The 72089-nt window shown below is 40.8% G+C and overlaps 1 protein-coding gene across 1 annotated transcript; it reads right to left on the bottom strand.

The window, feature by feature from the left end:
* Window positions 1-31657: 31657 nt before the first annotated feature.
* On the bottom strand, window positions 31658-56770 carry HAS2 (hyaluronan synthase 2). Its single transcript, XM_090282740.1, has 4 exons — window positions 56236-56770; window positions 44802-45428; window positions 34230-34331; window positions 31658-32966 (listed from the first exon to the last, which is right to left on the bottom strand). Exons 2-4 carry the CDS (start codon window positions 45426-45428, stop codon window positions 32037-32039), a joined length of 1659 nt encoding a protein of 552 aa, XP_090138866.1. The 5' UTR covers window positions 56236-56770; the 3' UTR covers window positions 31658-32036.
* Window positions 56771-72089: the final 15319 nt, after the last annotated feature.

The raw sequence follows: 72089 nt of genomic DNA, 5'->3' as shown, positions 1-72089 counted from the left end.
GGGTCTTTTGTGTAGGGATGTGTTAGCCACACCAGATAAAGAAAGGAAGTGACAGGAAACCAGAGAGTTTATTTTAATGATCCTATCCTGTCTTCCATCATAATGTAAACAACCATCCCGTTTTCTAGCCAGACGGCAGGGTTTTCCATCGCCTCATGCGACCACAAATGTGAGCCACACTAAACAGCCCTTGCTGGCAGAAGATAAGGAGGAAAGAAAGTGCCCGTGTGAGGTTTATTTATTTTATCAGAGGCTGCAACTGTCAAGGGAGACTGTAAATGCCATCCACCCTATTCTGGACAGGCTGTCAGCATCAAAGCGGTAGCCTGTGGAGAAGAGTCTGGAGTCTTCTCATCACCCTGAAGCAAAGCCCCTCCAAGTTAAGCTGACCTTGCCCAGTGCCTGTGAGATGAAACACAGACCCTATAGCTCACGGGTTTGCTGGCAGGCAGGTGTTGTTTGGGCCAGTGCTTTGGGAAGGGGGTTAAGAACCGCCAAGGAAGAAAACTGAGGGCACAGTGGACGAAAGCCGGGGTTTGCGTTAACCCTTAGCCCATGGTGTTCCTGGCCTTTCTGCACTCCTCACTTCAGGATATTTTAAGAAAGAGGACTGTGTTTTCAGACTGTAAATACGAGTGCGGCAGGTTGAACCAGGATACACCAAATATTTTTCTCACTGAAGGAGACCAGTGTAGAATCTGGATGCCAACAAGATGACCGCAGAGCCAGCCGTGTGTCTTGTATTTACTCACTTAGAGCTGATGGGAGTGGAAAGAAACAGCTGGCATGCGCTATTGCCATTGGGAAGCAGCAAGATGCAGCATGCCATAGGAGATTATTTTAAACCCGAGGAATCCTACTGCCTCGCGTCTTGGAGAGAGCCCTCTGACTCTGCGAGCTTCTTTGTTAACGTACATTCACATACACAGAGGTGTTTTAACTGGATCCCACTGGTGAGATTTTTGATTTTGTGGTCAGCACACTTTATCTTTCCGCCTTAAGGTATGCTTGTGTGATTAGACAGAAGATTGAATTCAAAATTAGAAGTTGAGTTGCTTCAGAAGGAACAATGAAAAAGGAAAACGAAAAAGTCATCCTCTGCCATATCGGCTTTGAATGGTGATGAGAACTCATCCTGCTAATTAATTATAAAGCCATGTCTTTATTTTTTCATGTGTGATGCAGAACTTAGAAGAGGCCTTAATTTTCTTTCCACAAGCAGTTGGTAACGACCTCACAAAAGCCTCCCACAGCCTGAATTCTTGAGTACATTTACTGTTCCATGACTAACACTTCTAATACACCCTCCAAAGCCAAATTTGTCCTCTCCCTTCCTCCACCAGGGAAATAATCCAACTGAGATTTGCCAGAGGAGGCCTTCAGATTGTGGCCTATTTGTATTTTATTCCACATCTGAGAAAAGCCCATCTATAAGTACAATTTTAAGGAGAGGTCTTTGTTTTCATAGAATTTTAGAGCCAAAAGCAAATTTTAGAGAGCCTCAAGATCAGTTTCCTCTTCCAGAGATGTATCCTCAACACCTAGCAAATTGCCTGACATATAAGTGCTGAATTAAAGTTAATTGATCGATTCTGATGGCTTTTCTTCAGACACTCACACTCTTTGTTTCCAATATTCATTCTCATCCTTCAAGATTCTTGCTATAGATGTGGGAGAGTATTGTGTGGGTACCAAATTGAAGAGGAATGTCTTCCTTTTTTGTTTTGTTTCTTGCTAAATCCTACTAGTTGTCTTTTGTTTTAGTTATTATGGTGGTTGTTCTGTTTTTTTTCTTTTTTGTTTTGTTTCATGTTATCTGTTTCTTTCTCTAAAAGACTGGCATGGAAAAGAATACTAGATGTATTTTCTTATCTGTTACATTCTGGCACACGTATACACACACACACACACACACACACACACAGATTTGAGACTCCTACAAGGGGATTTTCTCATGGCCTCAATCATCTTTATAAATTTAATCATCTACTTTTTATCATCTACCATATTCCCCAATAAGGAAAATTCATTCACTTCTTAAGGCACGTATTAAAAGCTGAAAAAGTTTCTAGTCCTCCCATCCTTACTCCCAACATATCTTCAATGATGACTTTTCAGTCTGGTGCTTGAAGCTATTTTATAGAAAGCTCTTTATGATCACTTTTATGTTACAATCTCAGAGAAGATTTAAGTGATTTGACCAAGACCTCATGTAAATTAATTGCAGAAATAAGATGAGAATACAGGTTTTCTGATTCCAGTTCAGTACACGAGGCCTGTCTGGGAAAATTCCAATCATTGTTAACATAATGAGAACCGTTTGCATGACATTGATGTAACCTGGCAGTCAAGGTTAGTGGACTGGAATGCGCATGCGTGGACAATGGCAACTTCACTGTACTAGTCAGCGGGGGCAGTAGACACCCACTGAGTGAGCATGTGTTCTGTGTGGTCATCACATTCAGAATGACTGAGCAAGGAGAGCAACGAATCTGCATCAAATTTTGCATTAAGTTTGAACATGCCTCTGCAGAAACTATTTGGATGACTCAGAAGGCCACAGCTATGGGCAACTCGTGATTGGCAACTTGATCACGACAATGTGCCCACTCATGCATCATGTCTCGTGCAGAGTTTTTTGCATCAAATCACCCAGGTGACTCAGCCCCCCTACAGTATATACTTGTTGCCCTGCAACTTCTGGCTTTTCCCAAAACTAAAATCACCTTTGAAAGGTTAGAGAGTTCAAAAATATTACAGGGTAACTGATGGTGATTGGGAGAACTGTGTGAGGTCCCAAGGTGCCTACTTTGAAGGGGACTGAGGTGTTATTGTCCTATGTACACTGTTTCTTACATCTTGTATCTTCCTCAAAAATTGTCTATTTTTCATATTATATGGCTCGATAACTTCTGGACAGACCTGCTACTTTTTACTACACCCAGGAGTAGTAACATGTTCATAGGAAAGAAGAACATGGGAATGTGAACAAAATAATCATATTGTGCGATGGTTTCTCTAGTGTTATGAATGTCCACCATGTCGCTCAATGAAATAAAACGGCGCCAACTGAGAAAGCATAAGCTGTGCCCAGAGGTGATTACAAGGTAATGGTACAAATGATAGAACTGCAGGTAAATGGGAAAACAGCATGAGATTGATCAGGGGGCCAAGAAAATATCAGAATGAAAATGACCTGAGAATTTCTTGTGGAAAAGAGCTTAAAAAGAACTCTACTCCAGCCACAAAGTGCACCTGCTTCCCCCCAAATAGCATCACTGCTTGCATTGTGGCTGCTGTCAAAAATGTCCTTCCCTTTCCTCCTTTCTATGTCTGAGTCCTGCCTTCACTTACAGACGCCCCATGACACTTTCTCTGAGTATCCTGGCCCATAGTTTTTTCTTCTTGCTCTCAACCTTAGCCAGCTATTTGACTGCTAAAATTTTTTTTAAATTTTTTACTTATTCCCCCAGTAGACTGAAAACCCCTGTGCTTTCCACTTTTTTTTTTTCAAGTGATTTAATACCACTCAATACCTTTCTGGTAACACACTGACTCCAGAGTGAGGGAGGAAAGGCACACGGGAGTTACAGTAAAAGGTGCAGGACATTCTGGGTGTGTCTCAGACTTGCGACACCTGCGCTGATAGCTTGGTTTCCCCTTGTATCCTTCACCCCTCCATGCAGAAGGTCATCCATGACCAGGAGTGCACTGTCAGGAATTCTGGAATAATTCAGGAATTTCTCTTACCACATGTGCAAAGAGTTGTTATTCGGGTATATAAATGTCAATTAAAGTTAGGAAGCAAAAAATTGAATAACCAAAAAATAAAATAAAAAACAAAAAAAATAAATAAATAAATAAAAGTTAGGAAGCAAAAAATTATTTCAAATTATACTCTTTAATGAGTCTAAAATTAGAACACACAGTCAGGAAATGGATCTTGTCCTCTCATTATTACTTTTGTTATTTTAGAGAAAGAATGCATTTGAAAGAAAAGTTTCTCCTATTAGAATGAACAAAATCTGGAGCACTGACAACACCAAATGTTGGCGAGGAGATGGAGCAATGGGAACCCATTCATTGTTAGTAAAAAGGCAAAATGGTATAGCCACTTTGAAAGACAGTTGGCGGATATTTTTAAAATCTCAAAATATTCTGAGCATGTGATCCAGAGGCAACTTCTTAGTATTCACCCAAGGAAGTGAAAAACATGTCTACACAAAAAGCTGCACCTGGATATTTATGGCAGCTTTATTCAAAATTGCCAAAAACTTGGAATGAACCAAGATATCCTTCAGTAGGTGAATAAATAAACTGTGATACAGCCACACAATGGAATATTGTTCATGACTATCAAGCCACAAAAAAAAAAAAAAAAACTCAGAGAGACCTTAAACAGATACTACTAAGTGAAAGAAGCCATCTGACAAGGCTACATACTACATAGTGTGATTCCAACCATATGACATTCCGGAAAAAGCAAATCTATGGAGACAGTAAAAAGATTAGTGGTTTCCAGGGGTTGAGGAGGGGAGGGACAAACAGGCAGAGCACAGAGGATTCTAGGGCAGTCAAAATACTCTGTATGATACTATCATGATGGATATATGGACTCAGACATTCCTCCAAACCCATAAAATGTACAGCAGTGAGAGTGAACTGTAATGTAATCTAAAGACTTCGGGTGAACAATGATGTGTCAACGTATGCTCATCAACTGTAACAAATGTACCGCTCCCGTGGGGGTTGTTGATAATGGGGAGGCTGTGCATGTGTGCGGGGCAGGAAATATATGGAAAAACTCTACCATTTCTTCAGACTGGGGACATCTGTAATAGCGTTAACAATAAAAATTTAAAAACACTAAAAAAAGACTCAATTTAAAAAGAAAGACACAAACACCTAAAAACTAGTTACATTGATATATCTGCTGAAGTATATTTAGGGGAACTGTACTGAAGTCTGCAACTAAGTTTGAAATGCATCAGTTATGATGGACTGTTGGATGGAGAGATGGGTAGATATTTGATGTAGAAGAAATAACACAAATGCTAATTAATTTTTTAACGATTTTATTTATTTATCTTTAGAGAGAGGGGAAGGGAGAAAGAAAGAGAGGGAAAGAAACATCAGTGTGTAAGAGAAACATCGATCAGTCGCCTCTCACATGCCCCAGCCGGGGACCAGGCCCACAACCCAGGCATGTGCCCTGACTGGGAATCAAACTGATGACCTTTTGGTTCACAGACCAGCACTCAGTCCACTGAGCCACAGCAGTCAGGGCACACAAACTAATTATTGATACTAAGATGCAGTTTTATGGATGTTCACTGTAAAAATCTCTTAACTTTCTAGTATGTTTAAAAATATTTAAATTCATTGTTGAGAAAAAAATCTAATTATGATGTAAAAAAGTAATAAAAGAGTTACCTAATTTTTTAATCCACTGATCAATCTATAAGCAGACTGTGATCAATAAAGTCCATCATGCATGTGTGTGTGTGTGTGTGTGTGTGTGTGTGCTGTGAATATGAAAAAACTAAGGTCCACTGATTAATAAAATCCACTGATTGACTAGGTTCAAAGGTCATATTGACATAGATGAAAAGACATTCATCTCACTTATAGGCTACGTATCTACGCGTAGTTCAGGAACTTCTTGTCTAAATGGGAGTGGTGCGTTTTGGGAGTAGTGATTTAGCTAAAGCTTAAATAAAATAGTTGATGTAAAAAAGTCTACTTTTTGCTATTATAAGTGTAATATATACTATTTATAAAAACTAGATTATTATAAAAACGAGAAAGAAGTTTTTAAAGTGCCTATGTTTCTGTTCATTCTATGTATACATTTTTTGTTTTCTTATTGCTTCCCATCATTAAATGTGATTACTTTTTTAAATATGTATTTCTTTCTCATCACAAAAGCAATACATTGTCACTGTGGTATTTAAGAGAATACAAAAACACACCAAGGACAAGTAAGAGTCAACTATGCCTCCATGACTCACGTGCAACTGCTTACAAAATTATTTTTCTAGAAAACCAGACAAAGCTATAAAAATTATAGAACGCTAATCAGACTCAATGAAAAATAATTGAGAGAAACTTTCTTGATTTCAGGTTTCTTTGAACCTGGCCAGTCTGGACGCCTCCCTGAGAAACACGAGACCCCTCGCTGCTCTGTCCAAGGCTGTGCGTAAGCTTCCTCTGGCTTCTCCCAGCCCTGGAGGAGGGTCCGTTTCCCACCTGTTGCCTGGAGCAATCTCCCTTTCAGACTGGGAACATTGTTTTTCTTTAAAATAGTAGCCTCCTTTAACCTGATTGGAGGCTCTTAGCGAACAATTTCAAGGGCTCAATGGTTTTTCTACTCTTCCCTGAGTGGAGTGCCTCTGTTCCAGGGTACAACCTCCTGCCTGATATGTAAAAGCTGTCAAATCTGGGCAAGTCCCTTACTTCAACTTTAATTGGAGTAGGAACACCAATAGTGTGCACATAAAATTGTTGAGAAAGTGAAATCAGGCATTACACACAATGTTCTCAGAACAGCATTTGGCATACTGCACACCTTGCATAAACATTAGCTGTTGTATTGGGTTCTCCTTGACCTTCCAAGTGGATGTCTTCTTTTAACCAATATATCAGTATGTCCTCATTAACTTTTAATTGTTCACATTCATAAAATAAAATCATATTTTGAAAAAAAAAAATTGTGACCTGTAGGGCTCAGTCTTAACATTTATCTCCAGACTTTTCCTAGAAAGAGAAAGAAGCATCCTGTCCAGGGACCAGCGGGAACCACACAGACCTCACCCCGCTTTATCTCACTTACCTTATCTCTCAGTGTTGGCAGGCCTTCCCCACCTGACCCTGATCCAGAAACCAAACCCTGCTCAAATCTCAAAGCTTCTTCTAACCCTCTCCTTCCGGATCTCTTAAAGCCCTTTCTGGCTGCATCACTGCATTTTGGATGTTGCTTTCTTTTTTCAGAGTGGCAAAATTTTAGAGCAAATATTTTATTTAATGATGATGCATTAGAAGCATGCTATCCCTTTTAATTTAGTATCCTACTTCAAGCTCTACCCATTTCATGTAAGAAGAAAAATAAATCAAATTATAAGGATTGGGAAGATACAACATTGCCCTTATCAATGTAGAAAACACAAAGTAATCTACAAAATGTAACTCTTGAGAGATTAGAGACATTGCTGGCTATGAGATCAATTAGACTTATATAACAGCAAAAAGCTTGGAGAAATTTAAAAAATGAATAAACAGAGTAGTATTTGTGCAACGATTGGAAGACCTAAGAAACAACAGAAGAGCCCAGAATCAGAGTGCCACACATACATTCCTTCATACAGTTGTTTTCTCCTTTTGCCTATGCCTCTACCTTTTTACCTCAGGTGGACAGTCATCACTAGGATTTTGCTCATTTCTTCCAAAGCACCTAACACAGAAAGACTGATTTTTGTATACTTCGTTTTTGTTGGTAGTTTTTAGTGCCAACGTTATCTTTGGCAGAATATATGAGAATGTAATAAGGTTGGGGAATTATTGAGGGGAGATTTTCTGAAAAAAATTATAGTAAAGAGTAAAGTATAAAAATGGAGATAAACACAGATAATTTAAATATCATAAACCATCTAACCTACAAAGTCAAGCTACCACAGCTTTTTTGTTCCAAGTTCATGTGCTGCTGCAATACCTCTCCACCCCAAGGAAATGGATACATCTAATTTTTTGTTCACCTAACGTAGGCTTATGGAGACATTTTGGAAAAATACAAAATTATATAATGAAAAAAGTAGACTTCCAATAATGCTGTTTTTATTTTGCTTTGAATACATATTATAATGTGAATATTTCTAATGTAATTATAGGTTATATCATGTTACATAGGTTATACTCACATGAACTATCATACATTGACTATTTCCTTGTTGTTGGATACTTGGGCTATTTCTGTCATTCCTATTATGAAGAAAACTGTGAACTGTAAGACTTTGCACATGCGTGTTTATCAAAATCTCGACATTTCTCACAATACGCACTCCAAGGGAACGTGATTATTGGGATCAAGATATAAGTAGATGTGTAGTCAGGCAGTGATGAATGTTGCTTTTCCCAGGTTGCCTTCAGAGAAGGCTGCAGACACTTGGCCACAACAACATGCCTGTCCCATTTGCAGATCATCAAGTATATTTTTTCAGTCTTTTTCAAAATTGATATTTTTTCAAATGTTGTTTTTATTTGCCTTGTCTAATAACAATGGTGAATATTTCCAAAGTGTGTTAACCAGATGTAACTATGTGAATTATTTCTTCCAGTATTTAGCACATCTTCTATAATAATGTAAGTATTTTTTTCCAATATAGCAAAGATATTTTAAAATATTTTTAGAAGATATGTATACTATGGAACCTATAATAAGAGTATTTGACTGACTTAGGGTGCTCAGAAAGGTTTAAGTACGCCTTTCATGTATTTCTAAATAGGCCTTTCTCTCATACCTCACAGTAGCTCTTTCCATTTTTTCAATACTTTCCTCAGGTATCCTATTTTATTTATCCTTGAAACATAAAATTTTGTTCAGGGTGTACATACATGAGAATGTTTTAATACTTAGTTTGTCTTGGGATGTGGAGATCACTTTCAAACTGCTCATTCAGGTCCTAATCAGTGAAGTAAATTTTTCCTTTGATTGTATCATTAATATTTCAACTCATCTAAGAGCATTCTGTTACCTTCTGTGTTAATACCTATAATTCTTAGCCTGGGTCTGTGATCTTTGTCCTCCATGGCCATCATTTTCACTATTATCATTTTCTTTTTTTTTTTAATCATTTTTCTTTTTTCTGTGAGATTTTCTCACACTTGTCTTCCTCATCACTGATTAATCCTGGTTGGAACCTCTCTGAGCAAACAAAATTCTCAAATATTTATTTTATCTTCTACTGTTGTTTATAATGTGTTTTAACATAACTGTCCTTATTTTCTTTGCATATTTCACTTTTTTCATTTATTATCTAAGTGCGGGGCCTTTTTTCTTATTCATTTCCTTCTCTCAGTCGTTATTGCCCTAGAATTTTTTATCCAATTCCCTTAAAGAATTTGTCACATACTATTTTCAGGTTCTATTTTAAAATTTCCTTTGCTTCCTATATAAAATACATCTTAGAAGTAGGTCTTTCTTCTGAGTCTTTAGAAAAACGTAATCTTTTCTTTTCTATATTTATTGGTCCCATGGTTTCTGATGTTGAGACTAGTTTTTTGTTTTTTATTAATTTTGAGAGAAGGAAAGATCTATCCAGACATGGTATTGGCCAACAGATCTTTGTGGGAACTGCCCTTGGCTTCTCTCTCTGAGCATCTGGCTGTGAGTTCAATCTTATGTTCATATTTACAGCGGGTGAGAAAGGGAGGGGACAGGGGATGGTTTTATAGTTTTTAAAATTTATCTGCTCTAACTCAGCAGACTTGAGAAGAGATTTTCTCTAATCTCTAGTACCTGATTATCAGTCTGCCTAAAATCTTCAGTATGGTATCTTACCTGAGATAGGAATCTTCCCATCTCCGCATTGCCCATCCCTTTCCTAGCTAATTTCCAAAGCCCCTTTATTATGCAGACATAACTCCCAGGATTCCATGCTTACTCCTTTGTATGAAAGGAATGCTGGAATGGCATATATCTATGGGTTTGTGTCTGGTAACTTGGGGATACAAAGAACTATGAAGAAAAACACTCACCTCAAAATACAAAATGGCATTACAGGAGCAACTGCCTAATTTTTTTTATTCTTATAGTTTAAACGGAATTTGAATTTAGGTCCATTTGACTACAATGTTCAAGCTCAATACAGAAGACACTGCTTCTAGAACCTGATCTATTTCTTGAAAAGGTAGAACCCGACACAAAATAGAAAGACATTTCTAGTCCTCAAAGATACAGATATCACCTATGAAATAACAGGTGACTCGTGATTAATTCTAGAATAAAGATAAGGTAAAGCATTAATATTTTTAATACAAGCATTAGACAATCCATTTCTGTAATACGTCAAACTCCTCTTTGTATTCCATAAAGCCTTGGGGTGTTTGGGGTAAACAAGAGTTGCAGTACATTAAAAGTGTGGTCTGATTCATGTCGAGACAGCAGGAGGATCACTCCCTTTGGTCTGGACACTACAGTTCTCTTAATTCAGCCCCGGATCCAATTATCCTCTTGGCAGCCTCGATGCGCTGGTGACTCATGTTGGGCTGGCAGTCAGCTGAAGCCGCTACTCTCTCTCACACGTGCAGCTGTCTGGTTACATCTCCCCCATCCTGGCCTGGGGCAGGGCTTCCCAGCGCCTGAACGCTGTTTTCACGTTCCCTGAAGTTGTCTCATTTACAAGTATAAATATCTCACGCACTGCCTAATCATTATGACAGAGGGGTGAAACAAGCTTGAACTGTTATTAATTTGCCCTGTAAGGCTAGGAGACTAAGTCAATTAGAAAGCGATTTAAGCAGTTAGAAATAATATCAATTTCTCCCTTCTCACATCTAATAATTTGCCCTGGCTGGTTTAGCTCAGTGGATTGAGCGTCGGCCTGCGAGCTAAGTGTCGCTGGTTCGATCTTCCAGTCAGGGTACATCAGAGAAGGAAAACTCTGACTCCAAAAAACCTCCGCTGCCTTGCGGCATACCTCTTCAGGGGAAAGGCTAAGGGAGTAAACCCCGACAGAAAATCCGGAGCCGGAGTCCCTAAGGCGGTTTGACGTTGTAGTCAACACCGGCAACTCCTGCGGCGCACCTGAACCCAAGCTGTATCGACTCCGTCTTTCCCTTGGACCCTTCAGCTGCGAAGAGAGGGGGGGTCTGCTGCATGGGCAACAGCAGACCCTCCATATTACCCTGCCCAGGCTCTGTAGCTTCAGCGTCATCGCAAGATGTCGATTCAACACGGGAGGAGACAGATACCATGTCACTCCCGAGTCGGACTGCACAGCCATTCTTGGCGGTGCAGATAGACTCTGAAGAAGCTACACCATCGTCTCTCGAGACGGACGGCTGCCGACGACGACATCTAATAATTCAACAATTTTCTCTGTTCTCCTCCTGAATAAAATTATCACACAAATTCTGTGCATCCACATTTTCTCTGTAAAGGTTCCAGCTGAGGAACTGTGGGGGAATTCTTAAACATAGGGCAGACATGTACCTTTGGCCCTCAAGGCTTGTCCCCTACTCCACCTCAAATGTAATTCCAAATGTCTGTATGCCCCCCTGGGAAAGATGCCCATTTCTCCCCAAATGCCTGGGTCCCAGTAAAGGGCACTAACGTTTTCTGAGCATCTGTCATATTTAGTTAGAGTTAGACACTGTATTTCATATGCTAGTTATTTCACTGTCATGCCAACTTTGTGAGTTATACGTGACTCTCTCTGTTTTATAGTGGCAAAACGAAGGGGTACAGGAAGTTGTCCATTATTTTTAAAGTATATTTTATTGATTATGTTGGTACAGTTGTCCCAATCTTCTTCCCCTTTTCTCCCCTCTGCCCAGCACACGCCCTCCCTCAAGCAATCTCATCCTCCTTAGTTCATGTCCATGGGTCATGCATATAAGTTCTTTGACTTCACCCTTTCCTATATTATTCTTAATTTTCCCCTGTCCATTCTGTACCCACCAACCATGCTTCTTAATCCCTGCACCATTTCCCCATTTCTCCCCCTCCCCCCTCCCAGCTGATAACCCTCCAAATGATCCTCACACCTATGATTCGGTTCCTATTCTGGTTTGCTTTGTTGAATTTTGTTCCTATTTTTTAGATTCAGTTGTTGATAGTTGTGCGTTTATTGTCATTTTAATGTTCATAATTTTGATCTTCTTTTTCTTAAGTAAGTCCCTTTGACATTTATATAATAATAGCTTGGTAATAATGAACTCCTTTAGCTTTACCTTGTCTGGGAAGCACTTCATCTGCCCTCCCATTCTAAATGATAGCTTTGCTGGATAGAGTAATCTTAGTTATAAGTCCTTGCTTTTATCACATTGAACACTTCTTGCCAGTCTCTTCCTGCCTGCAAAGTTTCTTTTGAGAAATCAGCTCATAGTCTTATAGTCACCCCTTTGTAAGTAACTCTCTGCTTTTCTCTTGCTGCTTTAAAGATTCTCTCTTTATCTTTCACCTTTGGCATTTTAATTATGATGTGTCTTGGTGTGATCCTTCTTGGATCCAGCTTGTTTGGGACTCTGTGTGCTTAATGGACTTGTATGTCTATTTCCTTCACCAAATTTGGGAAGTTTTCCTTCATTGTTTTTTCACATAAGCTTTTTATTTCTTGCTCTTCCTCTTCTCCTTTGGCACCCCTATGATTCGAATGTTGGCACATTAAAGCTGTCCCAGAGGTTCCTAAGCCTCTCCTCATTTTTTTCAATTCTTGTTTTCTCATTCTGTACTTGTTGACTGTTTTTTCTTCCTTCTATTCCAAATCATTGATTTGAAGCCCAGTTTCCTTCCCTTCAGCATTGGTTTTGTGTGGATTTTGTTTGTTTGTTTGTTTCATTTAGCATAGCCTTCACTTCTTCCCTTATGCCTTTGCCATACTTAAGTATATCTGTCAAGCCTGTGAGCATCTTTATCACCAATGTTTTGAACTCTACATCTGTTAGGTTGGTAATCTCCTCATCTGTTAGGTTGACTATCTCCTCGTCGCTCAGTTCTCCCACTGGAAACTTAATCCAATCCCTCTTTTGGGCCATACTTCTGTCTTCTCATCTTGACAGATTCCTGTGCTTGTTTGCCTCTGTGTCTTAGGTAGAGCTGTTGCACCTGTTACATTGTAAGGGGCGGAGCCTTAGGTATTCATCAGTACCAGCTACCCGTTTCACCACATTGTGGCGCTGTATGTGGGGGAGGGATCTGAGAGGGAACAATGCCTCTTGCTCAGCACTTGCCCTTTTCCAGGCACTTCTCCCACTTTCGTATGGGACTGGCGCCTCTCTAGCTGTTGCCCTAGATGTCATTCCCAGAGTGGGTGGATCTGCAGACATTCTAAGACTGTGGGGGCCCCTTAAACAAGTGGACTCTCCTGAGAGACCGGCAGTTACTTCCTCTGCCCCAACCCCCACTGGTTTGCACAGTCAGAAACAATGAGGCTTTATTTTCCATGGTGCTGAGACCGTGAGCTGTGTGGTCTGGTCTGGTGCTGGGAGTGCTCCCCAGCTGTCCCAACTTTTTAAAATGTGTGACTGTGCTTTCCACCAGGCTGCCACTGCTGCCGCCACCACACCACACCTCGTCCTCTCCACCCCAGCTCAGCCCCTCCTACCTGTCTGGATAAGTATTTCTACTTTATATCTTCATTTGTTGGATTTCTATGCAGCTCTATTTTCTGGAACTTCTGGTTGTCTCTAGTTTTGAGGTAGTTGTATTCTTTCTTAGTTGTGGAGGGAGACGCAGCATGTCTGTCTAGGCCTCCATCTTGACTGGATGTCCGTTATTTTTTAATTAATTTTAGCTTTTTATTTTGAAGTAAGTATAGATTTACAGGACATTGGGAAAATAGTACAGTTAAGTCCCTTCACCCAATTTTCCCAGTAGTTGTATTATACATAACTATAGAGGAACATGAAAACTAGGAAATGACATTGGTAGATGTATGCACAATTCTATGCCATATTTATCATGTGTAGGTACATGCAACCATCACTGCAGTTAAGATACTGAACTAGTCCATCAGCACAAAGATCTCTTTATAATCACACCCACTCCTCCTGCTACCATCCCAGGCCCCTGGCAACCACTACATTGGTCTCCATCTCTATAATTTTGTCATTTAGACCATGTTATATAAATGGAATAATATGGGGTTTGATTTTTTGAGAATTCTTTTTTTCATGCAGCATAAATCACTTGAGATCCATCCAAGTTGTTGTGTATCTCAATAGTTCTTTTTTCAATATTCACAGTTTGTTTAATTTTTCACCCAGTTGGGTTATTTCTAATTTGTGGCTACTTTGGATAAAGCTGATATGAACAATCATGTATTGGTTTTTCTGTGGGTATAATTTTTTTCTTTCCCTGGGATAAATGCCCAGAAGTACATTGCTGGGTTGTATGGTAAGTGTATGTTTAGTCTTTATTTTTCTGATTTAGAAAACTGCCCAAAAGTTTTCCAAAGTGACTGCACAGTTGTATATTACCACCAACTATGCATGAGATATCCGGTTTCCTCTGCATCAGCACCAGCTTTGGGTATTATCGCTGTTTTATTTTAGTTCTTCCTAAAAGTGTGTAGGCTCTCTCATTGTGGTCTTAATTTGCATTTTCTTAATGACAAGTGATAATTTCTTTAATGTCAATTGACAGTGAAATCTTCATGTGCTTTTTTGTCATCTGAATGTCCTTTCTGGTGTCCTCTTCTATTCATATCTTCTGCCCACTTTCCAGTTGGGTGTTTTTCTTACTGTTGAGTATTGTGTGTTTTTTATTTATTTTAAATACGAATCCTTTGTCAGATATGAGGTTTGCTGATATTTTCTGGCAGTCTGCAAGTTGTCTTTTCATTTTCTTAATCAGGTCTTTCTAAGAGAAAAAGTGTTGTTTTTTTTTTTTTTTTTTACTTTTGTTGAAATCCAATGTACTGATTTTTCTTTTTAAAGTTGATGATTTTGGTATCATATCTAGGAACTCTTCACCAAGCTCTAGGTCCTGAAGATTCTTTTAGTGTAATTTTCTAAAGTTGTAAAAACTTCTGTTTTACATTTAAGTCTATGATTCAGCACTGGCTGGTGTGGCTTAGTGGATTGAGTGCTGGCCTGCGAACCAAAGGCTCTCTGGTTTGATTCCCAGTCAGGGCACATGCCTGGGTAGTGGGCCAGGTCCCCGGGTTGGGGCATGTGAGAGGCAACCACACATTGATGCTTCTCTCCCTCTATTTCTCGCTCCCTTCCCTTCTCTCTAAAAATAAATAAATAAAATCTTTTTAAAATCTGTGATTCATTTGACATTGATTATTTTTTAAAACTTCTTAGTATGAACAGACTTTGAATATGTAGGTGAATATGAAAATATTTATAATGACTCTCCAAACCCATTATCTAAATTTAACACCGTGTTATGAAAAAGAGAGGTGGGACAAGCCTGGAAAATAAAATGCAATAATTGGAACCCAATTGGATCGTAGTTTGAATAGAATGATGGTGCAACACATTCTGAGACCACCAGGGAAAGCTGGATACAAGCGAGGAGAGTGCTTGTGATAGTAATAAAACAGAAGGTTTTATTGAGTGTGATAATAATCTTATCATCAGGAAGAAAATGTCCTTACTTTTTAGAAATACATACTAAAGCATTTAATGGTAAAATGTCATGATTTCTGATATTTGTTTTTCAAAATTCAGCAAAAAAAAAAGAAAAAGATAAAGTAAATATAGCAAAATGTTACCAATTGTTCACTGGCCTTCTGATGGCACTGGGGCAGTAGCCTGAACATGTTGGTCTTCAGTGTGTGAGATAAAGGGTCAGTAACCAGGGAAGTATTGAAGCAGAAGTTGGGGCAGACATTCCTGAGAAAACGAAAATGAAGGTAGCAGTGAAATTCTGACTAGTTCCATTCATCTTATGGATATTTACTGAACAACTGAGCAATTATTTCATACAAAATATTGTTAATTGTTTTGGAGAATTCAAAAGTTTGTAAAGCATTTCCTCCTTTCAAGGAGACAGAATGATGTCCTAAAGAAGTTACAATGTGATCAGGAAAGGTCTTTTGAGGTAAGAAGCTGGGGAGAGTGAAAGGGCATCCAGATGGAAACATCATCTTGAAAAACTGCGTTCATTCATTGACTGGATACTTTTTAAGCATGGAAATGCAAGGTGAATTAATAAGACCAATTAATAAGATGAATAAGGTACTGTATCATCTCAAATTTAAGGCAGATTTTTCTTCTATCTTAAATCGAGTCAGGCTTTATTTGCAAAATGACCTATGTATTCATTTTCCTAGGGCTCCTGTATGTAACAAGATAACAAAAACTAAGGGGCTTAAAACAACAGAAATTAATTTCCTGCCAATTATAGAGGCTAGAAGTCTGAAATCAAGGTGTTGGCAGGACCAGGCTCTGTCTAACAGCTCTGAGGCAGGTGGCCCCATGCCTTTTTCAAGCTTCTCATGGTTGCCGGCATTTCTTGGCTCTCGGGCTCATAGACTCCAACCTCTGCCTCTGTGGTCACATAGCCATCATCTCCATATCCCTCTCTTCTTCTTATAAGGATACCAGTTATATTGAATCAAAGGCCCACTCTACTCCAGAATGACCTCATCTTAACTTAATTACGTCCTGACTGACTTGATTTCCAAATAAGGTCTCATCCCGAGGTTAACGTATTGGGGGGGGGGGTACCCAATTCAACCTATCAAAATCTCAGGTCCTAAAATCAATTTCTTCTATAAACTGTGTGCCTGAGGCTTAGCTCACTTACAAATATAACAGCTTTGCCTCAGAAGCAAAGTTCTTGACCTAGGATGAACTGCACTGTGTCTGGGGTGACATGAGAGACAATGGCTCGGAGATGAGAATGAAGGGGACAATCTTTAGTCCCTGCATTTTTGTGTGCTCTTCTCTTAATTTATATTCTTTAAACACGAAAACATTTTTAGGATATTTTGATGGACCCATCTTATATTGTGCAAACATAAGTTGAAGTTTTAAGGAACGACCTTTTTGGGTTTCATTTCACAACCAATTTGTGCATCTGAGCCCTGGCTGCTGTGGCTCAGTGGATTGAGCATTGGCCTGTGAGCCAAGTGTCACTGGTTCGATTCCCAGTCAGGGCACATGACTAGGTTGCACGTCAGGTCCCCAGTTGGGGGCACAAGTGAGAGGCAACCACACAGTGATGTTTCTCTCTCTCTCTTTCTCCTTCCCTCTCTCCCAAAAAATAAAAATAAATAAACAAACAAATAAATACTTTTTTAAAGAAAAAGAAAAAAAATGTACATTGTGTATTTAAAAAAAAAAAAAATGTGTGCATCTGTTGAGTAAAGAACTTATCACCCCTCACAGGTTTCTTGGCAACTGAGCTATTTTTACCTACAGAGAACTAAAAAGGAACTGAAGGGTATTTAAAACCACAGTTCCAACTGTTTGGAATTATGAATCTGGGTCCTGGTTTAATATCTTCTTGAACAGCTGTCTCCTGCTATCACAGCTCAGGAGCCCTACTTTTAACTAGCCAGACACTTTCTGAGCGCCAGCGGCACAGGGCTGCGGGACGCTCTTGGGCAGCCCCGGCCTCATATCTAGCAGAGGCTCAATAAACTTTGGTCAGATGAGAGAACGCTGTGAAGAAGCAGGGATGGTTCTCACCTAGGACAGTATGCAGTTTATTTCAATACTTTTCGACAACTAACTATTGGTTGCCATCAGAGTAGCATGGCGCCGTGGGACTGTATTAAACCCTGGGTCAGAGGTTTCTGCTTGTGGTAGCTCAGCAGGTTTCTCAGCCTCTTTAATGCTCAAATTTCGTAATTATTAAATTGTAAAGCAAGACCCATCTGGCAAATTTGTTGTGGGAATCACATAGTCCAGGACCTGGAATATAAATCATATTAGGAGAACAATGAGAGAGAAATTCATGCTTTGACTCTTCCTTTGTTTTCCTGCCCTTCCCTTTTACAGTAACCCAGCAATAGTGGGACCCTTAAGTAGAGTCTAATGTTAAAGAGGTGGAAGCTTCATTCCATTTCCAACAGCTCAAGGTGAAAAAAACAACCTTCACTGTTCTGGGTTCCAACCCCTAAAAGGTGACATATGCTTAAGAAGAATGGTTGTATATTCTCTCCAGTTTTATCATTATCACCATCATCCCATTCTCCTGTCATATCTCACCACCTTCGTTACTAATAATCACAGCCAGTGCTTATTAAGTGTTTGCTCTAGTCCAGGCATTGGCTTTGCACCAAAACCTGCTTATGTAGAACTAATTTTGGCATCACCTTTGAGTGGGGTACTATTCTTTCCCTGCAAAGGTGGAGAAGCATGTAGCATAGTCAACAGGCCCTTCCTCGCTGGAGCTGACCTTGGCAGATATAAGTCCTGTCCACTGGGGCATGTTACTCGATCACTCTGTGCTCTAGTCTCAATAAAGTCGAGGTGAGGATTATGATAAGAATACCTGCTTCATAGAATAAAAATATTTGCATATAGTGCTTTCATATTTTATTGAGTAAGGATTCCACAAAAGTTTGCTATTTTTTTTCTTCTTTTCTTTTTTTAATTGTTGACACTATTTCAGATGGCCCCATTTTCTTCCCCCTTTGCCTCCCTCCTCCCAGACCCCACCACCCCTCCCCTCTGGCCATCGCCACACTGTTGTCTGTGGCCATGGGTTACACACAGATCCCTTCCCCTTCTTTTGTCCCGTCTCCCCTGTTCTTATCTTTCATATGGAGAGAGAGACTTGGGCTAGACTGAGCTTGGGTAATTTTTAACAGTAGCACTGACATTGGCCGTAGGCAATCCAATTCAAAACCTCCATACCCACATCTAAACAGAGGTTAATCACTAAACCTGTCAACCATCGAAAAGCTGGCACAGTGCCATCTAAAGAAGGGCGGGGGCCAGGCACAGATGACAGGGGCTCACCCCGCATCCCCACAGCCTGCAAAGTAAAACACGGCTTTGTTTGCAGATTTCCATGACACTCTCCAAACAGGGTGGAGGCACTCTGATTGGAAACCCTTTAAGTCCTGGAGCTTGAATTGCAGAAGAGGTCAAGAACAAGGACCTGGGAATCCCTCCTTTGCCTTTTGAGGCCTGAGCTCAGCTGTGCTTTGAAAGGGCAAACAAAACTTTCTCTTCACCTTCCCTTTCTTCTTGAGTTCCACAGCCTAAGCCTGAGGACAGCCTGTTCTGAGTGCGGGTTGTCAGCAGAGGCCGGACACCCAGGGTGGCTTAAATTACTAAACCGAATGGGCAGTCCAGTCTTTCTCTTGAAGATAGCCAATGGTCAGGCAGCCCTGCCTGGGTAATTAGCCTGGGTTTTGAAATCCACCGCTTTGTCCAGCAACAATATGATTCACATAATCCCAACGTTAGCTCTTACCTCCCAGCTCTTTCTCAGGGTGCATTTAGCAGCAGCTGTGACTGAGGTTTGACACTGACATTTAATAATAAATTAAAGCACCAGCTCCATATTTTATAAGAACACACACACTTTTTTCTTCTTTGTTATTTTTTTATGTGCACAGGCTGAGCCAAGCTCTTCTGGACTTCAAGAGTGTTTCTTGTTTTTTGGGATTTTTTATTTTTTTCTCTCCAATCTGGCACCCCGAGTATTGCATGACAGAGTTGATTCAGAAGCAATCTCCAAGCTTTCAACTTGGGGGGCCCATCTAGGACTAAATGAAAACCATCCTGGCCAACCCTGGGGAAACCTAAAGTTTGAGTACAAGCTTTGGAAAGGGGGCAGGTTGCCAGGGACCTCCCTCTGTGCTGTAAGGAGCCCAGGGCACTCAATTAGGTGTTCCAGAATGCCACGTTCTCTGCGGAGCTTCCAGAGAGCTGGGTACATGGCATATGGCTCCTTGAATTTTTTTTAGAATTTGAGACTTTCTTCGTTTGTTTTTCAAAAATGAAAACAGAGGGTTAGGTATCTTTAAGAAACCCATTTGCCTAAGTAGTGAGCTCGGAACAACTAAAACTCTTGTCCGTCCCTCAGACTACATCTCCATTGCTTTCGCTGGCTCTTCTTCCACAACTCATAGACCAAACCTTCTGCCTTTTTTGTTCAAAGAGCTGGCTTAATGTTGTTTTTGTACCCTAATTTTAGAGTTCTGACCACTGACACCCAAGCCACGAGTCAGCCTCACAAAAGAGTACAGCCCACATTGACCTGAAGCGTCTCAGGTGTGACAGGATTTTTATACATGACTTCGTTTTTTTAGCCTCCCAATTCTCCATGGAAGTGAGCGAGTCCTATGATTTACAGACTACCCTTCGCAAGCCCCTTTTCTTGTCTGCGCTTCAGCTTTTTATTTTATTTTTGTCTCAAATGTAGGTGTTAGACTCAACTGCGCTCAATGTTTCTTTTGACTCTGAAATTATTATGTTCCTATGATTGATATTTTAGTGCCTCCTTCCTGCAAAGGAGCTTTCTTAACCTCATGGAAGAGTACTGTAAATAAGGAAACAGAGCAGACGAAGCAGAGCTCTTCCAGTTTTTCTCAATTCCCAACTAATGCTCAATCTCATAGGCCTTTTAAAAATCTTAAGTGCCAGGGCAATTACTCAGAAATGTGACCGTAAGGAGCAGTACTACTAACGCTTATGAAGAGGACAGAAGAGCGGCGATCACTGCGGAGATCAGACTCCTCTCGCTTGCGCACCGACCGCCCTGCTTCCTTCTCAGGCGTGTGGACAGGCCCGGTGGAAGCCAGAAATGCAAGAGAAAGATTCATTGCCTTCCAAAGAAACGACTGAACAGGAGAAGCAAGCCGGCAAATCGTCATGAGGCCCCCACCGCCGCTATGCACCGTGCATTCCACAGCACCGCCTGATTTTACTTCTCTTAGCCGTTTAACGTTGTAAGTTGCTGAGAGGTTGCACCAGTTTAAATGGCCGAGCTGCCGCTTTGCACATCAGAGAACTGCTGACCAGGACGGCCGCACCAGCCTCCCCATCCGCCTGTCCGGCTGCCAGCGAAGGAACAGCGCTGGCTTTTGGGGATGGAAGGAGCTGGGTGGGACCGTAGGGAAATCTAGGGCAAAAACAAACTGGTCCGAGGTGTCCTGCAGGTTGTAAAATGCAGTTTGATCAGACTGCCATTTTTTTTGTTGTTGTTGTTGTTGTTGTTAAAATGATTTTAATTATTATGTTTAGGCTAAGTGAAATAAGCCAGGTGGTGAAAGACGAATATCATATGATCTCACCTAATACAGGAAACTGATGAACAAAACAAACAAATGAGCAAAGTAGAAGCTGAGACAGGTAAACAGGGAACAGACTGACAGTGACCGGAAGGGAGAAGATGGGGAGAAGGGAGGAAAGAAGGGGAAGGGTCTAGTCAAGGAAGTAATATGAATGACCCATGGGCATGGACAACAGGGTGGGGATAGACTGCGGGAGGGGAGACGGGGGGGGGGGGGGGGGGGGCCGGGGGGGGTGTAGGTGGAACAGGGGAGAGCAAAGGGGGAAACATGGGACAACTGTAATAGAACAACAATAAAAAATAAATTATTTTAATTATTGAAATGCACAATTTTTAATAGGTAAATAAAAAGTTTTAAAACCTGGGGAAAAAAAGGAAAGAATAATATTTATGATTTTATCATGAAATCCTCTTCATTATTAGTAGTAAGCAATCTCTGGCTTAAAGACTAAGGATCTTCTTTTTCTTACCCTCCTTCCAATTTCTTCCTTTTCAGTCCTATTCTTTACTTTTTCTTCCCTTCTGCTCCCCCGCTGCTCTTTTTTCTAGTTTTGAACAGTATGAACACTAAGTATTGGTGTGCTCAGAACTGGAACTGAATACAATACAGTGCTAGCTACTGTACCATTAGCTCCAAATTCACACATTTGTCTGCTCTGTGGACATGGATCTAGGACCTGGAAATGTTTTTCCTTTGCCAGTGGGATGGTGTTTAAGTTGGTTGGGTAGAGGATGCTAGGACCCAGTAGAGTCATTCCAGGAGGATAAACGTTTGCTTCCTGGTTGTGGCACGCTCCTCTTGGTCGGTTCCTACCCAGGACCTCTCCAGTGTTCGATGTCTTCAGTGCGCCTCCTCTTCAGTGCCCAGCCTCCTCAACACAGGCACTGCCCCAGCACCATTGCTCCAGTGCCTGTCGGGTCTCCTGCACCAGAGACTCAAACAGCTTCTCCAGCCCCAGCTCATGCAGACGTGACAGCCAGCAATGCCAGCCATCTAGCAGCTTTCCCTGCCCCGCTAGTGGAGTGCCCTTGGCGAGACACTTCCCTATAAACAGACAGCTTTCCAGATTATTCTCAGGGACAGATTTCTGGCAAGTACTAGAATGGGGATTTCCAGCAAGTACTGAAGTGTAATATCATGATGACTTCTCAACCTTTTGATGTGACAAGCCATTTCCTCCTCTCCAGTAAGATCAGGGTCTCAGCCTGGTGGGTAAGGAGGGAAGTAAGCTTTTAGGGGGTTCTCTCTCTCAGCTTTAAGAAGAGTGGTTGTTCTTTGCCATTTTAATATTGTTTACAGTTTTCGTTTAGTTCTTACTAGTCTATCTTTTATTACTACGGTCCCAATTATAGTTAAAAATTATTTATACTAAACTGTCCCTATGCTAGTTACTATGTGGCTTCTCTCTCTTGATTAGACCCAAACTGATACCCATACTGTGGGGGGAGTGGGGGATAACACAATGCTTTTCCTTAAATTAAGTGTTACTCTTCTGCAGGAAGCAAGAAATGAACGCATGAAGAAAGTAGAAAGTATGTAAATAAGAAGATAATCAAGTAGAGAACTGAATGTATAGTTAAGTCAGGAAAGGAAAGAAGAGCTCAGCCTTCTTTAATGGTTACTCTTTTTTCCCTGACTAGTTGACACTGGAGTGTTCTGGGACCCAGCCTTTAATCTTCTGTTTTCTATCTACACTCCCTGCTTTCATTTCACTGCTGAATCTTATCCAGTCCCAAGGTTTTAAACTGAGCCTGTATGCCGGTAACTCCCAAGTTTACCTTCCCAGCTTTGATTTGTTTCTAAAACTTAGCTGCCCACTACGTTTCTCTACCTGGATGTCTAATCGTCGTCGGCAGCCGTCCGTCTCGAGAGACGATGGTGTAGCTTCTTAAGAGTCCATCTGCACCGCTGAGAATGGCTGTGCAGTCCGACTCGAGAGTGACATCGTATCTGTCTCCTCCCATGTTGAATCGACATCTTGCGATGACGCTGAAGCTACAGAGCCTGGGCAGGGTGATATGGAGGGTCTGCTGTTGCCCATGCAGCAGACCCCCCCTCTCTTCGCAGCTGAAGGGTCCAAGGGAAAGACGGAGTCGATACAGCTTGGGTTCAGGTGCGCCGCAGGAGTTGCCGGTGTTGACTACAACGTCAAACCGCCTTAGGGACTCCGGCTCCGGATTTTCTGTCGGGGTTTACTCCCTTAGCCTTTCCCCTGAAGAGGTATGCCGCAAGGCAGCGGAGGTTTTTTGGAGTCAGAGTTTTCCTTCTCTGATGTACCCTGACTGGAAGATCGAACCAGCGACACTTAGCTCGCAGGCCGACGCTCAATCCACTGAGCTAAACCAGCCAGGGCCACTGGATGTCTAATAGAAATCTCAAAATCAGCATGTCTGATCTTCTCTCCCAAGTCAAATCTGCCCACAGTCTTCTCCACCTCCAGGGATAGCAACTCCATTCTTATAATAAAACCTGGGGTACATCCTTGACACCTCCCTTTCTCTCACACTGCTCATCCAATGTGCCAGAAAATACTATTGATGCTACTTCCAAAGTTTATTCAAAATCTAGTTAGCCCCACTTTGATACAAACATCCTAGTCTGACCATCATCACTGGTCAGTTAAATTGCAGCAACAGCCCCCTAACCTGTAGTCCTGCTTCCATACAGGCACACCTTGGAGATGTTGACCACCACAATAAAGCACATACCACAATAAAGTGAGCCACACAAATCTCTTGGTTCTCCAGTGCATATGAAAATTATGTTTACACTAGACTGTAGTCTCTATTAAGTATGCAATAGAATTATGTCTAAAAAATAATGTAAGTACCTCGATTAAAAAATACTTTATTACTAAAAAATGCAAGCCATCATAGGAGCCTTTAGCCAGTTCTAATCTTTTGCTGGTGGAGGTCCTTATGTTTAATTTGGAAAAAAAAAAAAAAAAAGGTAAGATCTACACCCTGACCAGTGTGGCTCAGTTGGTTGAGTGTCATTCTGCAGGGTGAAAGGTTGCTGACTGGATCCCCAGTCAGGACAGAGGCCTCGGTTGCAGCCTGGTTCCTACTTGGGGCACATGCAACTGATCAACATTTCTCCCGCACACTGCTGTTTCTCTCCCTCTATTTCTCCCTTCCTTCCCCTCTCTCCAAAAGCAAAGAAATAAACTCTTTTTAAAAATGCAAGATCTGCGAAGTGCAATAAAGCGAGGTATGCCTGTACTCACCCTCCCTGCAATCTATTCTCTACACAACCAAGAGTCGTTGCCAGAGTTTAAGGAAGTGGTGTACAGAGGAGGTATATGAGCGCGGTTATAAACAGCCAACCCAGAGATTCTTGTGGTTTAGGAATTGTTCTGTATCGTGACTGAAGTGGTGGACACATGAACTCACACTTGTGGTAAAATTCCATAGAACTAAATGCACACAGAAACATACATGTGCATGCATGCGCACACACAAGTACAAGCAAAACTGAAGAGAACTGAGCAAGATTGGTGGATTGTATCAATGTCAATTTCCTGATCGTGATATCGTACAGTATTCTGAGATGAGAAAATTTTTGAAGGCTTCTAAAGCAGACACGTGACACAATCTCACTCTGACTGTCCCATGGAAAAATATAAAAGAGCAAGAGTAGAAGAAAGATCAATAGATGTCTCTGACAATAGCCACAAGGTGATGGCAGTGCGAATGGTAGCAATAAGAATGAAGAGCAGTGCTCATTAGGACTCAGGTCACCAAGCTGACTTCAGCAAGGGTAAAAATTTGGATGTCTTCCTTTAACACTCATAACTAATAGCAGGAACACAAATCTGCAGAGTTTTCCTAAATTTCCAATGGCCTTTCCCTTCTACTATTTTTATTGATGCCAACAATAGCCCTTTGAGGTCTGTAGCAGAGTTCTTATACTTTTACAGATGACGAGATTGGGGTGTCCACTAACAGGCAACCAGAACACAGTGGAGCCAGGACACAAATCCATCTGATGACGACACCACGTTCTTCCTGTTGACCCATCTCCCTCATTGTAGACATTCCAAATCCCTTACTTTGTCAGACAGAAAACTGTCTGTAGTGACTTATGTTTATGTGAGAGTCAGAACATACTAGACAATTGTAACAGTTTGCCTGCTTCATGTCTACAGGAGAAGACAGCCACCTATTCCTAGGAAAAATCTTAAGAGCATACAGAAGTCAACAAATGGGTGAATGAACATGCATTTTTTTTTTTAAGAAGTAAAAGTCCTGGGCATTTGAATGTGTCCCAGCCCTTGGTCCAGGGGTTTGCGGAGCACAAGTGAAATTTAGGAAGGAAGGAACAAAAGGAGACAGGAACACTAATGAAGTTTGTTGTTTAGAGAGGAGAGAGAAAGAAGGGGAAATGCTATTAAACTCCTCTTATGTGGCATGTATTTTTCCTAGGCACTCTCATGCATGCTCATACGCTCTCTTGATTACACAATAACTCTGAGAGGGGACTGTCATTCCCATTATTATTCAAACGAGGAAAGTAAGGCTCAATGAAGAGTATTTTTCTCAAGTTTACACAGAGCCAGTGTTTGAATACAAGTCATTCTGCAACCACACCCCAGTTCACAATGATTCAGAGCTCCAAACTTGTTCTGGCCTCATGAACATCCAAAGTGGGCAAATCTGGCAACAATTTGTTTTAAAGCAAGAACTTTAAAAACTCCTTTTTTTCATATGTTATGATATTTCTTAGTGGTACTGTAAACCTCAGGTACTGTGGTAGACTATCCATGGTGGCCTTTTATTGAAAATCTAAATATCAAAGACCTGTAAGCCTGAGAGCTAATAATTTGCAACTTTTCTGAGGAGGAATGGATTTAAGCATAGTCTCAATATGTCGGGTTCAAGAGTAAAGCAGTTATCCAGAAATTGCCAATTTGAGGTTTCTGCATTACAAATAGGATACAAAAATAGTTGAATCAGGATTCAGAACTCTGTTGTGTTTGAACTAGCTTTCCCTGCTTATTTTTTTCAGATGTGCTTAATTTTAGGTTGTAAGTAAAGATTCTGTTTGTAATGCATGATTAAGACAATAAAATTTTTTCTAGTCTTCTGAAAAACTTTTTTGACCAGGTTGCAAGTTTTCCTGAGTTTTGTAAGTTTCCTAAGTTTTTGTTTGGTTGGGTTTTTTGTTTTTTTTTTTTTTGAAAACTATGAATCAGCACATTTTTAAGACTGTACCACCTAGCAAATGCACAGTTGTTGAAAAATAATATATATACAATGATAATAAATATTAAATTGTCTATCTTTATGTTACTGTTGGCTATGTTCTTTTGTGCTGAATAATAAAGTGCAATACTTTACTCTCCATCACTAAACTAGGAGATGGAGATGAAACAAAAAGCAAGCCCAGAACATCTGGTAAAAGAGATCTCAGCGTACGTAGCCAGCTGTGAGACCTTGAACAAGGCGCTGAAATCAGCTGGATTGTAGTTTATTCCTTTGAGATAAGGAACATGGACTTGCTCCACTCTCCCTCTCTTTCTGTATAACTTGCCTCATTCTAACAAAGATTTGAGGCATTGAATTGGACTAAAGGAACTTTGTTTCCCTTTCACTATGATTCTACTAATAACTTCATGAAAATGGTTGTTCAACTTTGATTCTCGAAGGTCCTTCTTCCGAGAGTTTTACTCTCTTAAAACCTTCATTTTATTCCCTTAAAACTTCCATCTATTTTCTTTAATTGAAGAAACACATCGTATGCTATCTGGAAAGGTGGTACGGGTGATTTCTATGACACACTTGGGCCTCTGTTCTTCCTGAGAGTGAACATATGTACTCTGATTCTATCCTGGCCTGATTAAAAAATGGCTGCCAAAGTTGTTTCAAAGATCAGGCTCACCTGCTCATTGTCCATTTCCCCAACATATCAGGATTCAACTCCTTGTAGCCCTGATTAGCAGAGCTGAAACAAGTCACTTAGGTTCTCCTAAGCTCCAGTGTGCGTTTCTGACAGCACGTGGGTAAATTGAACTCTTTTGAGAAGAACCTGTTTCCCAGAGCTCAGAGGCTGAGCCAAATCAAGGCTCCTCCCTCTTTCCCTGTGGTCTCCACACCTGGAGCTGATTATTCAAGTAACGAGGAGGCTAAGCTATGAGTGTTGTTTTTAGATCTTGAGTGAAAACAAATTGAATTTCTGGTGTCAGGAATTATATACCAGCGTTACCTAAACTATGTACTGCAGGATAGAAATGTTAATCCAGATGTTAACCAACATCTCTGTGGAAAAGGAACCTTAGTCAACTAAAGGTATGGATTTCTGTATGTGAGGGGCCTCTTGCAGATTCAGAAAGCCCATCAGAACATCGAAAGTTTCTGAGAATTTCTGCAGGGAAGAACCTGATTTACTCAATGTTTCTTAAACATGCCGGAGAGTAGAAGCCTTTTATATCATGGACAATCTTTCAACATCCTGAAGCAATGACGTAGCAAACACTTACTGTATGAACGCTTCTTTCTTCCAAGCACAATTTAACAATTCGGGTAAGAGCTGTGGAACATCTTCATGGGGGTGAGAGACGAATTTGAGTGACATTGCAATGAAGGGATCACGTGGTTGTAGTGACTAGTGGTTAGAGGGCAAGTAAGGGAAGCTGAAGGGCATGTCTGATGCCATTCATTAACTGAGGACGTGAAATGGGAGTCAGACTTGGAGGGCCTGTGATTGATGAGAGCAGTCAGTGTGTCAGAAGAACAAAATACCAGTTTATTAGAAGACTTGAACCAAATCATATTTCTAAATGTAACTTTATGTGAGATGTTCGAATCCAAATCACCGTGAAGTAGTTTGGTTTACAACCATGTGAGCACTGTATGTAAAAATATCTGCATGTTCTATGATCTGTCAAGTTTAAACAACGCATTCTAACATGTATCCCAGTTGGATTATAGTCTATGATCCACCATTAAGTGTGCGTTCTACAACTAAGTCCAAACTGTTGATTAAATACAGCCCACACTTTAATTAAATTTGTTAGTTCTGCTTAAAGGATTACATATCAAAATCACACCTGTTTGTTCCCAAGTTCCCATCCAAACGTGCACATCCCTAAAGAATCGCCCCGACACTGCACTATCTTGAAGCCTACATTTACAGAGCTAATTGTGCATTTCATTCCTTCTTTTGATATGCTCATGCCTGTTTATGGACCCCTATTATTCCATTTTGCATCAAACATTTGTCTAATTATCTTACCCCTCTTACTCAATTATAAGCTCTTTGAGTATAGAGAAAATGTACACCTCTTGGCTTCTTGTTCATAGCGGGTATTCAGTCAACTTAATTAAACCAGCTATCTGCCCACCTTCCTATATGATACTAAAAGTAGAGAAGTACAATAAGAAATATAAATATTTGAATTGTTCTATATCTACCATAAAAATTATTCTTGGTCTGAAGGGAACAATATAAGATGCTATATGAAGTAAGTAAAAGTCACCTGGGGATTTTAATTTGGTGGGTCTGGGGCCATGAATTTGTGTCTCTAACGAGTCCCCAGGTGACACTGATGCTTCTAGACAGCAGACAACATACTGAGTGGCACTAGTCAAGGGTTAAGTCTGACACCATAATGCCTAGACTTAAATTCTACCACCCGGATTTGCCAGCTTTATGATCCCAAGGTATCAGATCTCTAAGCCTCAGATTCCTCGCCTGTAGAACAGCGATAATAATGTAACCCCTTGAGACTGACACGAGAAAATAGATGGTCTATAAAATGTGCTTCTGGCAGCACTTGATACAGAGCATGTGCTCAGCTATTAGGTGTCAGTTCACAATGGTCCAAATAAGTCAACAGCTTCCTAACGAGCAGGGGCTATTAAACTACACATGGAGGCCAAATCTGACTCATTGCCTGTTGGGGTAATACCGATGAATTAAGAATAGTTTTTAAAAAATTAATGATTGAAAAATATCAAAATAATATTTCACACCAGGTGAAAACTGTATGAAACTCAAATATCAGTATCCATAAGTTGTCATGGGAACACAGTTACACATTCGTTTCCACGTTGCCTGTGGATGCTTTTGTGCTGCCAGAGCAGTTGATTAGTGATATGATGGTGTGGACAGGAGGGCCTGCCATGGCTACGGTGTGGCTCTTTACCTGAAAAGTTTGCCAATCTCTAACACAGCTCCAAGTGGCTTTATCAGGGAATTATTGGGACTAGACCCATCTCTATTTGATGGCAATACTATTCAGCGGCTATAGTTTTAATGATGTATGATAACTGTACCAAGGTCATGAAGAATACTTAGGAGCTAATAATAAAAAAAATTAGGAAATAAGATAAACTTGAAGTTTAAGTGGTAAAATGAAATAATTCCCACCAATGCACCTTAAGCCAGGAAATGCTATTAGATGCCCCAATCCACTTTTGTTTAAAAAAAAAAAAAAAAAAAAAAGCAATATGTACAATAACGCAAAATCCCACGATACAGCAAAATATCTGCGATAATTAAATATTTTTTAAAATCCCACAATACAGTGAGGCTGCAATAAGTGAACCGCGTTTATAAAGAGGGACTATTGTAGTTATTGTCCTTTTACTGATTATAAAAGCAACACCGTTAGGGTAGTTGGAAAATACAATAATGTATACAGAATAGAAATTGGTCATATTCCCAATAATAACCACGTTTAAACATGTTTTTGCAAAATGGAAATGTTATTGTACAAATTGGTTATATAATTTAATGGATCATTTCCCTAATACCTTCATACCATAGTCTGAGAACATTGTGTTTAATGGGGAATGTTCCATTGTTTGTAAATGCCATTCACTTAATTACTGCTGTTAAATTTTATTTATGCTTTAAAATTGTTCTGAAAATCTCCTTTCCCACTATGATAAATTACTGTAATAAAACAAATTTTTCTAAATTTAGGCTGCTTTAAAAGTAAGAAGAGTAGACAGGGGCATGCCAGTCTTTCTCTATTTCCTAGGTCTCCAAACCACACCAATTTGGGGGGCTTCAACCTTATGGAGAGTAAAATAAAATGACTTCTATTTTCTTTGACCCACCATGTTTGTTTACTATATATCCCATTCTTAAATCCATCATTACAATCAGGTAACATTTTGTTTGAAACCCTTCCCTTCCCTTAGAAAAACACACAATAATCTTATCAAAAATATTTTATTTACAAAAAAATTATACTATACATCCTATACTGGAAATACATTGAATAATTGCTAAAATAAATACAGGCAATTAATTCAATCTTTTATAAGAATGAGAGAATTTGACATTTGAATGTTATCAAAGCTTAACTTAGAACATAAATAGTTAAAAAGGCAAACTCAAGTTTTAGTCTCATTTATTGGCATGGTGTTGGGTTTCCCACAAGCTGTCCAATCAGTGAGTTGGAGCGGCAGAATGTTATCTCATTGTATTCTGAAGGTAGAATGTGCTTTTTCTTAGGATGGATGGAGAAGATGCCTGCATGAAGAAGCAGAAAGGCAGGAAGCACATGAAGGCTTTTCTGCACGACTGCTTCCTCACAATACTGTCTATGCAACTAACTATTCATGTGTTCAATTGTTTTTAACACAGGTCTGTCTACACAGCACCAGCTACAAGGCAAGATGGGTCGTGTCAGAAGTCAGACTGGATAACCGAGGATCTGGAGAAGCAAAATCAGCTATACTACAGGTACCTGGTTCAATAATTTCTTATGTGCCAATTCTTGATACTTATTAGACCTTGATATCATTTCTACTATGTAAACATATTCATGTTGGCCAACAGAACAAGATAAAGAAATTATCTGTATAATTCAGGAAGAAAAAGCCTCACTAGAAAGTAAAAAATGATAATTGGAGCTTGAATCTGTGTGCTTTATATTTATTATAACTGATCCAACTTGATCAGAGAAACCTCATACTAACGTGGAAAGTGAACTGGCAAGCTAGAAAGACTGTTTAAATATGATCAATATATAGACAGAATCTGTGAATTCGGGCCACAGAATGAAATGTTATGAACTGCATTGCCATTTGTGCAAATTATACAGATAATTTTTTCCACTTCTCATTTTCCTCAGCCTGGGAAAACACTGCCCAATCTACCAACGGTCATTCGTCTTTGATATGCATGTTATGTCCAGTGCTGATGCCCAGTGTTTTCTTGAGGACTAGTATTCCCTTTTCATCTTATGAAAAATTGCACTTTTCTACCCCTTTGGCCTTGATTTTCAATTATTTACTTTTTTGTACATATAATTACGTATTTTTACTCCCCAAGTGTGACAGGTATATTGGCCTTTTCTAAAAGAAATGAAGAAAAATTAATATATTGGCTGTTTAAGTACTTTTCACAGAAATAGACTATTCAATTTTATAAGGTAGAGAGAGAGAGAAACTTTTTATTCTTTCTATCATGAACATCAGTCAACCAAGCTTCACATTTTGGGTAGGTTTTATAAGTTTGAATTTTTTCAGAACCTATTTTATTTTAATATTTTTTTTTATAAAAAGGAAGAACAGGTGTATTTTGGCGGAGAAGTAAAATATAGAATATGCAAAATTTGTTTTAAAATTGACATACAAAATTTTAAAACACAGTACAATTATATAAAAATACAGCACTGCCAACGGCCTTTAAATTTTCCTTTGGCATTTCATTTGGTAGAGTTAAACAGAAAATCCTTTCTAAAAAAAAAAAAAATAAGCTATCAACACAGTCCATAAGTTAGGTTGTATATGTTGTAAGAACTTTTCCTTGAGTTTCCAAAATCTTTTTCTTCCACGATAACCCACATAAAGCATGGCTAGTGAGGTATATAGGGCAAAACACTGTTAGGCAGATGCACAGTAAGGAAAAAGTGCATAAACAAAGAAGTCTTCCCATTTTCATAGAAATAACAGGTTAGATCTGAGTTTCTCGATGATGTATCATTTTACTTTGGCAGAATCAAAAATAAACCCATAGAAATGTCTTTGTTCAAGTCCCAGCAGCAGTGATATGTCTCCTGTGGTGGCACTCTCTGGTGCCACAATACTGTAGTCCCCAGAGGAACTAAGGATTCCTGTCTGCATGCGTGGTTGCAAACATCCCACAACGTTAAGATCATACATCCAGCACCATGTCATACTGTTGCCCCTTCTTCCGCCTGCCACATTTATTGATAAGAACCACATACAGAGTCAAAAGCATAACCCAATAGCATACATAGAGCAACGTTCCAACAATGAGAACCGTCTGTTTGGATTCTGAGAATGGCTTTTTAGATTCCTTGTAAATGGTGAAAATCACACCACCCAGGAGGATTGTAAACCAAACGGAGACTGGAATGAGTCCTATGAAATTAACAACAATCGTTTTCCTTCCAGATGTGCCCCACCCAGCTTTGTTTATCGTAGCAATTGCAAACATCTTGGCGGGAAGTAAACTTGACATGTACAACACTGAGTAGAGGGACATGAAGACCATGACTATATTTCCTCTAAGGCAGCTGGCGAAAGATGATTTTATGAGACCTACTAACTGGACAGTTAACAAGAAGAGGAGGATGTTCCAAATTTTACCCCGGTAGAAGAGCTGGATTACTGTGGCAATAAGAAAGAAAGGGAAGAATCCAGTGATAACTGCTTCGTAGGTCATCCACAAGTGATGTTTATGAAACCACATGGCATTGTACAGCCACTCTCGGAAGTACGACTTGCTCCAACGGGTCTGCTGGTTTAACCACCTGAGATACTCGACAGGTGTTTCCGTAAGGCACTTGGATCGAGCTGTGTATTTTGTTGCATAGCCCAGACTCAGCACTCGGTTCGTTAGATGCCGGTCATCACCAAAACTGCATTGGCTGCCCATAAATTCCTGATTGTACCAGTCTTCCACGAATTCGTGCAGCAGCGAGTTTCTGTACATTCCCAGAGGTCCACTAATGCACTGGACACACCCGAAATAAGACTGACAGGCCCTTTCTATGTTAAAAGCCATCCAGTATCTCACACTGCTGAGGAAGGAGATCCAGGAATCATACTTGTTTAAAATCTGCAAAAAGGAAAAGAATAGAAGGTAAGCCTTAGTTTAAAATACCAACAAAATCCATACCATCCTGAGATTAGTAGACAGAGCAAGGATCATTATTTTGTCTTCCGATTTTGGCCTCCTTCCTTTTTGGAAATGACTATTTTTTAGTTCTGATTCTGTATAACTAGGTTAACTTGAGAAGTTGTGTGCATATGTAGGATCTTTTTGATAATGAATAGGTTTTTTCTTTTCTATATCATCACTCTCTATCCTCTGTGCTTTTTGTTCTTGTTCTCGTTACATTGTAATATTGAGATATTTTTGTTTGTAGGTTTTTGTTCTCAGTCCCTAAATTCTTCTTCCAGATACTCTTTCCTGCCGTCTAGGATTTGAAGGTTTTTAAAGTCCTATTGCCTCCTGTTCTGGTTAATTTCCAACTCATCCGATCGTTGGCTATAAATTTTCCTTCTCTTTCCTACTATTTTGCAATGCCAGTGATAAAAGGATTTGCTTTGGCTTCCCTCCAAAACTTGAATCCCGAAATAATGCTCTGTGTAAAAGCTATTCAAAATTATCAGCTTTTTCTTGGCAACATTTCTAAATTCTCCCCTGTCTCAATTTTGTTCTGCGTTCCTCTGGATTTTGCATGCTTCCTTTTACCACCAGGTTAGTTTTTGTCCATTGTAGTGCATTTTCTCTGCCTTCACTAGCACCAGGAATATACAAAACAGTTATACAGGAACACAATACCTAAACTTTAAAGTAAAATTTCATGTGCCTTTCACATTTTGCTAAAATCTAATCTCACACTTGCCAAGAACTCATTTTTTTCTTCACATAAATAATAACTGGAAACCCCATTTATTAATTAATTGCTCCTTTGCCTTTCTCTCTAATATAAATTTGAATTGCTGTTTCTCTTTTTCCTTCTTTGTTTTCTAATTTGGATTTTTTTGATCAACCTCATATTGGTCAGCTTTTAAAGACGTATGATAGAACATCTATCTCCTGTTATACTTTAGTTCATTTGCAACCAAGTGAACGCCAACAACAGATTTTACCAGAACATTAAGTTATGGCTCAAGAACATAACTTACCAGCCACTGCAGATATGGATTATATCCCAGGATTAATCAAAGCAATTCTAATTTTTTTTCAATTAGAAAAAAAGAGGCAGTACACTGGGTCCAAAGCACATTCTAATGTGTAATGCCTGGAACAGAGTTTGGTGTGTAGTGAATGGTGCTACCAAAGTGACTCAGGCCAAAGTAAAGCCATACACACCTGGACATCTCCCCCAACACCGCCAACCATGGGGTCTTCTTCTAAAACTTTTACCATCTCCACAGATGAGGCTGGGTCAAGCATGGTGTCTGAATCACAGACCTGTAAAGAAGAAAGTGAGTTAAAGGAAAAACTTTAACTGTGATCCATGCAGCCAAAATTGAGTATATATATGTCGTCAGCCTTCTTGTCACAAGGCCTCAATAAGTGATTCAATGCCACAGGAATGACAGTCTGTTTTATCATGGCCCATATGAAGAGCTTGTTTTCCACCAAGTTCAATATTTAAATTAATGACGTTGCTGGATTAGAACACCTGATGTGATATACTGCTACATGTCTTACAGGGTGACCAGCCTATCCTAATTTGCCATGGACAGTCCCAATTTGGGTGATGAAAATCTCATATCCCAGGTGACATCCCAGTTTTCCAGGACTTGCAAAATATCTTGGATTGGCTATTCTAGTTATTTTTCTTTTGTTGGTTATTCTAGATCTTTTTCTTTCTCAATTGTCTTAAATAAGGCATTTAGGCAACTTGTCCCTCAGGCATGAACGACAATAGGAACATCCATGACAGTGTTATAAAAGGGAGGCACACTTAAAGTTATTCCTCCCCCATCCTAATATGATGAATGAGACAGAAAATCCTACAGGTGATTGTATAATTCTGAAGCAACAAGTCCATGAGCAGGGCCTAGACCCTGATATTGCACCAGAAAGGGAACTAGCAGGACATTCAGACTGCCTTCATATTCTATAGTATTAAGTAGCACCCTAGCCCATTGTATAAAAAAGCAAATGTAAATTATCTGAAGCCATTTTAGAAATGCTAATTGTTCTTACAAATAATCCTCATATGGGTCAAAAACAAAAAACAAAACAATTCTGAAAACAAACGACTATGGCTAGTCTATGGCTGTAGACAGACATTCCCATGGGAGGCCCAAGTGGACAGGGTCCTAAATAATCCTTTTTTTGCAGCCAGTTGGAAAATAAAAAGTATAAGGGAGCTAAGAAACCAAAATATCACCTATATAGCCATAGAACCAATACAGAGACTAGGCCTTCTATGTGTAGAGAAGCAGGCTTCATAATTATGTTCTCTAGTATAAGACAGCATTATCTATTATAGCAGACAGTACGGAAGGGGAGCCAGCCCCCTCCTGCAGATTCAGCGCATGTTCCTTGTAAATAGCCCACTCCCAGGGGAAAGGAGGAAGGAGTTGGGCTACTTCTTACTCTGTCCACACTCAATCATATTCAGTCACTTCTCTCTTAAGAGAGGAAGAAGTGGGACACCTGGGAAAGGCCACTACCTTTTCCCACAGATGGGTTATACCTGTGGCTGGAGCACATGATCAAAGAAAATCAGAAGGAGGCAAAATACTGCCACCTCTCTATTCCTGGTTGATACTAAGACACTATATTCTTTTCTGGGGAATGCAAGGTCTTAGTAGATGTCAAGTGACCAGAGTGGCCATGTGACGAAAGGAACCAGTCTCACATCCCCATCCATGACATGATCAGCAGAGACCAGGGTGTCATCTGCAACTCCCATTATTTTGCCATCAGGTCTGGGTATATTCCATTAGTTTAATCAAGATTAATTTAGTCATAGCAAATATAACTATCTTTACAGTTCTCCAAATTACTCATTAAAAATAATAGGGACTGTCAAATAACAACAAAAATCTTAGAAAACTTATCTAAGGAATCTCAACATTTTTAAAGTGTCAATTTTACTAACATCTTTTTTTCTGAACATAATATTAAGAAAGAATGTTGGTGAAAACAACAATTTAAATGCATTATGGGAGCATATGGGGGAAATCCAGTTATAAAAAGTGAACTTATCACCTCATTGGATTAACTAAGTATAGCAATTTGGGAGTTAATGTCTGAAACTTTTATTTATTTAACTTATTTAGAAGAACCCATTTCCTAATAAAAGCCATCGGTTCATTCATTCAGTCAGTCAGTCAGTCAGTCAGTCAGCCCAGCATGATCTCACTTACTGTCAGGGGAACAAAATTTAGTCAGCACCTAGGCATTCATTTTGCACTGCAGAAAACAGGATTTGACTAACACTTGGATTTGTCCCCAACCATCCCAAGCCTCAGAAGCCTAAACAAATTCCCCTGAGGCGAAGTTCCTCCTCCAGGAAGCCTTGTCTATCACTGGTTTGAATGTGGCTGCAAGGAGGGCCGGCCTGTAGGGAGGATGGAGAAAGGAGGCAGAAATCCAGTCCACCTTTAGAATCCAGCATCCTCAGAGTTCAGGGCCACACCCCCCTCTATTGACTCAAGCTGGGAAAGGTAAAACCAGAAAGCTAAAATAAGACTAAAAACAACAGGAAGGGGGCCATCTAGAATTAATGTTCAAGTGACTCCGCCTGCTTGTGAGCAGAAGCAGGCCAAGGCCGCTGCCCCTTTGAAAGGACTGAACTTGAATCTAACTTCTGAGGTTTTGCATATTTAAATCCCCGCCCGCCAGTTTCCAAGAGCCAAGTGCCAGGAGTTCTCAGAGACTGTGTGGTGAGTTTAACTGAGTTGGAAGGGAAAGCTCTCAAAAATGCCTGGGACAGGGGTTTGTTATAGTAGCTTTAAGAAGTTCACTTTCTGGATGTTATTGGGTGATCGAGTGCCAGCTAGAAAGCCACCATCTAGGACAGCCTGTAAGAGCATGGATGTTCATGGACCTAACAGTATTTATATTTTTAGTGTGGAAAGAGTATAGTAGGATTTTCAGCTGTCTCCTCAGTAATTAAAAACCAGTACATAATTTCATTAATGTTGGTTGGCCGTTTAGCTCTAGGCTAGAAGCTGTGGGGGGAGGACACACGCTTACCCTCACATGCAGAAAACACCAGAATCTATTAGAACACAAATCAAAATGTCCTTCTGTCCACACTGAATGCATCTGTGTAATGTGGCTCAACCACATGATCACTAGTCATAAGATTTCTCACCAGGAGATACAGAAGCAGAGAAAAGTCACCGAATTTTGACTAGAATGAGTAGACAATCTCAAGGCAAACAGACAGTCTCGAGAGGAACTAGCCACCTCATTTCTAACCACAAAATCATCAGCTCAAGTGCATGAGATGTCCTGAATGGTGTAGCTCAGTGGATTGGGTGTCATCCTGCAAACCAAAAGGTCACTGGTTCGATTCTCAGTCAGGGCACATGCCTGGTTTGTGGGCCTGGTCTCTGACTGGGAATGCACAAGCGGCAACTGATGTTTTTCTCCCTCCCTTCGCCCCTCGCTAAAAAACAAATAAATACAGTATGAGGCCATCTTTCTTCTTTCTTTACTGTCCTAGCCAAGAGTCAAACTCTCCCCTTTCCTATCTAGAACAGGGGGGTAGCAAACTAAGGTCCATATGCCAAGTCCAGCCTGCCACCTGTTTTGATAGGGTCTGTGGGCTAAAAATGGTTTTGACATTTTTAAATAGTTGAAAATTCCAAAAAAAAAATTGTAACACATTGAAATTACATGAAAGTCAAATTTACATGTCCATAAATAAAATGTTACTGGAGCCCAGGCAGGCCCCTTCATTTATATTATCTATGGCTGCTTTCACACAAAAAACAGCAAAACTGAACAGTTGCAAGGGAGACCACATGGCCTACCAAGCCTAATATTTACTACCAGGCCTTTACAAGCAAAGTTTGCCTTGGGACTAAAATAATTGGTTGCAGCGGGAGGGTTCTCTTTCCTAAAATAAAAAATGAAAGAATAATAAGTTAAGATTAAATATGTTCTAAGCCCCAATTTTAATTCTAGCAGTTTTTTAAAGGTTGCCTCCATCTCCATGTTATAAATAACTACCTGTATACGAAGTGTAAAACATTAATAAGTTAGTTTTTGTTTAGCCAACATGCTTATTTTAAGAACTAATACCCTCAGAATCAAGAAGCCTCAGTTAAGTCTTGAGGCCTGTATCTTACTTCTATGACCATGAACAAGCCATTTACCATTATTGTGATACCAGGTGAGACAGCCTATAAAATTACAAAGGACTGTAGAGATGTATGCCATTTAGTATTAAGTAATGATCTTTAAATTTTTATACTACCTAAGTAAACTGATACCTAGAAAGTCATGAGGCTCCCTACCACAAACAAATGGTTCAGTACTGAGAATCTCTAAAAGGAACATGGGAATTGATTACATATTGAGAATCTTGTGGGTTTGGATCTATAGAATTAGTTATAGATTAGGAGTCTACAGTCCATTACATATGTTATTAGACTGTAAATCCTTAATCTACCTTGCTGTAATTTAAATAAAATCTCCTCTAGAAATCTTGCTTATGCTACCACATGCTTTTCAAATTCTAAGACCCAGGTCTAAAATGCCTAGTCTTCATGTTTTGCTTTTTTCAATGTGCTTTTTTTCCCCCAGAATGACTGACAGATTCCCCCCTCTCCCTGCCCCATACCACTTCAAAGGGAATTGAGACCCACACAGCAAGAGGAAATCTTAATTGCCTCTGGCTGCCTTTGATGAGGAAACAGGTTGAAAATAAATCAGAAAAGACCCCATCTGTTGCTATTGCCCTCACCCTTTGCCTGCTGGTAAGCTTCAACCCTTTTTTAACCTTGACCCATCACCTTAACCTTGACCGAGAGACAAATTTTTGCTAGTGTGTGGAATTTACTCTTGGTCATGATCCCTGCTACCCAGCTTCCCATAAAGTAAATGGAAAGCTCCCCTTACCCATCTCCTGCCCCCCCCACCCAGTTTTCTCTAGCAAAAAATAAATAAACCAGAAAATTCACAAGTAGTTGTTTACTAGCAGACAAGATGGTACCAATCTCCCTGAACTCCTTCCTAATAGTACAACAGCAGAGCAAACACACTACTGAAAGGAAAACACCATGCAAATGTTGGAATCAAACAGCTCTAAGTCCCAGTCCACCATTTACCAGTTACATAAACTTGAACTAGCTTTTGACCTGACTCCTTACTTCGCCTTCCTAAGTCTCCATGTCTCAGATGAAAAATATAATCATATCTACCTCATAAGTTTGTTGTAATGGTTAAGTTAATTAAATAATATATGTAAAGCATTTAATGGCTAGCTCATAGTAAATGTTCAATAAAAGGAAGATACATACTAAAAAGGGATAAACCGACGCCAGAGGCGCAAACTAAAGAGACACTAGTCCGATGAGAGAAGGGGTCCCTCCTTATTATCGCTGTAAACAACAACAACAAAACCAATGTCTAGTCCAATACCCAACAAATATAAATTAAAACAAGTTGAATTCTTAATCAGTAAATGGAAGAGTCCTTAGATGGGGTTGTTTAGTAGGGAAAAGAAACAGCAAAAGTAGAGAGCAGCTTCAGGGGATTGTGATTGGCCTAGAGCCCGGAATGTACTCTTCAGGAATGACTTGTGAAATTTCATCATGTACCAAAGGGCGGACCCTGGACACATGGTAGAATGAATAATCCAAATTGTTGCAAAATAATTCTTAACTTTGGTCAACCTAGACTGTCTTCAAAATATTTAGGTTAAAAAAAGGAGTCACTTGGTTATTCTCACCTCCTTTTCAGTGAGGCTTTCAACGTGAGTGAACGTTAAAAAGCAGGTACAAAGAAGAGTGACAAGCTGGCTGGAAAAGTGAGAAACCAAATGGTGTCAACTCTTAAGACTTAACCTAAGCCACCCTTAGTCCAAATGGTTGGAATTCTCATTCTAAAGAAGGGAATCAGGCAATCCCAAAATGGTGGCTCATAATTGTTCACATTCAAGAACCCACTTTGGGTGAAAAGGGTCAATTACATTGAGAATCATAATAGTGACTGATAAATTAAAAGAAAATTCAGATACTCCCCCCTTTTTGTTTTGCTTTGATTAAAATTTTGCAAAGCCTAGGTATGTTGCTAGGAAGAAATTAAAATATCAGGAGAAATTAAACGGTACTGCGTGAGGGTCCAGAGCTGGACATGATCCCAGAGAGCTTCTGTGCTACCAGCGGAGGCCCACAGCAAGTTGGGTCTAGAATTCACATTTCCCCACTTCTACCTCAGGGTGCTATTTCATCTTATCCTCTAAAATGAAGGCTACAAAGAGACGCAGAACATTCTCCACACTGGCCCTCAGAATATTTTGGTTGTTTAGGCTTCCTATACAGAACAGAAATCAATCAATTTCCGTATACAATAGCTTCTCATTACTCACGGTAGTTGATGCTCTACAGTCTCCTTGAACGCTGAATTAGCAAATACCAAAAAATTGCTTCTAGCAGAAATATAAGGTTAGGTTCCTCCGAGATTCTGGTCACATTTGTGTCTACTGATCAATATCTAATCTTGTTTTATTTGTGTTTAAATACACTATGAGCCATTAACATGGAATTCATGGGAAACAGCACTACACAACTCATGTTTTAACAAAGCTCACCTACCAAACATATTTTCTCTATACAGAAAAATCACAGCCTTCTTGCTCTTAAGAACACTAGGAAGCCCTTAAGCACTACGCTTGAAGTCATTTTAAATACCTACCTCACCAAAGCAAAAAGCACAAGAATGGGAAAAATGTGACACTAAATAGACTATGAGGAAGTTACTTGTTTATGGTATAAAACCTAAAACAAGAAGGCAAAGCATGGTCTTTATTTCACCTTAGCTGGGAACATGCCCTCAGAATGAATCACTTTCTTGCCACTCTGCATGGTCTGAAAATGACGACAAAAGTCCGTCGTCCCATCGTCGTCGGCAGCCGTCCGTCTCGAGAGACGATGGTGTAGCTTCTTAAGAGTCTATCTGCACCGCCGAGAATGGCTGTGCAGTCCGACTCGGGAGTGACACGGTATCTGTCTCCTCCCGTGTTGAATCGACATCTTGCGATGACGCTGGAGTGTCCTCTCCAGTGAAGCTGAAGCTACAGAGCCTCGAGAGACGATGGTGTAGCTTCTTAAGAGTCTATCTGCACCACCGACAAAAGTACTTGCAAGTATATTTTAGTGAGTAGCATAATTTACAAATACAGGATCCATGAATAATGAGAACCAACTTTCATTATGAGCGATTTAGTCTTTTCTCCTGCTCAAAGGATCTTGGATACCTAGCATGCTACACCAAATCAAATTAATAAAACTGCCTCCTATATTCTTCCCTTTAGCAAATAAAATGTTCATACTTACTGTATATTTTCTACCTGCGAAATTCCTAATGCATCAGAGGATATTATTTTTTTCCTTTGTTACATAGACTAGTGGCCACTTATCCATGTCTGGTGATTAAGAGGTAAGAATGAATAAAGCAATTATATAATCTAGATATCAAAAGATATCTAGTCTTTCGATATTAAGTACTAAAATAAAAACATAATGTAATCCCAAAATTGTTTTGAAAATGAGAAAAATTGAAAAGTATACACTGGAAAGAATTAAATATGATAATATATGGGTCATGAATGTTTTTAATTTTGCCCGTTGTGCTTTTCTATATATTTTAAAAACACTACCATAAGCATGTGTTACTTTGGTAAATAAAGAGCTAATATAAATACTATTTTGAAAAGGTAAAACAAGACTTTTGCCCTACCTTAAACCATACACAGATCAGAATCTGTCCTACTTTGAAAAAACAACGTTTCCCCAGAAAATGCTCTGATTCAAAAATCAAGAAAAATCTTCCTTATTCTCTTTCTCATTTGCTTAGTCTTCTTTTCTCACTTCATGGTCTTCTGCTTTTCTCCACCTCTGAAAGCAGCCATTAGCATTAGAATTTGCTAACACACTGGCTTTTTCTCCTAGATTAAATAAGGCTTTCCTCCATGTTCCATGTCGGTGTTAATTACGTGAATGGCTATCAGGCTGAGACAGCAGTCAGAGAGAGAAGTAGAGTTAAAAACTAAAAGACAGAAGGAGAGGTGGTAACTGATATTAAAGCCTGTTCTGGAGGAGACCAGCGAGAGCGGACTGACCCGGAGAGTCCAGGAGTATAAGTAGAGAGGTTAACCTGGAGACAGGACGTGAAGTGGGGCACTCTGGGACCTGTAAGCAGGAGAGAGTCAAGGAGCTCTTGATGGCATTCAGAACCTTCTGCTTTTCTCTTCTGCAGGAGACAAGGTCATCTGTTAGTAGTTAAGCAGGGAGGCATTTGGATAGGGAGCTGGGAGAGTGATGAAGGTATAAAATAATAGTTTATGAGAGCACTAAGAAAGACATCTATCTATTCAAGAGCAAGTGAAGAGTGCTGCCCAGGGACAAAGGCCCGGCTGCAGCTGGAAACCAACCATTCGGCCATTGCTCTGCACAGTTAAGCAGTGGTCTCCAGCCAGGTTAACAGAGTATGTGAACAGATGGGTCAATTTCTTCCCCAGCCCCCATTTTCTTTCATGCATTAGCACCTGAAGGTTCCTTGCTTCCTTCGTTCCCTAATCAACCTGAACTCCAAGTTCTGTCACTTGTCATGCTTAGCAGCCAGCTTCCTCCATCTCCCCCACCCTTTGTCTTTCTGTGGCTTCTCCTCTGCCACTCTCCGGCCCTGGGTCAACGTGTTAGGTGACAGTATATTAGTTTGAACCTTACTGACATGATTAAGTATTGGGGATTTGATGAGGGATGGCAGAATGGAATTACCTGGTTTCAGAATGACACAGGTTTTTTTTCTTCTGCTACCTAACCTTCGTTTTTAGCTCTTGGAATGGACCAATAATCCCAGGAAGATGCAGAGCCCAGTTACCGGCTGCTGCTCAGTCAGTCTCTCTAGAGGCCTCAGCCTGAAAGGAAGGATAAAGTCCTCCAGCCTGATTAGGGTTCTAGCAGCAAGCCTACTCCAAGATTTTATATTTTGTATTATTTTTTCCTGGACAGGCTCAGTGTCAGGTTGTCAAGGATACAAACAAAATTCAAAACAATAATGATGGGAAAACGGGATTTGGGAGGAGCAGGTTTAAAAAAGAAGAAGAAAACCCACACAATCATGTCTTGATTAGAAATGACACACACAGCAATTGTTTGAACTACAATTAAAAGCAAAAATATCAACAGATGTTTTCTCATGTTAGGCCCAGAGCATCATTTTTCAAATCCTATGCAAGCTCCCCAATCATCCTTTCCTTTAAATGGGTCATTTTATTCCTCTTCTGGGCCTAAAGTTTCAGTATGTAAATAGGTATAAAAAAAAAAAATTGTCCTGAGTTAGCTGAAACCACCTCAGTTGTCTAAGTTCTAGAAATTAGGACAAACTTAAGGGTGAAACTATTAACTCCCTAAAAGAGATCCATATGCAGACTGGTATCAACTGAAGAAATGCCTCAAAACTCCAGATATGAAGCAAAATTAACAGTCGTAGCAACTGATACGCACTATAAATTTTAAGTAAGGACTACATGGTTATGTAGTATTAACAGCACCGTAATTAACAACTTCTGATACCTTTGTAACTTTTGTACATCCTACTTATGTTTTGAAATCATTACCTTGGGAAATCAGTTTATTCTGTCCAGACAACTGAGGCTCATTGGCAATGGCTCTACTCGGGTCATCCAGCAATACAGGGATTAGAACTTCAGTCAGCTGAGGCTAAAGCCAGTGTCTCTGCCAATCCTATTATACAGAGTGACCCACTAGGCATGACTTTGTGGCGATAAAGGACACAAAGCATAAGGATAGGTCTTCTGAAACCTAGGGCTGTACTTTTAAGTGAAAAGGGAGACGGTCCTAGTAGATTTCTTAAACCTGGGAGACATGTCTCCCCTTCCTGATATCATCATGGCCAAAAACTAACTAAAGAATCCACAGAAAATTACACCTAAAACCTGCACAGGGACCTTACTAACATCCTAAAAACAAAAAAAAAGCTTCCATAAGAACTAGGAGAAAAGGAACCCAAGAGTGAGCAGTCAGGAAATTAACGAGACCCAGCCCGTCTAATTTTCATGCAAGCAAACACCATCACAAATGCTTTCAAAGGTCAAGTTGCAGTGAGTGAGGTAATGCTATTCGGGGAGTGAAATAAACATTACTTTGGTTTTGCTCTGGAAAGGTTTTAATTTTTTCTCCCTTTTTCATATTTCTCTCTCTCTCTCTCTCTCTCTCTCTCTGTTTTGAATTGCTTACCCTTTTTTCAAATTTGTCCTCATCACCTTCAACTTGCCGGGTCTCTGTGAAAACCGTTTTACAGCCTTCTTTGGGGCCTGCAGAATTTTTTCCCCAAGACCCTCCACTCAGCAGACACTATTTTCTTACAAGGCTGGGGATTTTAAGAGTGTGGGAAATGACGTTGGATTTGACTTGGCAGAACCAAAGGGCAGCGAAGGAAAGGGGAGAGAAAAGAAGGAAGGGTCTCCTGTTCAAAATAATCTTGGTTTCCAACCAACAGCATTGCACAAGTTAAGCATTTTCATAGATAGTCTTAACAGTTTTACAAGATTTTTTTCCCTCTCTTTCAAAATGTGCTTTTAACAGTCATGCTGTTTTCCAATGAACTGAAAGGGGCACTGTGTTCAGAAGCGACAAGGATGGGCTATAAGCAGATGACTGGAGATACAAAAGCTGCTTTATTTGAATGTATGTTTGCCCTGGCAGGGATTCGGAAACCTACCTGCACATAATCCACACTTCGTCCCAGGGCTCTGAAGGCCGTATACATGACTTCTCTTTTTCCACCCCATTTTTGCATGATGCAAATACTTTTGTTGGACAAGACCAACTGGGTGACATGTTGGGAGCTTTCTTTATGTGACTCTTCCGTCTCCCCGGGACCCTTCTCATGAAAGTTGTTCTTCCAGATATAAGTGGCTGATTTGTCCCTGCCCATGACCTCGCTGAAGATGTCCATCATGTAAAGGTCATCTTCCGAGTTCCCATCTATGACCATGACGACTTTAATCCCAGGGTAGGTGAGCCTTTTCACAGACTGCAAACATTTCCGTAAGTAGTCTGGGTCTTCCTGATACGCAGCGATGCAAAGAGCAACAGTTTTGTTCAATTTAATGGGGGTTTCTAGGGATTTTTTCATTTTTCGATGCTCCAAAAAGGCAAACAGGCTTTGGATGATGAGGTGTGATGCTAAAAAGGCACCATACAGTCCAAAAGAGAAGTAGTAATTATCTGTTTGGATAAACTGGTAGCCAACGATATAAGCAGCGGTGATTCCAAGGAGGAGGGAGACTCCAAAAAGCGTGGTTCCAATGATCCTCAGGATACATAGAAACCTCTCACAATGCATCTGTAATGGAATCAAAGATACTCTTGGTTAATGACTCTTGTCCTGCACCTGTTATATACACGGTTGAGCGTTGGACTAGGAGCATTCAGGAGTTCTAACACTGAGTTTCTCACTAACTAGCTGGGTGACTCCCTGCATCTCAGTTTGATCACCTGCAGAATGGGAGTATAAGGATGTCCTTCTATGACATCTCAAAGGGCTGTTTCAAGAATCTGATGACGTGATGACGCATCGCACCACTGAAAACCATAATGTGTTAAACACAAACATGGAAGCATTATTTTTAGTGTGCTAGATCGTTTTTCTAAGGTTGCACCCTACAGAGGCGGGCATAACAAGGTATGGAACCTAAATTCCCTGGCAAGCAAGGTCATCTTGCTTCCTACACTATGTTCTCTCCTTATCCAATACCGACCAGTGAAAAATCCGGAAGGTATTTGCTCCATTGCTCATGTGTCATTTCAGCTCATCTCTAGTGCAAATCCCTCAGTTCACTGCCAGCTGAGGTGGGACATGAGGGTACCTACCCGGATTGTGTAGTACTAGCTCTTCCACCAAATGGTTGTGTAACTTTTAGTGGTCACTACCTCTCTGGGCCTCAGTTTTTTTAATTGTTAAAATAAATGACAGACTTTAGACTCAGTTATTTCCAAAAGCTCTGTTGACACAGACATGTTTCAAAGCCCCTGTGACACTGCACTACATTCTTTTGTTCAGATGGCTCTTCCACCCATCAACACATACACCGAACGGGGGTCAGGAACCTGGCCAAACACAGTAACAACACACAATAAATGCCTGTAGAAATGAATCATAAATTAAAGAAGCAGAATCATGCTTAATTTCAACAGCTAAGTTTCTGATTCTCTTAAAAGCTGTAACACATTAGACCTGAAACACATTTTAGCTCTTACGTGGTGTCAGATTCCAGATTTAGGGTTCAATTCCTCAAGACAGTCCCTCCACCTTCAGACCCCAGCCCCAAGCTCAGGTTGTTACTGTACTGCTGTTAATCAGAGGTTCCCAAGGTCCCCTCCTTCCATCTGATTAATTTGCTGCAGCAGCTCACAGAACTCGGGAAACCCACTGACCCATCACATTATCAGTTTATTATAAAAGGATGTAACTCAAGAACAGCCAGATGAAAGAGATGCACAGAGCAATGTCTGGGGAAAGGATGCGGAGCTTCCTTGCCCTCAGAGTTTGCTACTCTCCCCAAATCACCAACCCAGAAGAACCCCAAACACTCTCGTTTCTGTTTTTATGAAAGCTTCATTATATAGGCATGACCGGTTAAATTATTGGCCATTGGCGACTGAACTCAATCTCCAAACCCTCCCCTCTCCCCGGAGGTCTAGGGGTGGAAGTGCCCGTTCCAATCTTCTAATCACAGGGTTGGCTCCACTGGCAACCAGCCCCATCCTTAGCTTTCCAAACATCATCTCATTAACATAACAAGAGACACCTCCATAGCGCTCCGCTTAGGAAAGTCCAAAGATCTTAGGAGCTGAGTGCCAGGTACATTGTTGATCCTTGAGCAACAGTGGTTTGAACTGTGTGGGTTCACTTATATGTGGGTTTTCTCTCTGAGATTGGGACTTCTTAAAGGTGGAGGGCCGATTTAAGTTACACTGGAGTTTTTGACTGCATGAGAGATACCCCTAACCCCGTTGTTCAAGATCAACTGCATATTTCTTATTATAAATCACAGTACCCGTTTTTTTCCCCTAAAGCTGATTTTCCTCCTCTCCCAAGAATGAACTATAACGAGAACGGTGTCCCCCCAATCTTCAATTATTCACACCACTTCAGGGTTTTTGTTATATTTACATAATTACTGCTTAATCTTTTTTGTTTAATTCAACCAGTTTTTGAAAGTAAATTTATTTTAAATGGAAACTTAGGCAAAGTGATTATCTCTGCAAAATCTCTTGTTGGATATGCTAACCATATTTTCCTATTCCACATTAAGACTTAGAAATTGAATGTCCACACAGCATTTAATTATCTTGTATTACTATCTTGGTTGTTACTAGTTGTGTGGCCACCACATCACTCTCAGCTCCAAGGGGCACCGGTCACATTCCAATGCCTGTGGGCATGCACTGAGGTGGTCCTAAGTGGATCTGCATTATACTTTCGGGATACTTCAGCGTGGCTGCTCACCATTTCTATTTCCTCTCCTCTGGAGCACAGACTGCGATGTGGCTGGCCATGGTGTTGGAGCCTTTGGGAAGTGGAGGTGTTTCACTTCCAATAGGGACTTTTAGAAGAGAGAGTGGGCCTCCTGCAATCACTTTTCCTTCCATAGGCTGATGCTGCTCTATCAACAAGGCCCTAGGGAATGCAGAGCCCAAATATAGAAGGAGCTTGGTCCCTGAGCTGCCAAATGGAAGGAGCTGGCCACCAATCAGGAATACCTGCCTTGAAATCTCATGACACCAAGAAATAATTTGAGATTTTGTTTCTTTTGTTTACTCATTCTGAATTTTGGGTTTAGTTCACCCTAAGAATATAACCTAGGTTGTGCAACGTAGCTTAGAGACCAGGATTCCAGCCTGTGGACATTATTTTCCTTTGTTAAACACAGATGATACTAACTTGTTGATGATGCTGCAGCAGGCTACACTACGGAGCAAAATCACAGTGTTGGTAAGTTTTTTTTTTAAGTATTTTTTAAAGTATTTGGCTAACAGGGAAGCTAAAACAAACAAACATGTGTTCTGCTTCTAGCACTTATATAGGACACCATTAATAAGTAACATGTGAGCCTGGTGGAGGTGATCACACCACAAACGGTAAGTTCAAGCTGCTGGGAACAGTGAAATGCAAAAGGCAAGAGAGCACAGCATCCCTTGCTAATTAAAACAGCTGTTGGGATGCTTAAACCTCCCAAAGGGTGCATTAGCCAATGCCTGAAGGTGCTGGGAGCACCAGACTTGGAACCTGTCCGTTTCCAAGACGTGAGTCATTCTCACAAGAGTGAAACATTTCAAGGGGACTCAAACCCTCTGCCAGGGAGAAGCTGAAGTGTGTGTTTCACTTGTGTTTAAAATCACCATAGCCAGCAGAAGAACTGCCTGCTATTCTTTTTCCATTATTCACATTTTCCTTGCTTTTATCAGCACACGTGGACAGAGTGTTCGCAAAGCATCTGCTGGCCACGGCTGAAGTGGGAGCGCCGTCTGACATCATAGGAGTCTACAGAATGTCCTTTTGAAGCCTGGGAAGAGTTGCTGGTAATTTGCAGCAATGTGGCTAGAATTGATCCTTTTGTATTTCTTCAAGGTACCACATTGTTGCCTCGTAGGACACATGCAGGATCTCAATCCAGGCCAAAGGGCAAAAGGCACATGGCAGAGCCAGCTTTACTGAGGGAATAGGTTGAGCTCAGGGAGTGACACACAGGATGTGTTTCTTTATAATTTCCCCTGGGTGATTTCACAGATATGGGCACCATATGTGTGAGACTTTCTGAGACAATCCCCAATTCAAATACTCTGTTTCATAAGCAAACTCTCCTTGTCAGACATATGGCTTTATAGTTAAATTGGAAAATCTGGTTAGTTTCACCCCAGATCATAAGAGCTTACTGCTAAATAGAAGGGTGATTTAGAAATCTACCTTCCATAAATACTTAAAATATAAAACTTGGATTTTTTTTTTTTTTTTGCCTAGAATCAGTTTAGCCTATTCATTAATTTGTAAGTTGTTATTGGACTGAAAAACTTAGTAAGTACTATTCTTTCAGAATTCTAAGCCAAACCAAATGTTTGAGAATAGCCTGATGCACCATGATATAAGCTCCACAAAGCCAAAAATTTTGGTCTCACTAATATACCCAAGAACATAAACCTGGGTTATATATTTTAATAAATATGTACTGAATACCAACCTGGCTTATGACTGCTATTCAGTAAACATGTGTTAAGTGGATGGATGTAAATTCAGTCATCAATATCATATTGGCATCACTGTTATGTCAGCTAACATTTATTCATCATATATTAGGTTCTAGGCAGTGGATTAAGTTTGTTTTGTTGAATGGCATGATTCCATTTAATCTTAATAACATCATAAGTGGTAAATATATAGTTAATCTTGTGTTACAAATAACATACATATGATGAGGAAACCAAGACTGAGTATTTAAGTAACTTGCTCAAAGTAGGATCCACCCCAAGTGGAACTCTATAGGTCATTGGGCATCAGAGCCCTTTCCTGCTCCGTGACCTCTCTCAATTAACCAGAGGGCAAACATTGCATGAGGATAACAGCTGCTCTCACTGCCCTAGTGCAGTGGGGAAAAATTAGTTGTCGTAGCTTTCCCTTCCGTTGTGGATCTGGGAAAAACTGAAATGAATTCAAATTAATCGAGTCAGCATCTGGACAAGGCTGTAAACTTTAGACCAAGATATCTCTTCCAAGAGGTCCTAGCTGCCCTCTCCAACTCCATCACTGTCTCTTCCCTGAGACAATCACACTATGTACACTCCATGGCTATATGGACATGTGTCTCAATCCACTGTGTTTTCCTGGCACATAATAGGTACTTAGTAATGCATTCTGAATCCTGAGTAAGTCTATTTGGACTCAGGCAGCCAGTGCAGACTGACAGAGCACAGGTCCCTCCCCAGTCTTGTGGCAGCGGATACATGCCGAGCCATTAAAGCTACCTCTCCTCCAGCAGCTTTTTCTTGCTAGAAAATGGTTCCATAATTTCTTGCCCACTACCTAAAGATAATGATTGGGAAAGGGGGGTACCACACTAGTTCTAGGATACCTTTGGGAAACAAAGTTAGAAAAGACAAGTAATAACGTTATAAAGACATATGCACACTCATGTTCATTGCAGCATTACGTACAACAGCCAGGATATGTAAATAACCTAAGTGACCACCAATGGATGAATGGATGAAGATTGTTGTGTGTGTGTGTGTGTGTGTGTGTGTGTGTGTGTGTGTATAATTCAGCCATAAAAAAAGAATGGAATCTTGCCATCTCGTGACAGCATGCATGGACCTCGAGGGCACTGTACTGAGTGTAATGAGTCAGACAGGGAAGGACAGCGACTATGTGACCTCTTATATATGGAATCAAATAAATAAATAAGTAAAAATCAAGCTCATAGATACAGAGAACAGACTGGTGGTTGGATGGAAGGGTTGGGGGTAGGAGAAATGGATGGACTGTTTTTGATGTTATTTTTAGCTTAAATAAATAGAATTTTTAAAATACCACAATATCCTATTATGATGATTAGGAAATTGTCTCTGCATCTATATTCTGAAATAACAATAATATTGATTGATCACTTTCTACATACAAGGCACCTTGCTAAGCACTTTAATAATACATTTCATTTAACCTTCACAGCAAACCTGGGAGGTACTATGTAGCCCGTTTCACGGATTAGAAAACTAAGGCTCAGGAAAATACACAACTGCTTAAGGGTGGAACTGATATTTACAACGGGGGTTATTTGACCCTGGAGACTATGCTCTTGACCGCTACACCTTATTTCATCTTTTAATAAAATATGCTTATAAATGTGAGCGATGAGAGTAGTTTACTGTTCTGGACAGAACTGATTGCCTAAGTTTCTGGGAAATGAGGAAACTAAAGTTTGCTTTGTTAGGTTGCAATACAGAAAACCTAAATTATCTTTTTTATTTGTTTCTATTGCCCAAAGTCCCAAATAATAGAAGCCTAATGATAATTAAATCTTAATTTGTTGAATCCTCTTTTCAGTATGACATGAGATTAATTTAACAACTCTCCCGTGAGTGTTTCCTTGGGACAGCTAACTAGCCTCTATGATATAACTAGATGACCAACTGTAAGGAAGAATGCACCCTCAGACATAAATTTCCCCCAACAGTTTTCCAAAAAGACATTTCTCATCTCTCCTTCACTATCTTATCAGAACATTAGGACATTTGTCTTTTTCATGTTATCATTTTGGTAAGTTTTTCTTAATAGTTCAGCATGATCTTTCAAGACAACCTATTAAGCAATTTGTTTTGAAGAGCCTAAAATTGAGCATGAATGAATTTAAAAAACGCATGGTTTTACTATTTTATTATTGTTAGAAAAAAACTGTAACCAGTTATTTAAATTAGTTTAGTACAAGTATCTATCATGCATATGTACAAAACAAGTTGCTTAAAACTTAAGCAACAACTTCTTTTCTAACAGAAAAATAAAATAAGTAAAATCATGCATTTTTTAATTTATCCATACTCAATTTTAAGTACTAGGTAAAATTTAGGGGGAAAAATCTTATCTTTTAGAACTCTATACCTTTCAGTTAAATGCTAAGTTGTCCGTACATATAAAGGTTTGAATTTGGGTGTGAGAGGCAGAAATAATTAATGTAGGGATGATTAATGTAGTATAAGTCAGAGACTAAAGTCTAAGGTATGTTTGATTGCTTACTTTTAACAGATCAAGAAAACCCATGATGTTACACAGTCATCCTTCCAAGTAAATCCCACCCAAATCAGTCAGTACAGATTTAAAAGTCCAGAAATCAGAAAGCCCAGTTAAGATAAAATGAAGCAACTAAGCTTGACCTATGGAAAGGGTGCACTCTGGTTCCCCTACTAAGGGCTTTGACGGCAGCCTTTTTCTCTCCAGCCTGCAGTTATCCCAGCAGAGGCCCTGGAGCTGTGCTCGAAGGGTTAGGCAATAAGCCTTTCAAGGGCCTTGTCTCCCACAGCTGTGTCTGCATCCCAGTTTTAAGTTTTAGATTTCCCTTCACTAGCACCGTCAATATAGATCAACTGCTCATAGGATGCCAATTCTCCCAACTGCCCTGTGGGTTCCTGAACTTCATCCTGAAGTTCAGTGAGGGAAAGGGGAACATTACAAGAAGACTTGACATGGAATCTTAGTTCTATGTTTCCCCATGGGCTCCTGGGCACTATTTTTATAGATCAAAACCGTATGTAGCCACAGGTACCACAATTGCCAGGTTTCTTCATTAAATCGTTTCCGGATCTCACTCAATCCGATATGTAAGCCCAATAAAACTTGACTGATCCACCTGCAGCATGTCCACTTGAAGGGCATAATATTTGCATAATATTCTTGAATTAAATTTCATCCACTCTTTACTAGCACTATGACTTGGAGCAAGTTCATCTTTCTGGGCAAGGCTCCTTTATGTATAAAGTTTCCTTGGGGGGGAGGGCAGAGCAGGGGGTTAGATATAATATAGTGAAGTGCCAACTCAGTGCTTCAGATGAATTAGACATGTGATCAACAGTAGCTGTTATTTTACATTTCTCATGGGTCAGCTCGTTTTGCCTTACACTATGGTTATTTAAAGACTTTTTATACAATGAATCCCATTAAAATGTGGACTGCATCTTATTCACTTCAATGTACAGTATAGTTGCATGCCTCTACGAGGCAGTTATTTGTAAATGTTTTTTAATTTAAATAAAATATTTAACAGTATGGCCTCAACATATTTATTTTGACTCATATCAATATTTTCTAGATTGTGGGCAAGGCAGTATATATGACATCCACATAAATGACATTCAAACTACACTTGAATAATTTAGGTATATGCAATGAGATGATAGTTATTCTATGCAAACTGCTGCTAGACAGGAAAGGATTAAAACCAAGGTGGGGTGATGGAAGTGGTTATCTACAGGGACCTGTCCCCCCATTCAGCTGTTATACCAGCTGCCACTGGCTCTGTCCTTGCAGCCTCTTAGTGGAACACTGCCTGGGCATGCATGGATAAAAAAAAAAAAAAAAAGAGAACCCAGAATGGGACAATGGGGTTTATGCACATTATGCAAAAAATCAAGAAGCTAATTTTGTAACAGACTAATTAGTCTTATTTTTAAAATGTAACGGTGGCCCTGGCCAGGTGGCTCAGCTGGTTGGAGCATTGTCCTGTACACCAGAAGGCTTCGGATTTGATTCCTGGTCAGGGCACACACCTAGGTTGTGGGGTCGGGGCGCATAACACAGGCAATGGATAGATGTTTCTCTCTCACGTCAATATTTCTCTTTCTGCTTTCCTCTCTCTCCAAAAATCAATAAACATATCCTCAGGTAATGATTTTTTAAAGAAATATAACTGTAAATGTAACTTTGCCAAAGGGGGGTCTTGACATTGATCCAGAGATAAGGACTTTCCCAATATTGCCAATAATAGAAAACAACTGATACAATGACAAGTGTGTTTAAAAATTCAAGAAAAAAATTGTTTTGAAAGAAATCTTAGATGGTAAGGAAACCATGTGTGAAAAAGTATTCATGAAATTCAATATAGTGGGGCCATTCTATAGACGTAACAAATATAATTACACAGTCTGACTTACTTTATAATAAGTTTCTTATTCATTTATTGCACAATACCTGTTTTCCAGGAAGATAACTGACTAAATATCTTTGCTTCATGGAGAATGACATTCAAGTTTTATATTAGTCAAGACCTTGAATTTCTATAAGCTGTGTACCTCTGGTAAAGTAAGGAGTTAGTTCTAGGTGCAACACAAGCAATTCAGACAATAAATGTTTCTCAATATATCTATAAAGCATTTTTCTATTCATTCAACTTGGGTAATATATAAATTAAAATTTAAAAAAAAGGAATGAGTGATACTCTCCTAATTGCAATCCTATAATCCAGAAATTCTACTTGGAATCTTAAAATTGTTTCAAATTTGCAAATGCATACACTACATAGTATACATACTAAAACTGGTACTTTAAATAAGAGCTAAACTGTTATTGAAAATGTAAAAGAATAGCCAAAATACTAGAAAAATCTTTGATGGGTTATGATGGGTATTAAAACTACTTCAGTTGTATGAGTAATCAATCTTATTTTGCCTTTTTGAAAAATGCAGTGAAAACTAATATAATGACTGTGTCAACTTGCACACACTTGAATAAAAACTTTAGAATCACAAAAAATCATAATTTCGTTTAATATCTCTAAATATACATTATCTTCTGCCTTCACTGCAATAAGAATCCGCAGGAGGAAAAAGAAAACCCTGAAATCTACAATGGGGACAGAAGTTGTTCTGCTTATCAACCTTCTCACTTGTCAGCAAAACCTAGCTACCAACTCCCTTTGCTTTAACACGGAGCTGTGAGCCTACATATATACTCAGACTTGGAGTTTGGGGAAGCCCTTCCTGGCCAATCAGGACTTCCCGACCTATTGCATCACACCTCCCCCTCCCGGGGCGTGACGTCAAAGGCAATCCCAGGCCAGCCACGTGGGTTGGCAGAGTGCAGCGTTTCTGGGCAGCTGTTAGGTAGACACCGAAGCAGCGGTCCCCAAGGGTGGAGAGCAGGGCAGGAAGGAGCAGTCAGGGTTCCTTACACACGCCTCCAGGGAACGCGGCTCTAGCAGCTCGCTCGCCCGGGAGGCGCGCGGGGCGGGGGAGTCCCAGTGTTGAGCGCGGGCTTTTGGGGGATGGAAGGAGAGGCAAGGGGGAAGCTGGCACCTAAGACTGTGTAATAGGAGCCGGGTCTTGTAAAGCCTCCTCCCCAGGCACCGCCTCTCCGCTCCCAGCTCCTCTTTCCAGCCTTAATTATCCTTTCAGCGCCGTTTCCCCTCGGCTGCGTTTCCTTGGCTGGAGGAAAAAGCCTCCCTCGCCTCCCAGTTCTCGCCCGCACACAGACCCTCCTTTCAGACCCGCCCTCCTGTTCACAGGGACCCATTTCGGAGCCCTGGCTCACGAAGGGCGGGAACCAGCGTGACGAATTCCGCTCAAGGTGTTGATTATCCGTCCCAACCCAGCTGCTGGCTCTCGTCCCACCTTCACCCCCGGCTCACGCTGGCCCCCTCCCTCCTGCACCCCCGCGCTGGGTGCTGGGGACCGCGCCCCCAAGTCCCCCACCCGGCCTTTCCCCCCGCTGCAGCTGTGGAAAGAAGTTCCAGCGTGCTCGGTGCCACGTCGGAATTGGCTCCCGGGACGCTGCAGCTGCCGGCGAGCCGCGCGCGGTCCCCGCGCAAGCCCTGCCCCGGGGCAGTCGGCGGGCGGGCCCGGAGCGCAGAGGAGGGATGCGCGCCCTCCTCTGCCGGGGTCTGGGACAGCCAGCGCTAGCGTCAGGGACCCCGGGCCCGAGTAAGGCTTCCGGGGCTGGGCTGGACTCGGGCAGACCCAGCCTAACGCTTAATGGGGTACAGGGAGTGCAAGGGAAGAGAGGCTGGGGAGAGAGGGGGGAGTGGCCGAGCGTGGCCGGTAGCTGAGAAGAGGTGGGGGAAGGACCCTCCTTCTTTGGGGTCCCCTCAAGGAGCCTTGAACGCTTTAACCCTTTGCATTACAAATAAGAAGCAAGTTCCCACTTGGAAGCAAAACACTATGGGCTGTTCCAGGGTTTTCCTCCCCGCATCGAGTGTGGGAAAGAGAAGAAAAAGGATAGGAAGGGGGAAGAAGAAGGCTGTGCGGAACACATTTTCCTTGCACAGTGGAAATTCTTGTTTCCTAACTCGGGAGCCCCGCTGCGGCTCTAGAAGATGCGGAATGGAAAAGTACATCTCCGGACGGTAGTCGTTCCCGGGCAGAGGTTACCTGTGTATCCCAGCAAGGCAGCGGATTTCTGGGAAGCGCCGCAGGGAGGGAAAAAGATGTTGCTAAACCTGACAGTGATCTGAAATAGCCACTGATTTTTAGTCTGTTGGAAATATGCAGACCTCAAACTTCGCTGTCAAGAACTGACTATAAAGATTTTTTGTAACACTTACATGGATAATTTCTTCCCTCTCCCTGGCCTATTTGAGGACCCTCATCCTTCACCAAATCGCGCCAATATAACGTACCTTGTTCAGCTCTTGGTCATAAAGTTGTCCTCAGCCTGTATGTGTGGTCCCGGAGGGCCGGTGGCGGGCAGTTTCCAAAATTGAGGTAATAAGAAATCAGATGAATTTGAGACGACCGGCCAAAAAAAATAAAAAATTTAAAAACAACATTTAAAAAAGGATTGGGGAGTCTAAAGGTCTGATTTTCCTCCACTTTAAAAGTAAATTTCACCACTATTCTCTGGTATGTCCGTTGCACTTAAGTCTCCTGATTCTTAAAAGAAAAATTAGTACTTTAAAAATAAATTAATTTATTTTTATCTTTATTTCTTTTGCTCCAGTCCTTCTCCCCTGATATCGGGAAGTCTCTTCACTTTTTTCTATCAAAAAAAAAAGCCCGGTGAAGACTCAGCAGAACCCTGGAAGAAGCGCAGAATCAGGAGAAAGTCTTTGGCTGGGGCTGATTCAAGTCCCTGGTTCAATGGGCTGCTGGAAGCCAGGACTGGGTAATTCTTTCCAGACGTCTTGACTTCTCCTTCCTCGCAGTTGTTGCCTTTCTGCCTCCTCCAACTTAAGGGGGTCTTAACTAGTTGGTGGGTGTTTTAATAGGGCGGAGGAGGGAGTGGGGGGTGAGGGGAGTGGAGAAGGGAGGTGCGGACTGGGGAACCCGGAGGGGAGGGAACTGGGAGCGCGGGCGGGCGGGAGGCGGGGAGGGGGAGAGAGAAATTGGCCATTCAAAGCCCTCTCTGAGCTCCAGGCCGGTTCTAAACTCCAATGAATTCAATTAACTTGATTGCTAACGTGTGCAGAGAGGCAGGGCACCCATTCCGGCCACCACCTGAGTCCCTCCTTTCTCCAGAGGTGGAGCCGGGAGGCCACGCTTTGTAGGCATCCCTGATTCCTGTCCTAAGTACAGGATTCCCTCTTTGCGATCAATTCCCGGTAGTGTTGAAGTAATTTGCTTTAAGGCCAAATGGTGCCCTTAGGCTAAGTAACCGCCCTGGGGAGAATGAGCTGGAAGGTGTGTGTGTGTGTGTGTGTGTGTGTGTGTGTGTGTGTGTGTACACTCCCGGGGGTCTCCGAAAGCCGGCTGAGTCCGCCACTGGTCCATCACCACTTGTTAACCCTTTCTTCCCTCCAACTCAGAAGTTTCTGAGCTGATGTCAAGTGCCCAAGTCCCCCTTACACAGACGTTTCCGCTATCGGTGGGCGGGAAAATCGGAAAAATAATTTTTTTTTCTTAACCTGGACCCCAAAAGTAAAAATACGCTCATGGCGTGCATTATAAATAAAATATAATAAAATTAAATTAATCCTCTGGAGGACTCGAAAATAGCGCGCTTTAAAAAGACATTTCTTAAGGAATGGCTTAAGTGGCTTTTGCTTCTTGCGAACCTTCTATGACGAGTCAAAATACTTATTTTTGCTTCGAGATGGTTTTTCCTCATCTTTCTTCCATTGCCCAAAGGCTGAAAAGCGCTAGTTTTTTCTATTACTTTTTTTTTCCCCTTTATTTCTCTTCGGTCCTCTCCCACAGCCCTCCTGATGACTTAAAATGGACAGTAGGTGGCACTGTTTAGAAAAAAATGAGAGGGAGTTTACACATAACTACTGTGGCCTTTGGTGATTCCGCTGAGATTATTACAGGGTAACTATCTTTTCTTTCCAAGGTCCCTCTGAGCTATGGACCTCTTTCGAACTCGATTAGGCCTTGAAAACTGGATTATTGCTCCTTATCACCTATCTTGGACAATAATGACCAAGTCAAAACAGAAAAGGCGAGTCAACTGGGAGCGGTGATTTTCAACACATCGCTCGCAGGGTGTGGTGTTGGGGGGGATGTGATTAGAGGTCAAGTACTTTATTGCAATATCAGGTAGTCGGCCAAACCAGTCCTCGGGGGCAGACCTCCAAAGTACTACCTGTTTCCGTCCCCGCCTCCCCATCCCCCTCCCCCGCCCCTCTCCCCCTCCCCCCCCTCCCCCCAATGCTAGCCCACCCCCGACAGGGCGGTTACACCTCTGGCAAGCATTACCTTGGCCAAAAGACTTCACACCGCTCCGGGAGACCCACTTATCAATTTTCCCCTGCAAACCTTCAAGGCTTTATTCAGCCTTTGAACCCTGCCTTGAGTGATTCAACTCTTAAGGAACTGGCTTAAATTTTAGAACATAATTTCATCCTACTTAATCAGATTCTTGCTTCTTGATTTTTAGTTTTACGGTAGTTTCTAAATGCTAAATTACACTTTAAAATATGAATTATATTCTGTAACTTATGTACTCTTACATATCATGTGGACGAAACTGATCTAGTGGTAGAGCGGAAATTGTGGATGTAGACCGCTCCTTCTGCTGTGGGGCCGCATAGAGACACTTAACCTCAGCTATAAAGTTCCATGAATATTTATGTAATGCATGACTGCGGGTTATTCCTCGGTTGTCTTTAACTGTTCCTGTGCTAATAGTTCAAACAATGAGAACTTTTAGTAAAACTGGGTTTCTTTACTAGAGAAAGACACATTTGTTTTTTGCCCCTCTTGTAATTCATGGCCTATAAAACCAAAGTAAAATGTTCCCTTACTGGGGATGAATTTAAAAGCTAATTACACATCCCAGCATTTCTATCAGTTCCAGCCATAACCCCCCAAAAAGAGAATAGGGAAAAGGTTAGCAGAATTTAAAACCGGAGGTGAAATATTGCATCGATCACATTTTCTGAGGGAGGCCTGAAATTCAAATCCCACCTTTGATGTGGGATAGTGTGATGTGGGCTCTGTTTGTGCGATCCTGGAAGTGGATTTCACCTCTCTAGACCTTTATTTCCTCCTCGATAAATGAGGAAATGCCTGCTTTACAGAGTTGTTATGACAACAGAATGTGTTAAATTATATTAAAAGCATAGTGCCTAAACTCTACAAGTGTGCAGATCTTCCTAATATAATACAATACCTGTAGTTCTTAATATAACCATTGTGAATATTCAGAAAAATTTGTATCTTTCTCATTGCTTCCAATTTTTAAAATTATGCTTGATACGTATTAACTAAGGTTTCATCCTTATTTGACTTATTTCAGCTTTCTACAGTTTTCTTACTGAATCTCATAGATTTAATTATTCTGTGCGCCCATGGATACACCCCAAACCTTCACATTTAACCAAAATTTCTTTCTGAACTATGGCTACTAGCCATCTAGCAGCAAATTGGGAGACAGGTTCCATTTCACAAACAAACTGTGGCACCAACCAATTGAATAACATATGATAGTCAATTGAAATTGTAACTTCTATTTTAAACAGGAGCTGTTTGGATCAGAAGATGATAGATGTTTTCGGGTTTGACATCCTGCAACATATTTTATCCAAGCTACAGCTATTGTTTCCGCTACACGAGATGCCATAGCGAAGAGCTTCAGAGGCAAGGGTGTTACCTGAGTCAGTGTGAGCTCCCAGTGTGTTGCTGCTAATCTGCTCCTACAACACAAAGAAGTGTTCATACATCTGAATGAAGGATTTTGACACAGTATTTAGTACCATCATAATTTTCTGTATAAGCAGTTCTGTTTTTTAGGTGTAAAGGACCTCTGTATGCCCTTTAAAATTATCGAGTATTTCAAAAAACTTGGATATAAAGAATACCGCTACAGTATTTAACATATTTTAAAAAATAAAAGCTGACTGATAGTTTTTAAATCTTGTTAATTCATTTGAAATAATAATAAATGCAATGACTTGTCAACTTAATGATATAATTTTTTGTGAAATGTGATTTTTATTTTTGCAAACCTCTACTATCTGCTATCTGCTGCATATATATATATATATATATACATATATATATATTAATCATCTGGCCTTAAACATATATGTAATTGAGGAATGGAGAAATGTTTTATATTTTTTTATTTTTTTTTATTGTTGTTCCATTATGGAGAAATATCTTAATAGTCTTTTTAGATATTCTTAGATATTACATAAAAATGACACAAAATTTGCCCTTGATCTTAGCCAAAAGGCCAAGAAGTGATCTATAGACCACCATTTGGGTAATACTGGTTTATATTAAGCATATCAAATGTAGCAGTGTACAAATCTGGGTGTTTTACTTTAAGAAGAACAGACATGTTGCATATTGAGAGCTAGCAGGGAGAGCAGGGATATCAGTAGCAAACCTGTCATATGAAACATGACTATAGAAAATAGAAATGCTTAGAATGACACAGAAGACTGAGAGAAACTGACACTGGAAAACTTAGAGGGCTTATATGTACATGTGAGATTAACATGTTCTCTATGACCTAAGACTGTACCAGTGGGAATTAAAACACCACATATTCCAGCTTCACAAAAGGTAGAATTCTTTGAGTCTAAGTTCTGCAAAAATGGAAAGAGGTTGACCTGGAATTTAGTTTTCTTGTTCCCGGTTTGAATAATGCAAAGGGCTTTCACCTGCCACAGAGAGACTGGATTACTTTACTTTTAGTGTTAATTCCAAGGCTGAACTCTTGAGGCTCTAGGGTTAATTCAGACAAAATTTTGAAGGTGGGCATGTCTATGTTTATTACTAGATTTGAAGATGTGGCTAGAAGTAGATATTGACGCATCAGACATCCAGCAAATTATAATGAACAGATTGGAAGAGATCAAGTTACTTGTTTCATTGATTTAAGTAAAGAGGATCATTTTATTTCGTATCATGGGTTTTGAAGGTCTCACTATATCAGATACAGTAGTAATTTATCAATTATTGATCATTGCAAAGTAGACTTAATGTTATTAGAACTATGTTTAAAGATTACCCAAAATGAAAGGAAAGGGAGGAAAATCCAAACATCACCATGGATTCTTTTTAATTCTTTCAATATGTCTTTCTGTGGATGAGGAAACTAACTTAAAAACATTATGACTTCATCTAAATCCTAAAAGGTGGATACTCAGAATTACCTGAGATTAATAATTGTGATTTGATTGACAACAAAACCTGAATGATTTATTTTAGAAGAAAAAGAAAATCTTTTATTTTAGAAATTCCCCTTAAATTATTAAATAAACATGTGGGAGCTTTATTTTCATAACATTGAGATATTTTCATTTTAAGAATTATCTCCAGATATCTGTGTGTGTTCCCAACAGGTGGGGGCATTATTTTACATAGCCTAAATGGCAGGTTTATCATTCACATTCTTCTGACCCACATTACAGAAAAACACAAAACTGATTACCCTTGATTTAAATGCCAACAAATTTTGTCAACAAGGGTTTGTATTTTCCATGACAAATCAATAAAAGCAGACGTGCTACTCGGGGTGCTAGTCTGTAATCTAATTGTCCTTTGATATTTTAATAGCCTCAATTGCAATGACCAAGGAGATTTTGAAAGGTATGCCTTTGCCCAAAACAACTGCTAATATGTGAGAAAAGATTAAGTAACTACCGTGTTTAAATAAACTTCCTTGGAGATTATGTGACATTTCATGTGCTTCCTGAAAAGCTTAACAAACTTTCCAGCTTCTCAAAATCTTCAAGAAAATATTCTTAATTTCTGAAAACTAATTTATTTCTTATGAGAGGGGGTAGTTAAAGTTTTCTAGGTAGAGGGATCCTTTGTTGATGTATTTTTTTAATGACCCTGTTATCAGAAAAGTGAATATATACTAAAAGTTTTCCATACAATTTCAGGGGGTTCACAGATTGTTTTCTCCAGACCTGTTCCTGAACAGATCAAAAATTTCCTTTCCAAGAGAAGCATTGCGTAGTCTTGGGAAATACTATTAATTAGAAATCACATCATATACTTGAAAATTTTAAAAAGATGGCAAAGGGAGAGAAAAACTAAGCAAACCTTTTTTTCTCTAATGATTCACACTAATTTTTTTTAATACCTCAATTTGGGAGAGGAGGAATATCAGATAAAGGGAATTTTAGGCATTTTGGAGAAAGTTCTCCAAGGGAAATGGAAATCTGGGAATGTAAGATATTGTAAAAATCCATTACATTTCCCTTTTGGGGGCATTGATTTCATATTTTTAGCACAAGAAAAGCCAAATTACTCCAAGCTTTCGGGTGAAGAAGGCTGCCTTTAAATACATACAAGTAGACAAAATCCTTGGGAGGAAAACCCTGAACCAATTTAGAGAAGTGAAACCTTCAATCTTTATCTAAGAGAGGCTTAGGTCCAACACAAAATGAGCCGAATTACCATTTCAATGGCACCTGAGGGCTGATATTGCCACTCTCAGTCCCAAAAATGCGATTCCGAAGTGTGACTCCTTGCATTGCATTAGTCACATCCTGCCTACCATGGATGGCAGGGTCATTTGGGGATCAAAACAAGCACTTGTGATGCAACTTGAAGGAATTACGTTTTTCTAAATTATAGGAATACTCTATTCCATAGCATTTTCTTTTGAGTACTTTCACGTTTTCAGAGCTCAGCCGAGATCAGAATGGGTCTGAGAACACTGTATGTAATGGGTCCATTTCTATCTTATGCTTAAGCCAAGAACCAGGACATATTTTGATTTTGTTCCTTACTCACCTCTTGCAGACAGCACCTGCTGTTTGTTCACACCAGGTTGGTTGGACTTCTAATTAGGCAATTTGGGAGGTAGTCTCATTGTTCTGAAAACTCAAGTGGCTCCAAGTGTCAGACGGGAAAGGAAGTTTAAAGCTGTGATTCTCAAAGTGTGGACTGAGGTCAGCCTTCATCTCAATCATCTGGCTGCTTTTATAGACTTTCTGTCCAAACCCCAGACCTATTTTATCAGAATTTGTAATGGTAAGATGAGAAAATCCTTATTTTGAAAGCTTCTTCAGGTCATTCGGATGCACTCCGAAGCTTTGCTTTAGAGATGTCCTAGATGAAGAAATTACTTTCCTGGGCTTTTTACCCAGAGCTCTTTAAAATTAGATTTTTGTACTTAAATCTACTGGGATAACAAAAGGGCAACAATGCCTCTTTTCTTCTTCTTCTTCTTCTTTTTTTTTTTTTCCTACAAAATACACTTGCGAATTTCAAAGAATTTTCCTACTTATTGCCTGCTATCTAATCCCCAGGTTAACCCTGGCTGGTTTGGCTCAGTGGACTGAGCGTCGGCCTGCGAGCTAAGTGTCGCTGGTTCGATCTTCCAGTCAGGGCACATCAGAGAAGGAAAACTCTGACTCCAAAAAACCTCCGCTGCCTTGCGGCATACCTCTTCAGGGGAAAGGCTAAGGGAGTAAACCCCGACAGAAAATCCGGAGCCGGAGTCCCTAAGGCGGTTTGACGTTGTAGTCAACACCGGCAACTCCTGCGGCGCACCTGAAGCCAAGCTGTATTGACTCCGTCTTTCCCTTGGGCCCTTCAGCTGCGAAGAGAGGGGGTGTCTGCTGCATGGGCAACAGCAGACCCTTCATATCACCCTGCCCAGGCTCTGTAGCTTCAGCTTCACTGGAGAGGACACTCCAGCGTCATCGCAAGATGTCGATTCAACACGGGAGGAGACAGATACCGTGTCACTCCCGAGTCGGACTGCACAACCATTCTCGGAGGTGCAGATAGACTCTTAAGAAGCTACACCATCGTCTCTCGAGACGGATGGCTGCCGACGAATCCCCAGGTTATCTGCTGGCCTATTAATCCAGTGATTCCTACAACGGAGGAGGCAATACCAAGTATAAAAGCAAAGGTTCTAGACTCAGACTACTTGTTTTGGGTGCCAACACACTATCTCCTTGGTCTTGGGCAAGTTGCTTGATCTCGCTAAGCTTTAGTTTCTATTTAAAGTGGGAATGTTACAGAACAGAAAGCGTTCGTCCATCCACTGGTGCCAGCAGAACCAAACGCTAGATAAGAAGTGCAGTGGAGAAAGGCTGGCTATTTTATTAGGAATGGTGCCACCCAGGAGAATGGGAAGCTAATGCTCAAAAGCCCAGATTTCCGGGTGCAGGGTTTGGGGCGAGTTAAGGGTACAGGGGAACAAGTGTGCGAAACCAATGAAGGGGCGCATGTTACAATTGGCGCTTAGCCATTTATGGTAAAGGGGCGTCAAAACGGGATCTTCTTGGACCACGGGCCTTTGGCTTCTTAAATGGTTTTAGTGTTCCAGGTGCCATTGTGTCTCTGTCCTTTGGTTCTGCGGGGGCGGGAGGAAGCAAAACTTTGTTCTGGGTGCAGCTGGTCAAAGTTCTCTCTTCTGCGCATGCGTCGGTTGCATGGCCTGAGGTTTCCGAAAAGCAACTCTGTATGTATATCGTCAAACAGGATAGGACCATTTTGAGCTGGTTCTACAGTTACAGGAATAGTAGTAAAACCTTCCCTTAGAGGTTCATAGGGGAGTAAATGAAATTATTCATCTCATCGTCGGCAGCCGTCCGTCTCGAGAGACGATGGTGTAGCTTCTTAAGAGTCTATCTGCACCGCTGAGAATGGCTGTGCAGTCCGACTCGGGAGTGACATGGTATCTATCTCCTCCCGTGTTGAATCGACATCTTGCGATGACGCTGGAGTGTCCTCTCCAGTGAAGCTGAAGCTACAGAGCCTGGGCAGGGTGATATGGAGGGTCTGCTGTTGCCCATGCAGCAGACCCCCCCTCTCTTCGCAGCTGAAGGGTCCAAGGGAAAGACGGAGTCAATACAGCTTGGCTTCAGGTGCGCCGCAGGAGTTGCCGGTGTTGACTACAACGTCAAACCGCCTTAGGGACTCCGGCTCCGGATTTTCTGTCGGGGTTTACTCCCTTAGCCTTTCCCCTGAAGAGGTATGCTGCAAGGCAGCGGAGGTTTTTTGGAATCAGAGTTTTCCTTCTCTGACGTGCAGATCGAACCAGCGACACTTAGCTCGCAGGCCGACGCTCAATCCACTGAGCCAAACCAGCCAGGGACAATTATTCATCTAAAGCTCTGATAAGTGTACAATAAACATTAACCATCATTATTGGTGTTGTTTAAAACCCTGTTAGGTTGAAAGACAAGTGCATGAAAACTCGCTTCTTGGTTGCCATGGAGCTGTTCAGGCCCCCTGTTCTGGTAGGCTTTCTAGACTTCTAGATTATGCTCATTAGGAAGAGAGTAAAGGAATAAAATGCAGTCGCGATAGTCAAACTGCTAAATTACTAAAATCAAGTAACTTGAGGCATAAGGAAACAATTTTGCTCTTGTTTTAACTAGCCTGGGAACTTACACTTTTAAACTTCACAGTCCTGTATCAATGCCTGGGTATACATCAAACCTTCAGATAATCCTGTGATTACCCACTGAAGGACTAAGGAAAGAGTGTTCATGTATCCGGGCCATCTGACATCCATTATGCAGACCACCTGTCTTCCAGAGGATTACCATATCAAACCAACACAGAGCTAAGAAGGTAGGGCTGAATCTTCTTCAGAATGTACCTTTTACTATAAGAACTCCTAGCTTTTCTTACTTCTTCAAACCACTCTCGAATTGCCTAGTTCTATTTCTACTTTCCAAACCCTAAGGCCCTTGAATAAATCTTAATCATTGATTTCTAGCAAAGACTTCAGACTCTTTTTGAGTTTGTTCAACACTCAGAATTCAAAATTTAAAAAAAAAAAAAAAACTGTTCAAGTCTTCTTGCAGACTTAAAACCTAGAGATTTTTCTTTTTAATTCCTAAGGAAAATCCCTTTAATGTACTGAGCACTAGCAGTAAGTATGTGCTTCAGAAGGAATTTGCTGTATGAGTATTTAGCAATCTAACTAACTTATGGAAAGTTGAAGAAAAATTAAAAATCAATTTAAAAATACTTCTTTGAAAGAGTTGAATGTTCTTTTTCTTCTGTAATATATTTACTCAGGAAAACTAACCTAGGTGGGGCATCTGATTTTCAGCACACTCTTGCTTTGCACCCTTGTTTCCAGCTGAATGCTCTGGGGTACAGAGAGGACAAGGGACTTGCCCCAGGTCACGCACAATGAGTCAGTGATTCGGACTAGATTGAATCAAGAATTTCTATGCCAGGACTTCTGGTAAGTTTCTTTGGTAGGAAGGTCCAAAAATAAATGGTTGACTAAAAATAAATCTTTACACCTCTACTTTTAGAACAAAGAGAAGGATACATTTGCTATTTTTCATATCTTTATTTAAATTTCTAAATATAAGAACTTGAACGTGGCTTTCCAACACTCCTCTAAATAACTGAATTTATGCTGTTTAACTTGCTATATTGAATTGGGTGTAGAGCAGAAAAGTTTTTCTCTTGGAAATTCTGGCCAATTTGTTCTCTGCTGTGTCATTCATCCTCATTTTTTGAGTCATTGTGTTTATTGTTGCCAAGTATTTATTTGCCAAAATTTTATTGAGCACCTACTGTGGGCCATCTACAGTCTTGTCTTTAACATTTACGGTACTCATTGCAAGAGTATTAATAAAGGCTCATGCATCATATGTCATATTTAGAAAAACACACACACAGGCCCAAAATGGCATCACTTGTGCTAAAAACCCATGATACCAAACCTAGCTTTAATACACAATCTAATTGCAGTTTCAACCTCTCCCTGAAATGTAATTTAAACCAACCAGTCTGGAATTTTTTCTGGCCAACCACCCATAAGGTAATCTGTCATGTAGGCCCTCTCCATTTCCCTAAGAAGCCATCTGCATGATAAAAACCCTTCCTGTTCTTTTCCCCTAAAGAAACATATCCTGGCTTAAAAAGAATTCTTTATTTTTACTATTAATAGTTCCCTTACCCCACCAGTATTCCTATAAAAACCATCCATTTTGTAAAATCCTTCAGAATGTTCTCCTGGTTGCTAATTGGGATGCTGCTTGATCCATGAATCGCTCAATAAAGCCCATTACATCTTCAAATTTACTTGGTCAGTTTTGTTTTTTCAGCAGTCTAAGTGCTTAATATTCATAAATCAAGTTGCCAAAGTATTTAATAAAATTAGTTCTTTCTCCTTTGACAAATATACCTTCAGAAAAACATGTGAGTCAAGTTTCACCTTGAGAATTCTCCAACACCTCAATGTGTCTAGTGCAAGAACATACAACCAGCCACCAGCACTCTGATTCCAGCTTCTTGCTCTGGTCCTCAGCCCGCTCTTCTTTTCCCGCCCCTGGCCGCATTCCATAATGTGATGAGCCTTACACACGTGCATTGAACGCACCACTTTGCACACCCAACCTCATCGACAGGTTCTAAAATCAGGTACCACTGCACCATTCCTTGGACCCCTGACCTCTAAACCTATGGTAGAAGTTTAAGCTGGCCCTGGGAGAAGGCTCAGAACAAGGTCCCTTCATGCCTAAGTCTGAAGGTGGTACTGTTACAGAAGCCCGCCCATGCCGTTCTGGAACAGCCGTGGGGTTCACTTGCCTGCTGCCAAGAAGTGTGACTTAATGCAAGAGTTGGGAGAAAAAGGAAAGGGATTGTTTATTTAAAGGTTATGCAGATTCAGAATAATGGTGGATTTCTGCTGTTAAGTCTCACTCCCTTTAAAACACCCCAAAACACATAATCCTGCCTCCCTTTGCCAAATCCAGGCCAGTTTCAGAAAATGCCAGTCAGAGATACTGATTTCCAAAAAGCCGAAATCTGTGGCTCAGCATTCCCGGTCACAATTCCGTATTCCAGGCATCTCTCACTAATCCATGCTCAGTTAAGCAGATCTCTGCAGCCCCCAGCTCCATCAGCTCTGCTGCCATGTTCTCTCGGCAGGTTTCCCAGCGGGTCTCCTCTTTCTTACTCCAGCTCTTAATCCAAAACCATGTGGCACCTCCTTACACACCAGACCTCATGGCAGACTCGGGGCAAAGGGGGTGGGAGGCAAGGGGGTTCTACATTCTTTCATACTGCATGGCTGCTCCCTCATGGCTGCCTTCCTCTTGGCTTCCTGCCCTTATTTTTAAATGCTGACGCGGAGCTTCCTACATGACCTCCTACACGGCCCATCTACAGCGTGCTACTTTTGCCAGTTCCTCCAAATCTTTTACCTTCTTTCAGCTGCCATCTTTAGTCAGGGCAAGAATCTCCTGTGACACATGGATATCCAGGGTGGGCCACCTCCCCTGGCTATGTCACCAGTCACTGATGCTCTGAAAGTCATGTAGATCTTTTACCCGGAGCAGCAGCACAGCTATTAACTTACCTTTGTTTCACAAAGTATCTTATAATAATTGCCTTATCAGCTGCTTCCCTGTTCCCCCAATCCATGTTCGTGGGGAATATTCTCTGCTCTTTTGGGATACCCCTGCTCTACATCCCATTGCAGTTCTCCCCTTTATACTCTGGTCCCTTGTAATCTTACAAGGACAATGGGCGAAGTTCTCGTAATCTGGAGCTACTTCCTTCTGGCCCTGGCCCTCGTCCTACCTCCCCCTGGGTCATGGGATTCCTACAGAGTGGCGGTGTATAACAGAGGGTGACCTTCATGCACAGGGAAGGACCTTGCAGAGTCCAGGTCAGTGGGCTGTCCCTGGAGAGTGGCATGCTTGATGTCCAAAGGTTGGCACTGCTGGACAAGTTGGCATTCTTGTATTCTGGAGGGAACAGATTTGACAAGAGGGTTAGAAGGCACAATTAAAACCATAACCACTAAATAAATGACTGTGGCAGGGATCAATTCTTCAATGTCCCACATTAGCAAAGGAGTGGCTTCTCTGGAGGAAGGTGTGCAAGGCAGGTTACACTTGTCCAAAAACAGTTGCTCACTATACTTAGCTTGGGCTGAGGGAAACATTTTAGGATTCCCCCCTTTTAGACCTCTGGGCCCTTTCTGTCCAAGCCATTAGTGCAGAAAGGGAAATCAGCTTTTAAGGTGAAGCCCACATACTGCCCCATACTTCACCAATCCAACCACTTAGTTCAGCCAAATCGTTGAGTTTCAGGAGGCAGCAATGCAGATGGGCTTCTTAAGTGAGGCTTGTATAGTGTAACCAATCACTCAGGTATTGCAACCATAGGCTTACGGCCTATGAAAATGGAAGAACACACATGTTAATTCACACAACAACCCACAAACCAGTCTCTGAGTCTGCAACACTGTCTTCTGGGAAGACATCCAGTGTAAGTCTTTTGCTGGAATGACATTTAACAGTGGCAGTTTGACAGATTGTAAATTGAGCATCTTTGATGATGTCACAAACCCAGTTTCAACTTCCAAATGAAAACATACTTTGAAGACAGTTAGCTGCACTAGTCTAATGTCCACCACTGAGCACTGGGATTTTCCTTGAATCCCAGTTATTCTCCTTAAGATCACCCTCATTGTCATTAAAGGGATTGCATTAAGTCCAGCTCTAATTTTGCCTATTTGTTTGCATAAATACAACAAGAGTATCAATTGATCACATATGATCTTTAAGTCTGCCTTGCTGGAACTCACAGAAGAAACCTTTAGATTGACTTATCAATCTGCCCCTCAGGGCACACCTACCATCTGGCCTTGCCTATAGCATCTGCTTCTCTTAAGTTCTTGAGGTTTCCATTGTGCCTTAAGTTTCCTCCTTGCAATCTTTCAGGAAAGCAGTCTTCATTCCTTTCCTGGAAAGACTGCCATGAACAGCACAACAAACCAAGATATTAGCCTTTTCTCCGGTGGGCTCTCGTTAGCTTCGAAAGTCAATCCCAGTTCCTCAAGGCTTTCTGGTAACAACCTTCCGGCGTGACGTTCTAGTTAAAGTCTTAGTTGACAAAACCACCATTGGCAACTGGTCTGATTGGTTTTATGCAAAGAAACCTTATGTCATCACTTACTCCTTCAGATGCCAAATTCTGGAGAGCTCAGGTAGGGAGAAAAATATTAAGCGGTGCAGAAAAATTCTTGTCCTTTAAAACTGCATCTCCATGTATTATATCTCCCGTTAATAAAACCATACAATTTCTTCTGAAAACTTTCGCAAACTTCTACATCCTTCTATACACCTTTTAGAAACCTCCTTACCTGTTCAGAAGCCTAACTCACTTTCATTCTTGCTCCTTTAATATCCACTAAAACTGCATTTCCATGACTTATACTTTCCCTTATTCACTTTACTCTCCCTGGGAAACCTCAATTTAGCTGAGGCTTCCTTTTCCTCAGGTCCAAAATTTTCACAACCCCTTATAGCCTTTACAACTTTCTACAGACCTTCTGCAACATTCACACCCTTTCTATATACCTTTACTCCTTCAGATTTCACAATAACCCACTTTCAATCCTTATTTTTTTCCACCCTGAGAAGGACCGTACTCAGACTTAGTATCTGGCAGCTAAAAGTCCCTAGCTTTATAAGCACATGAATAAAGTACAAGAAACACTGTCACTGTGTGTTGGGGTTCCTTTTTTTTTTCCAGGAGAGGAATTTCAGATCTTCCAGAGTGCAGGTCCAGCTACCCAATTCAGCATCAATCATAGCGGTAGGGTTTGTGTCCTCAGGCCATGCCTGTTTTATCTGTGTGTGGTGGATCTAAGGCTGGATTCCCATCAGCTTCAGGGAAGAATGTGTTGTCAACAGGATGTCATAGGGACCAGTCCATTGTTCAGCCAGCTGCTGTTCAGGGCCTTAAGACTTCCAGCTCTTTAGCAAGACTCGGTCCCCTGGCTGGAACGGGTGCAAGGGCTCATCAGATGGATAGACAAACATACAATGAGCAAAATGGTTAGTGTTTGCCCTAAATGTTGTACATATTGTTTAATTCTTGCCTTGTGCTTCAAATCTAGAGAGGGCATTCCTAAGCTGGAGACTTGGAGGGGTCTCCCACTTTAAGCCCACTTCTGGGTGCTACACTAATTTGGAGCAAAGCAATGAATGGGGAGTGCCTGGTCCCATTTAAATGTGTTTCTTGGCATATTTTTGCCAGGGCCTTCTTTATCCTGTGATTCATTTTCTCAGTCTTTCCCATAGATTGAGGTCTCCAAGATACATACAATTTCCGTTGTATTTGCAATGCCTATCCAGCCTTCTGGGAGACTTCCGAAGTGAATGGTGGTCCATTGTCACTTTGAATGCTGCAAGGAAGTCCAAACCTAGGAATTATTTTTCTTAAGTAACAGTTTTGCCACCTCAGTTGCCTTCTCAATTCTAGTGGGGTATGCATCTACCCATCCAGAAAAAGTGTCCGCAAAGGCCAACAAAAATTTGAAATTCCCCTTGGTTTTAGGCATTTGTGTGAAGTCCACCTGCCAAATGGACACAACCCTTTATACTGCACTCCCTTTTCTATTGGTACCTTTTCTATCTTAGAATTGTTCTTGGCATGTATTTGACAGGCTTGGGTGATCCTCTGAACAGTCTTTTACAAATAAGGGCCTTTCAATTGTGGCCTAATGGAGTCCATTAAAACATCCCTTCCATAATGGGTCCCTTCATGTAGGTGTTTGAGGATTGGATACACTAGAACCTCGGGGAGTAAGATCATACCATGGGTATTGACCTTCCACATAGAATTGGGGTCCATGTTAATGAATCCCCATTTACAGGCCCATTCCTCATCCCATTCCGTGTAATGAGGTTTAAACTCTGATAAGTCCAAACAGGGGATCAAAACACCTAGGCATGGTGGCTCTCTGGCTGCTTTATCAGCAGCTTGGTTTCCCTGACTTGTTCGGGAACCACGCCTCTGGTGTCCTGGGTGGTGCATTATGGCAACCTGGTTTGGTAGCTTCACTTCCTCTAGCAATTGTAAAATCTCCTCTGCATGTTTCACATCCTTGTTCTCTGGGATTAAGAGTTCTCTCTCCCTCCATATTACTCCATGGGCATGGACTACCATGAAGGCACATTTGGAGGCTCTATATATGTTAGCCTTCTTTCTTTGAGACTGCATTAAGGCTCTTGTGAGGGCTATTCGTTCAGCCCTTTGTGCTGACATTCCTGGTGCAAGGACTTGGGCTTCTATTACTTTGTCTGTGGTGACTACTGCATACCCAGCTCATCGCTGGCCATTG

This window comes from Furipterus horrens, unplaced genomic scaffold, assembly GCF_987537825.1.
Source record: "Furipterus horrens unplaced genomic scaffold, mFurHor1.1.pri manual_scaffold_7, whole genome shotgun sequence".
Lineage (NCBI taxonomy): Eukaryota > Metazoa > Chordata > Mammalia > Chiroptera > Furipteridae > Furipterus > Furipterus horrens.
Note: the sequence above shows the minus strand (reverse complement) of the source record. Positions and strands in the feature narration are given on the sequence as shown.

Bases quoted from the DNA above. Each gene is read 5' to 3' on its own strand.
- HAS2 (XM_090282740.1), bottom strand. From the start codon at position 45,428: ATGCATTGTGAGAGGTTTCTATGTATCCTGAGGATCATTGGAACCACG. The intron at 34,332-44,801 runs GTAGGTTTCCGA...TCTTCTTTACAG, and splicing joins GAAGTGTGGATTATGTGCAG to GTCTGTGATTCAGACACCAT. The intron at 32,967-34,229 runs GTGTGTATGGCT...TCCTTTTTGCAG, and splicing joins GTGTTGGGGGAGATGTCCAG to ATTTTAAACAAGTATGATTC.